Below are 72,089 nucleotides of genomic sequence, written 5' to 3'. Positions count from 1 at the left end.
AGAGGGGTGCAGAAAGAGGAAGAAAGTTACAGAAAGAGAGGTATAGAAAGAAGCAAGAGAGGTGCAGAAAGAAGCAAGGGATGTGCAAAAGAACTACAGAAAAAAGAAGCCAGAAGTGCAGAGAGAGGCAAGAGAGTTGCAAAAAGAGTTAGAATGGTGCAGGAAGAAGGGAGAGAAGTGCAGAAAGAGGCAAAATAAGTGCATAAGAGGCATGAGAAGTGCAGATTGAAGCAAGAGAAGTACAGAAAGACAAAAGGGAAGTACAGAAAGAGGAAGAAAGTTACAAAAAGAAGAAAGATTTGTCGTGGTGGGTCTCAGCTAGGCCTACCAGTGCTAGGGGTTTGCCCTTCTCTGAACATTGGGGTGTCTTTGGTCAGAAGTGCCAACAAGGGTTTAACAATGTGTGAAAAGCCTAATTTCCATTGCCTACAAAAAGAAGTAAGACCAATGAATGCACGGACATCTTTCTGAGTAGAAGGTACAGGTGTGTCTAAAATTGGTTGAATGCAATCTGGTGTAAGTGCATGCCCCTCCCAAGACAGAAGGTGACGTAAGTAGGTAACCTTCAGTCTAAAATATTGTAATTTCTTCAGTGACACTTTGTGATGGTGCAATGCAAGAAAGGAAAGCAAAGACAAAGTACATTGTTCACACTGTTCAGGCATTTCGACTGCCAACAAGATGTCTTCGACATATTGTATGAGAACCACTCCTTCAGGCAAAGTGAAAGAATCAAGCTGTCTTTTTAATGCTTGGCTGTAAATACTAGGATACCCCGGTATACCCCTGAGGAATTCTACAAAATCTATATGATCGATTATTCAAAGTGAAGTCGAACAAATATCAGCTATCAGGATGAATAGGGATCGAAAAGAAGGCATTTTTCGGATCAATCGAGTGAATGTAGTCACTGTCAGAGGAACCAAAGTAAGAAGGGTCGTAATTTCAGAAACCACCGGGTATTGTGGCACTATATTCTTGTTAACTTCTTACAAATCAATGATAAACCTGTAAATACTAGTATCAGTATCTTTTTTCAGAATAGTAAGAATAGGGCTATTGCAAACATTGTAAGGAACTTCTTCCACAACCCCCACTTCAATTAAATCATGGACAATGCGTACAAGTGTCTCTTCACCTTCTTGAAAAAATTTGTATTGGGGCAAGCGTGGCAATAAAGCGCTCTCCTAGACACTAATATGTACTGGTGGAATAACCATTTACCCGACGTCGGTGACCGAAGTGGCCCACAAAGTACTAGGGAGTGAAGCTAATGCAATGTCCCCTTTAACGAGATAAGATCTTTCAATCACTGGGTAGTTGTCATTCAGAATAACACGTACACCTTCTGGAGAACATCGTATCGTAGCCCTGAAATATTTGAGCATATCAAGACCCACAATATTGTCCGGTGTATTCGGAGAAAGCAAAAATGGACATGGAGCAGTGAATTTATCAACATGAAATGCAAGTAGTTGTGACAGTGGGCTAAGGGAAGGTGTACCATCGAAACCTATTGATATAATGGTTAAGCCAGACAGGGGAGCCCTTGGAACCAATTGTTTAGATAAGGTGCTACGAGTAGCTCCTGTATCAACCAGAAACTGATCAGTAGAACCCAAAACATGTGCTGTAACATAGGGGCCCTTCTGATCTACTGGAACTTCAACTGATTCCTTACCCCATCCTAGGCAATCCTATGCATAAGCAGAATCTTTCAAATCAGACAGCAAATTGTCAGACATTTGATATTGGTTCCGTCTATCAAAAGTATTAAAAGCATTCTATCCACGCGTATTAGTATCAAATCTGACATGGTCATCCATGCTTCTTCTAGGCCCTGAATATCCTGAACGATTTCTCATTTGACCTCTTCCCCGCGGATGCTGCTGAGCACGCAATGTTGGACAATCAGCAGACCAATGTCCAAATTTCTTACAGGACGCACACTGGTCAGAAAACAAAGTTGGACGAGCATAAGGAGGAAAAGATGGACCATAAGACACACGTCTACCTCTGTCACCACCTCTAGAAGGTGGACCATAAACCTGAGCTAACATAACCTTTGTTTTTAATTCCTTAGCCGTTCATAATACTGGGCCATAGTCAAAAGAGAGACCGGAGAAGAAGTGGTCCATGAACTCTCGCTGGCCTTCAGGCAACTAGACATTCCTGGCAACAGGTTGGTGACATATTTATCAACAAACAGATGCCTGCCCGTGTCATCTGTCAATGACTGGCCACTAAAGTCATGGAATGCCTCCTTAAAATGTGTAAAGAAGTCAGTGACCGATTCATCGGTCTTTTGCTTACAAGATGCTAATACAGTCCAGTCTATATTTTTAGGAGGGTTAATTGTCTTTAACTTAACTAATATGGCTGTGGGGAGGTCTAAAATTAGCCAGCATGGTTTCTGTGCGGGTTCCCATTCTTCATCCATCTGTTCAAAATCTTTCCATATTGCCCCAAAAGTCGCACGATCATCAACTCTATGAACAGTTCTCCACATATCAGGGGTTAATATTAATTCGAAGGACATGTTGCTATCAGGCAGAGCCATGGTACAAGAGCTAATGGCTCCCTCAACATCCTCATAAAAAGTGGCTGGATTTTTCCGCGGATCGTGCAATGCAGCTTTGAGAGCCATAACACGCTCTATTCTAAGGAGTGCAAACCCATTTATCGTTAAAATAACTCTTTGCATAAGCATAATCCTAATTATCATCTGTTCTCGTACCTCCAGGAGGGACATCCAAAGGTGCAGCTTCCCGCATAGGTTTCGCATGAACTATGGCATTCATATCTGTTTCGGAAGTAGAAGCCTGTGCCACGCTGGTCTGGGATGTTTGTGCAGCTGCATCAGCTGACTTTTTCTCCTCTCGCAAACGGACTGCCTCAGCACGCAGTTTAACCAAACGTCTGATTAAGTCAGCCACCTGAGAGGAGACAAAAAGACCATCATGCATTCGTTTACAATCATCTGCTACATCATCAGGCTCCAACTCTTCAGAATGTTTCCTAAACCGTTCAATGACCTCTGCGGCAAATGTCTTGGTAAAATATATTTCCTGCCTGTCCTGCCAGTTTGACATATGATCTATAAGTTCAGAAGCAGAAGCAGTACCACTAACGGCTTTGCGAGCAGAGGCTCTAAGGCCAACCGGACACTCAGCGGTCAACATAGAGCAAGTTTCCCATGACTTTTCCCGCTCTGTAGAAGAATCCTCATCCAAATCATGAGTAGGAGCAGAAGGGAAAGTATACGGAGGCGGAGAACGGTCCAACAAAAGGGAATCATCCTGTGGTTTATTAAGGATAGGATAGAGGGTTCGTCGAATAGCGTATTGGTCAGTTACCTGTAAATGACGCTCCCTATCTTCTCTCTCTTTTATTTCTTTCATTTCTATATTTTTAAATTCTAGTGCTTTCGCATGAATACTTTTTCACTGTTCCTTATCGAGCTTGCTCTTGTTTCATTCGTACACGTACGTCTTTCTCCCACATTCGTACACAGTCAAACATATCTTGTCTAGTCTTTCGCGTAAACATACATTGTTCCACATACTGAACGTAGATCAAATGACCCATGCATAGGCCAATGCAACTCAGGATCCTTGCCGGTATATTTACTCCATTACGTGCTGTACATTGTAGAAGAAATACCATGTTTAATATACATATCCCTATTAGGCGTCCCCTCCGGGGGAGCTGGTTGACTCTTATCGAGTTTCAAGTGTGCTAGAAACAGGCATGCCAAAACTAGTGCAATATATGCAGAATTATATGCAAAGCAGCACTTAAATCACGTTGTGCCGGTCAAATCTTATACAAAGCAGAGAAAATTCTTCCCATTACCTGCCTATATAAATTGCAATTTATATATTTCCAAATTCCAAAATCCAAATCATTGGCCAATGCATATACAAATTCAAAAGCGTTGCATCAAATGACCTTACCAATCACAAGTCTCCAGATTCCAACTGCCAAGTTCTGAATCGACCAAATGGTCACTGCAGAAGAGATCTCAGTCGAGGACCAGCACCACCTGGAGGGTCGGATCAGAAAGAGAAGAAAATTGCCATGTGTGTCAAGACGCGGGTCTCCTTGGGCAGTGATCGTCTGCAGCGAGATTCCAATCCTTCGTTTTAACCACTCATTCGGGCATCTGAGTAGCCGAGGAGCCCAACTGGTTGGGCGCCAATTTGTCATGGCGGGCCTCAGCAAGGCCTACCAGTGCTAGGGGTTCACACTTCCCTGCACAAGTCCTTGGACCAATAGAATAGAAGTTGGCACGAAACTGGAATGTAAAACAAAGTATTTATTAAACGTCATGTGATGGAACTACATTCACACAGCACCCTTTGGTAGTGTATGAAGTAGCACACTGAATAGAAGGAACATGGACCTTTTATACCCACACAGCGGCTCAAAAGAAGGTGGTGCAAGTACAGAGAAGAAGGTTTACATACATAAAAGGTCATAAAGAAATGCACAGTCAACAGTAGGGAGGAGCTTAGCAGTTTGCTGATTGTGGTAAAAATACCCTGACGGTTACAGACTAGAACATGTGTATGAACAGTCACAGTGTCTTCTGTGCAAGTGCATAGTAGCAAAGTAGCAACGCCTAAATATAGTCTGTCCATAAGCAGAGTACGAGGGTAAACAAGGAAGAACAGAGCACACAGTGAGCACATGGCAGACAAGATGGCTGCCGAAAACAAGATGGCTTCAGCTAAATGCTAACATTGATCGCTGCCAAGTTACAACAGAGAGGTGCAGAAAGAAGCAAGAGTAGTGATGTAAGAGGCAAGAGAGGATCAGGCAGAGGCAAGAGAGGTGTAGAAATAAGCAAGACAGGTGTGGAAAGAAGCACATGAGGTGCAGAAAGAGTCAAAAGAAGTACAGAACAAGGAAGAAAGGTACAAAAAAGAAGCACGAGAGGTGCAGAAAGAAGCAAGAGAGGTACAGAAAGAGGCAAAAGAGGTGCAGAAAGAGGCAAGAGAGGGGCAGAAAAAAGCACAAGAGGTATAGAAAGAAGCAAGAGAAGTGCAGAAAGAGCCAAGAGGGGTGCAGAAAGAAGTAAGAGAGGTGCAGAAAGAAGCAAGAGAAGTGATGAAAGAGGCAAGAGAAGTTGAGAAAGAAGCAAGAGGTGGGCAGAAATAAGCAAAATAGATGCAGAAAGAATCAAGAGAGGTGGAGAATGAAGCAAGAGAGGTGCAGAAAGAGGAAGACATGTACATAAAGAGGAAGAAAGATACAGAAAGAAGCAAGAGAGGTACAGAACGAAGCAAGAGAGATGCAGAAAGAAGCAAGAGAGTTGTAAAAAGTAGCAACAGACGTGCAGAAAGAAGCAAACAGAAGTGCACAAAGAAACAAGAGAGGAACATAAAGAGGCAAGGAAACTGCAGACAAAGGAAAAAGAGCTACAGAAAGAGGCAAGAAAGGTGCACAAAGAAGGAGAAAGGGGGCAGAAAGAGGCAAGAGGGATACAGAAAAAAGAAAAAGAGGTGAAGATAGAAGCATGAGAGGTGCAACAAGAAGGAAGAGAGGTACAGTAAGATAGGTGCAGAAAGAAACAAGAGCGGTGCAGAAAGAAGAAAAGGATGTGCAGACAGAAGGAAGAGAGGTACAGAAAGAAGCAACTGCAGTGCAGAAAGAAGCAAAAGAGGTACGGAAAGAGGCAAGAGAGGTTCATAAAGAAGCAAGAGAACTGCATACAGAGGAATAAAGGCAAAGAAAGTGGAAAAAAGGTGCAGAAAGAGGAAGAAAGACTCAGAAATAAGTAAGAGAAGTGCAGAAAGAAGCAACAGAGATGCAGAAAGAAGCAAGAAAGGTACAGATAGAAGAGAGCGAGGTACAGGAAGAAGCAATTGAGGTGCAGCAAGAGGCTTGAGGGGTACGGAAAAGAGCAACAGAAGTGCATAAAGTAGAAAAATGTTGCAGGAAGAAGAAAGAGAAGTATAGAAAGAGGCTATAGAAGTACACTAAGAGGCAAGAAAAGTACAGACAGAGAAAGAAAGGTACAGAAAGAAGGAATAGAGGTGCAGAAAGAAGCAAGAGTAGTGATGAAACAGGCAAGAGAGGTGCAGAAAGTAGCAACAGAAGTGCAGAAAGATGCAAGAGGGGTACAGAAAGAGGAAATCGAATTGCAGAAAAAGGAAAAAGAGGTGAAGAAAGAGGCAAGAGAGGTGCACAAAGAGGAAGAATGGTGCAGGAAGAAGGAAGAGAAGTGCAGAAAGAGGAAATAGAAGTGTGAAAGAGGAAAGAGAAGTGCAGAAAGAAGAAAGAGAAGTGTAGACAGAGGAAAGAGAAGTACAGAAAGAAGATGAAAGGTACAGCAACATACAGAAAGAAGCAAGAGTGGTGCAGAAAGAAGCAAGAGAAGTCATGAAAGACGCAATAGAGGTTGAGGAAGAAGCAAGAGAGGGGCAGAAAGTAGCAAGAGGGGTGCTGAAAGATGAAGAGAGGTACAGAAAGGGGTAGGGAGGTACAGAAAGATGCAAGAGAGGTACAGAAAGAAGCAAGAGAGATACAGAAAGAAGCAAAAGAGGTGCAGAAAGAGGCAAGAGAACTGCAGAAAAATGAAAAAGAGGTGCAGAAAGAGGCAAGAGAGGTGCACAAAGAGGAAGAAGGGGTACAGAAAGAAGCACAAGAGGTGTAGAAAGAAGCACGAGAACTGCAGAAAGAAGATGGTGCAGCACTGTTTGCTATGGCATGGTGGGTGCTCTGGGGAGGTGGTGGTCCACAGGGCTGTGGGGGGGCCACTCAGGCCCTCGCGTCTATTTACATCATTGCCAACAGGACCTGACCTACCTGGGGGATTAAAGAAGCGAAGCATGCTTAGTTTTTTTAAAATTAAATTCTGCCAGATTCACGCACCCAGCAGAAAATCCCGGTGAAAGTTTTTTAAACTAATGCTTTTTTTGGCCCTGGGGTTCCCTGTAGGAACCCCTGAGCAGTCCTAAGGGGTAAGGGTATTTCTACCTTGCCCCCTTTTCTTGTTTTCCAATGTTTTATTACATTTTTTCTTGTGAATTGGTTCAACTGAGTCACAAGATGGCTGCCAACACTTCCTGGTTGGAATGGCTGACAGAGAGTCAAATCTCACCCTCAAGATCGGGAGGGTTCATGGAGCCTCTGCTCCATTATATAGATATCTGTACATATTTAAATTTCTCAGGAACTACTGAACATATTACACCATTTTACAAGAAGAGAGCTTTCTGAACCAAAGGCTACCTTTTTGCCAAAGTTAATGTAATTCCGTTCAGCAGTTCGGGCTGTAGCCATGTCTAAAGTTTTGTATGGATATTAACATGGAGAAAACGCGTTTTGGTACCTCCCCTTTTTTCTCGGTCCCCACTTGATGAATCACGACAAAAGCTGACCTGACCACCCCATCTGTTTTGAAAATTTTGTGAAGATTCGTCAAACAACGCCAAAGATATTGGGAAATCAAAACGGGCTTTTCCTATGGAAACTTTGGTCCTAACTATAACTACCTACTGAGATAGCATTTTACTCGGGAGTCTGAGGGGAATGTTGAATGGTGGGATATTTGTCCTGGCACAGTGATCCCAGGCATAAATGTGAGGAAATATGACTTTTTAGCTAAATTGAAGTTTGCAGAGGATTCTGAGAGGAAAATATTGGGGGATCCATGCAAGCCATACCTCCCTGCAATATAGGTTTTACCAAAATTAAGGAATCCTAATAAGGATGGCAATTTCTTTAACATTTTGGAGTCTGCAATTGTGCCAATTTGTCCAGAAAAAAGTGAGGGCATAACTAAGTTCATATATCAAGAAAAGGACTCTTAGAAATGCTATATTAGATCACTTAAAGTTCAATTGAGAGCCAATTTCAGTAAATTCCAAGATTATGCAATGTAATCAGGCAGAGATTGTACAAAAGGGATGGAGAGATCCCTTACGCCTGCCAGGATCACCTTCTTAACATCATAGGACCCCTCGTCAGATTAATCAACATGACATAGCTGTCCCATGTCAAGGAGATCCCAGAGGATGTTGTGCTTCTCCCGGGTTGAAGACCGAGAGCCTTAATCCTTTTGCATAATGCCAACACAAGCATTATTGCTGAATGGCGTAGGTTTATTTTAATGGAGATTAATCCTAAATTGGGTGACCTGGCCATTAAAGAGACTTTTGTGAACCTCAAGGGACTACTATTTGGGGAAGGCATGATTAATTCTTTAGGGAAAAATGTTGCTACTTTTACAGCCCTATACAAAGCCCAAACGAATATGAATAAAGTCTGTAACCATGTTTTTTTTGGACGGGCAAGAAGAAGGGTCCTTTCTGCCTGCCGAGCTTCCTACAGGCCATATTACAGACAAAGAATCTCTGGTGGGGCTTTCAACCGGGAACATCACCATTCTACTATCCCCAGTGCGGACACGGTTCTCAAATAGGAGGCTTCTGGGCCGATGGACAAATTACAAACAACTTTCAGAGTGAGTACTGAGGTTAATCCTTTTTCCTTTTCCCAGAAAAAGGTTTGGGGTGCGCCTCTGTTTTTTTTTCAGACCATCCGAGTCAATTACTCGGGATCCTTGGGTTTTGAAAACCATCCAGGGGTTCATAATCTAATTCTTGGAGCTGCCACATGAGGCTTATTAGCAGGGAGAACTAAATCTATATTTAGACTAACTGAGGGTGTGTTAAGAAGAGGTGCCCTCCATGTTAAACAAGCATTTACAATGCAATATGTCTCGCATTTGCAAGAGTTTAAGCTATTGGCATTGTAAATGACAACGACTTTTATTTATCTGTTTTGCTAATTAACACATAAATAAATTGCATTGTCATTTATAATGCCAATAGCTCAAACCCTTGTAAATCAGAGCCATTGTCCCAGCTGTTCAGAAAATGAAAGCACGCATGGGGCTGAATGTTGCAGGAAAGCATGTCATGCTTGCAGTAGGAGAAACTCACTTAAGAAAATAGTGCTTACAGGCTAAATAAGAAATACCATGGAACAACAGAAGTAAAAGGACCAGTCCTCATGGGAGGTTACAAATGAAGATAAGGCGGTACTAAGGAGGGACTAATAACCCTATTAAGAAATCAGAAGCCAGGAGGAAAATGACACAAGCCAATGACAAATATGGCATGGCTTCGATTCCATACTCCAATAAGCATGGATCACAGAGCAGCGCATGCACTGCCCAGGCTTGATCTACAAACAAATAGGAGTAGAGGGAAATGAAATGGGCAGTAGCATTGCCTGGCTTATGAAGTCAGGAGGCTCCACCAGGCAGTGGCCGACACAATGGGTCCTTGCTATACTGTGAACTGGCCTATAAACCAACACAGAAGTTTTGTATTTTTGCAAATAAATATCTCGGACATGAATAAATGTTATCCCTGTGCACCCCTTACCACAGCAGGATTAGAGAAAGGTCCACTGTGGGCATAGAAGAGTGTTACTAGTAGGCACGGTGAGGTTGGTTCCAGAGGGTCGGTGCGAGTGGGTTGCTTTAAAGTGTGGTTGGTTTGGCATTAGCAAGGCAAAGCCATTGCATACAGATACCTGGGATAGCACAGTGGGGATTCAAGTGCCATTCAGAAGTGATGGCTTGGGTACAGGGAGGTTAAATGCTCACGGATATCAGGTGGGGTTTAGGAACTTCTGTGAAACAAATTTGGATGGGGCAGGTAATGGTCAGTACTTCATATGGCAAGGAGGTGCAGAAAGGCTTGTGGTTGGGGGTAGAGCTCATGAAGGAGGGCGGTGTCTCAGGTTGCTGTATGCTCAGTTTAGGAGTTGCGAGTTAGTCAAGGGTGCCTGCTAGACAACAGTCGGCCCTACGCGCAGAGCTGCCGACTTGGGAGTGGCTCAACATCCTGTGATCCTAGGCAGATGTTTTATTATCCTTGGAGTACCACAAACAGGGTTTTTGGCCCCGGGTGACGCACAGAGAACCAGATAGAATACTTTGATGCGGAGTTGGGTTAGAATATAGGAATTGGGTTGATGGGCAGATTGAGCGAGCACGAGTGGGAGCAGCTATGGGGGAATGCTGGAAGCCTAGTTTAGGAGTGGTTTATTTAGTATTGGGTGCAGGATTGCAAGGCTGTTATGAATGAATGAATGAATGAAAGATGTCTTGTAATGCGCAGACTTAACCACAAGGGCATCAAGGGGCAAACAACAAACCAAACAATATACAGACAGGGGAAACAAAAAGGCAGAAGCCACAGGGTTTACAATGACTTTAGTAGGCCTGGGAGAAGAGCCAGGTCTTCAGAAGTTTACGGAAGATCGCTAAAGAAGGTTGGCTGGAGAGTTCCTGGGGGAGCGAGTTCCATAACTTAGGAGCCAAGATGGAAAAAGCTCTTCCTCCCCATTTCGTCCTCTTGAATCTGGGGACAGTGAGTAAATTTCTGGAGGCTGAACGGAGAGTTCTGTTAGGGGTGTAGAGGCTAATAAGGGACCTAATCCCTTCCGAGCCTAGGCCATGGACTGCCCTATGAGCCAGACATAGAAGCTTGAATGAAATCCTAGCCTGAATCGGCAACCAATGAAGATCTTTTCTGGCCTTTGTTGCCAAAGAACGTCTAGGCAGGTTTAGGACCATTCTGGCTGCGGCATTTTGGACCACCTGGAGGCACTGAAGTGACTTCTTGTTAATGCCTGCATATAACGCATTACAGTAGTCAAGTCTGGACCACACCAGGGCGACAGTTGCTTGTCTACGAGCATCAGGTGATAGGTAGGGGGCAATCTTTTTTAGCGTCCGAATGATGGCATAGCATGTGGACACAGTTTTGTTGACTTGGAGATCAAAAGAGAGGTCAGGGTCTATAAGAACTCCCGGATTCCTGGCCAGGCGGGTTGGCTGGGGACAGTCCCGCTAGGATGTAGGCATGCAGTCCCCAGACCAGAGATCGGAACCCCCTCCAAAGACCAAGACCTCAGTTTTTTCTCCATTCAACTTCAAGTAGTTGCGGATCATCCAATGCCCAACTGCTTCCATACAGGCTCTAAATTTAAGGGTAGAATCTTTTATCGACTCAGTGGTGGAACCGATGATCTGTGTATCGTCAGCATACAACAAGATCTGATACCCAAGATCGTATAATTTCGGCAAGTGGGGTCACATATATGTTAAACAAAAGAGTGCTCAGCGCGGAGCCCTGTGGGACCCCACATTGTACCGCCTAGGAAGATGACAAAAATTTGCCCAGTTTAACTCTCTGCCTTCTCTGATGTAAAAAGGAGGAAAGCAGATTCAGGGCAGTGCCCTCCACACTTATCCCCTTTAGCCGGTCAACCAGAATTGAGGGGGAGAGGGTGTCGAAAGCTGCCGTTAGGTCAAGCAGCACCAAAAGCGTAGTCTGTCCTCTGTCAACCTCTGATCTGATATTATTGATCACGACAGTAAGGGCAGACTCGGTGCTGTGTGCAGCACGAAACCCATGTTGGGAACAATCCAGCAAGTTCGCACTTTCCAGATACGGGGCTAAATGGCGATTTAGGTGGGCCTCAAGCATTTTAGCCGAGGCTGGGAGCAGGGAGATGGGTTGAATTTTTTTAAAGATTTCCAGATTCAGAGAGGGTTTTTTTAAAAGAGGTTTCACCACTGCTGTCTTCCAGGACTCTGGAAAGATCCCTTATGAAATGGCCTTGTTCATAACCTCCAGCATATGGGGGAGAATCACCTCCCTGCATACCTTGAGCGTTTTTAGGGGGCACGGGTCGAGGGGCAAACAGGACTTAGTATCGTCAAGAAGACAGTTGATATCCTCATATGACAACCGAGGGAAGCTTGCAAGACAGGAGAGGGAGCAAGTTCAGGGGTCTCCGGGGCAGAGACTGACAGATGGGGAGGAGAAACCTGAATGGCATCCAGCTCCAAGTTCAGAGATTCCAAGGAGCTGTGGATGTCCTCAATTTTGGTGAGAAAAAAGCTAGCAATATTATCGCACAGCTCTTGAGTCTCGACCACAGAGTTAACCGCTTTGGGAATTGACAGAGTGTTAATGATTTTAAACAAATCTCTAGATGATTTCAGTGAGGCGGTGATGTTAAGGGGGGAGGGCGGTCCTCATGCTCCTGGACCTATCAGCTACGTTTGACACCATGAACCATCCAGTTCTGGTGTAGCGGCTGAGGAACATAGGGGTAGAGGGGACCACCTTGGCACTCCTGTCCTCATTCTCGGAGGCAGGAGAGCAGAGGCTGTTTTGGGCTGGCCTGAAGTCGGACAGTTTCCATCTTCCATGCGGTGTTCAACCTCTACGCCACCCCACTGGTTAAACTTATCAGGAGGCATGGTTTTGTCCTAGTCTCTTACGCTGATGACGCACAACTAGTCATCTCTGTCCGCCAATCAGCCTGAGACCACAGCAGCCAGGTTCCATGTTTGTCTCACTGAGATTATGACCTGGATGAGCCATTGTTTCCTGAAAATAAATACAGACAAGACAGAGGTGATGGAATTCATTCCGGGCCATCCCCGTGGAACAGGTCCTGGTGGCCAACTGAGGCCGGAGAATGCCCCGGCCCTGTGAACAAGGCCAGGAACTTAGGGATCATCTTTGACGATAAACTGAACTTTGGCGCCCAGGTAAACAGCCTCACTTCATCCTGCTTTCTCCTATTAAAAACTCTGAGAAAAATGTTCCCATACATCTCTCAAGAGCTGTAAAAGACGGTGATGGCAGAACTTTTTCTATCCAAGCTGGACTATTGTAATTCCCTATTTCTGGGCATCGACAAATTCCAACTGTGAACACTGCAGTCTCTGCAAAATGCAGCAGTGAGACTACTATTGGGCATACCCAGAGGACAGTCAACCTCTGCTGGAGTTTAAATCACTCCACTGGCTTCCGATCAAACAGGGTGTAGAATTCAAGTCCCTCAGCCATGTGCACCAGGCAAGATATGGTGGTGGTGTTGAGGACATTAAAAAACTGTTCCCACCATACATCCCTCCACGCGCTCTTAGGGCCCGATTCACAGAATAAACTTAAGACTAAATCCTAAACTTACTACTATTTGGTATTCACAGCATGCACTTACTACTTCTTTTCTTCTTCTGGTCTCCCCGTCGCCCCCTCGTAGCCTAGGCCCTAGCCTCCTGGCCCGCAATTGGAATAAAGCAGACCATGACCTTTTCCTTTCCTCTCTAACATATTTGGTTCCGTCCGGCCTAGGTTCTCTAGATTCCCAGGAAGCCGCACTCACCAAATGGCTGGAGTCCGCCAGCGACAAGATCGCCCCCCTTAAGTCAATTAGAACTAAGCGCCCTCATGACGCACATCGCTGGTTCTCAGATAGTCTTAAAACCTTAAAGCTGGGACTTCGCCAAGCTGAGCGTCGCTGGCGTAGAAACTACGACCCTTCAGAAAAATCTAACTTCTTAAAATTATCCGGAGAATATAAACAGGCAATCTCAGCGGCCAAAACTGCCTACTTCTCCACAAAAATTCTCAACTCTGCGCAAAAATCCAAGGACATTTTTGCTATTGTGGAGGAGCTCTCACACCCGGACAGGGTGACCATCAAACCCCTCCCATCTCAGGTACTCTGCGACTCCCTTAACTGTTTTTTCATAGACAAAATCAGCAAAATTAAAAACAGTATTTCCTCTGGCCCCCCGGCGTTGTCCCTCCTGGAGGCTGCCCCCTTTTTTAATTCCCTCTCCTTGACTCAGCTCCCTTCTATACCCGAAGAAGACTTCCTCTCCCTCCTTAACAAAGTCTCATCTGGTTCCCTCACAGACTGCTGCCCCCTGGCGATTCTCCGGGCCGCTTTTTCGGCCTGCCCTGCTCCCCCACTAGCCCTATTGAACAATTCTCTTCTGCTTGGTGAGGTCCCCAGTCAGTTCAAGAACGCCGAAGTGGTCCCTATATTAAAAAAAACCAACGCCGACCCCTCGGTATTGGGCAACTTCCGTCCCATCTCCCTTCTTCCTTACCTGAGTATGGTACTCGAGACACATGTGACCAGCGTCCTCAGCTCCTTCATTGAGGACTCCAACTTTCTAGACTCCCAGCAAGCCGGGTTTAGACCTGCCCATTCGACAGAGGCTGTTATCCTCTCCGTCATGGAGGAACTCCGTAGAGGCGCTGACTCCAACACCAGTCAAGCCTTGGTGCTCTTAGATCTGTCGGCGGCCTTTGACACGGTCGACCACACCATCTTGGTCGACCGTGTCAAAGAGGCGGGCATCAGTGGGACGGCCCTTAACTGGGTTCGTTCCTTCCTGGCGGACCGCCACCAATCGGTCCGTCTTTCCCAGTTTACGGCAGGCAGGACGAGGCTCACCTGTGGCGTTCCACAGGGTTCGTCCCTGTCACCCCTTCTCTTTAACCTGTACCTCACCCCCCTGATCCGCTCCCTCCGCGGCAGGAATGTCACTGCATTTAATTATGCAGATGACATTCAGCTCGTCTTCAATCTCGACTCCTCGGATGAAGCGGCTCAAGATTTTCAGTCCACCCTCTGCCATATCAGAAATTGGATGGGAGTTCATCATCTCAAACTTAATCCCGACAAGACGGAGCTTGTTCTTGTCGGAGGCCCATCCAATCCCTGGAATTCCACTTTCTGGCCCCTTTCCCTTGGTCCTCCCCCCCCCACCCTGCTGACAAAGTGAAAAGCCTGGGGGTTTACATCTCCCAGGATCTCTCTATGAAGCACCAGGTCAGTGCCACCGTGTCCTCCTGCTTTTTCCAGCTCAGGAAGATTCGGAAAATAGCCCACTTTCTGACCACTGAAGCCCTCACCTTAGCACTGCTGGCATTAGTCATCTCTCGGATCGACTACGCCAACGCTCTGTACGCTGGCATCCCACAATACCAAATCAACAGACTGCAGCTGATACAGAATCAGGCAGCTCGCCTGATTTATCACCAACCAAAACATCACCACGTCCGTCCCCTCCTTAAAGCCCTCCATTGGCTTCCAGTTTCAGAGCGCTGTAAGTTCAAACTGGGCTGCCTGACCCATAAATCTTTGGCCGGCATCGGTCCCTCCTTTATCTCCTCTCTTCTACTTCCTTATGCTCCCTCTAGGCACCTCCGATCCTCTCATCTTGCGCTCCTTCAGACTCCCCGTTTCAGACGCAAAAAACACGGTGGTCGAAGATTCTCCTTTTTGGCACCTTCATTCTGGAACTCTCTCCCGTTGGAACTAAGACTTTCTCCCTCCTACCTTCACTTTAGGTCTCTCCTAAAAACTCACCTTTTCCGTAGCATCTACACATAAGCCTTCCTCCCCCCGTCCTCTGCCTCTCACTGAACAAAGTGACCAGCGCCAAGAAACCGTCCGGTGAATGCCGCGCTTTATAAGTAATTTTTACATTACATTACTTCTGGCATTCACAGAGTGAACTTACTACTTTCGGTATTCACAGAATGAACATACTACTTTCGGTATTCACAGAATAGACTTATGACTACTAACTTTATCTCTGCACACAGGCCGTAATTTCCGCCACCGGGCTGGAATTTACAGCTCTGCGGGGGCATTTCCGATTCTGGCATGCAATTTCCGGCATTGTGCCGTATTTCTGATTCCGAGCTGTAATTTCCAATTTCGGGCCGGAAGATGCGAATTTTGGCAGTTGGTCATGTTAGCCATGAGTAAACACCTGTCCAAGTTCCTACCATCGCCCACCATGGATCAGCTGACACACTGTAGCCAATCCCAGCCCTGCAGCATGTATAAATGCAGAGCAGACACAAACAAACCCTTTCAGGATGTCACTGAATGTGTTTGTAGCACTCCCCTTTGCCATGCGGCAAAACTACTTGAGGAGGAGGAGGAGAGCACAGAGGATCTTCAGACAGAGGATCAACCTATTTGGAATGTCCAGCCAGGACACTTCTTGCCACTGGGTCTTTCCAAAGGGTCTCCAATGACCAGGTGGGCATTTCCCAGGTGAGCCAGTCATGTTGCCTGCATCAGGTACTGAGATGCATCACTGCTAGAGCCAACATAACACCACAGAGGAAAAGAAGGGTCCGAGGGATATTTAAAGACCTGCCATAGTTCATATCCCCCAACAACAAATTATACAACAGAAAGAGAACCAGGGGTCTTTTTGGAAGAGCCAGGTCTGACAGATCCTACTCTCATCACAATTGCTGCTAGTTCAGTTGTAGGTACCAATTCACCATACAGCCTATAGATATCGGGGGTACATACTAATGCAACTAGGAAAAAGAGGTTCCACAGGCTTTCTTCAGGGCCTCTGTTCTCAAAGATTTGCTACCGCTAGTGTAAATATACATGAAATAGAAATAAGTGAAAGCAGAGAAAGGATATAGCTGGACATATTAGTCCATAATCAGCTCGCTTCGTGTCAGAAACTGGAGTAATCTCACATCCAGGTTGACCGGGGGCTATGCCGGGGGCTATCACCCCAAAACTGATCTCTACTGATGAAGGATATGTTCCTGAAACACGAGCCGTGTCTAGATACCAAGTACTTACTTGCACCAACCTAGGTGAAATACTTACATACTTTTTTCTACATCTTCAAGCATGTACCAGGATGCAAAGGGGCGACCCGGCTGTGAAGGTAGGAGTGTGCTCCCATCTTTGCTACATGTTAAAGGGCTCCCGTGAGCCTCCGTAGCTTACGAGCTATTGGTGATGCACTTACGCGCCCGAGAGGCAACAAAGCCTGTGACTGATGTTTCGCAGCCTTCACAATCACCCCAAAACTGATCTCTACTGATGAAGGATATGATCCTGAAACACGAGCCATGTCTAGAGATACCAAGTACTTACTTGCACCAACCTTGGTGAAATACTTACAAACTTTTTTCTACATCTTCAAGCCATACGAACTGCATTTACCAGAATGCCAAGGGGCGCCCCGGATGTGAAGGTAGGAGTGTGCTCCCATCTTTGTTTCATACAATGATAAGTGTGTTTTGCAACTTTACATTTCTGCTGCCACATGTGATGCACTCAATTTCTGGCACAGAGGACGAGCACAAGCAGTTGTGGGCACCACCGTTGCAGAAGTGTTTCCTACATAATGTAATGAGTGATCCCACAAATAACTTAGAATGGGCCCACTACCTTGATGCTACCTATATCACAATTACATGCCTACGAATCAAGAGGTGAGGTCCACTATCGTGTTTTGTTGATGCCCAGAAAATAATCCATCCAATGTACGCAGTACATGATCAGCTGTGTGGACGGTGCAATTTAATGTATATTGGAAAGATTTGAAGTTGGACAGTGGATGCATTGTCAATATTACTGAGACTGGTATCTGACTGCTTGTTCATCATTACCATATCTGTGCAAATACGATTTCTTGATTAGGTCTACAGACACTAATACAATATAGTGGGCGCAACCTTTTGACTGGTTGTGGCACTCAATTACAGGATTGGTTTTCCCGGTCTGGGACTGTTGGTGAAATACATGTTGGGTACCACAATTACAAAGGTATGATGAGCGAAGACATTTTATATTTTGTCTTTGGCTGTTCACAAATGTCATATGGTAAAGGTGAATGTCCATTGACAACTCCAATTGTAATGAAGCAAATGTTGCATCTCTGGTTGACTTACATAGGTGGGCACTATTTGTCCCTCTGTCGTCTCCTGACAATGTATGCATTTTGACCATCTCCTGGCCAGTTTGACTTACCAGTTAGTGTGGTTGTCATGCCTTCCTCTGTACGTTGCCGATTCCTCCCAGTAGATGCGGTGACCACTGCTACTGCAGTTGTCTGTGCTCTGGCTGGATGTGTCAATGGGTGAGAAGAGAGAAAAGTAACCAAATGGGAAATGTTCTTGTGGACCTTTTCAGGGATTTGCCCATATCTTTTGCGTGCTAACAGTGTTGTGAAGTACTCCCGCAGTCGGGGCAGGTAGGAGCAGTGGTGTGGAAAATGGACAACAGAATATGTGTATGGCATATTTTGATCTGATGATACTCTCACCTTCTGCTTTGTGGTTTAGACTGGCACAGGATGATGTACTTCTTGGAGAATTTGTGGCAGGTTTACAAGCCCCTTGAATAAGATTTACACGGTATACAGCCTTTACAACGAAACTTTTACAACGAACTACCATTACAATGCAACTTTTACAACGCAAACCATTACAACGCATAGCGCTGGGGGGCGCTCTAGGATAGGGAATAGGTTTAATGTACTATCCAACATCTTCCCTACTATCCACGGGGACTGGAGTTGGAATAGTAAATTAAACTATTCACTATCCAGCGCCCAAAAGCATTATGCGTTGTAATGGTATGCGTTGTAAAACTTGCGATGTAAAGGTAGGCGTTGTAAAAGTATGCGTTGTAACATCATACATCCGATTTACACTGCTTTTGCATCACTTCTGTTACACAGCGGTGGTGTACAACAGACGACACATTTAGAATTATTCACAACGTGACGCATCTACGGTGAAGCGTCACGTTGTGAGGCCCTGCGTTACATTGAACCTGCATCAGCTTTGATGTAGGCAGGGTGGGCATTCCTTTGGGATATGCCACGTACAAGTGATTCAGTGAAATCTAAAAGATTTCACAGAGTCACTTTTCAGAGGCCGCTGCAACGCAACCTTACGCCTGTTTGAAGCAGACGTAAGGAGTGGCGCAGCACGTTAGGTAGGGGCAGTCCATGGACTTTATTGGAGTTGCATCGCTCTTGCGACATGACTCCAGCAAAGACCCCACTACACACCATCAGATTCAACACACAGTTGTCTATCCCTGCGCCACAGTGGACCGCCATGTAAACGTGACGCATCCGTGGTTGCGCAAGGGTTGAATTGCATGTCACGTTGGTACTGGCGCTTCCCTGCTAATATTTGTCAATTGCTAGTTTTTTATTTTTTTTAACTTTATTTAGCATTTCCATTTGTGCATTCCACATTTTCAGTCAATATGAACAGTTATTAAATTAGAAGGGTTGTGTATATACGGCAGAAGTACTGTGCCCATGTTTTGAAAAGGGGGGAGGGATTAGCCTTTTCTGATGCAAAGGATTCCGGGACTGGTGGTGCTAGATAGAGGGTGACACATGAGTGTATGACTGACTATATTTTTATATACACTTTGCACAAGTTCCATAATCACAATGACTGTGTAAAACAGACAATCTTTTCATGCACTTTTTCTTTTCATTCCAATTACCTGGTACCACGTAGCGGACATCACTGACAGGCAGCCAATGGACCAAGTGGGGGTGTATAGTTGTGAGGATATCCTCCTCCAGTGGGTGAGACAGATGCGGGGTCCAGGCCAAGCAGCAGGGAGGATCCTGCTTAACTCAATCCTGGAGTATTTCTACTTCACCCTCTGCCTTTCATCCTGTCACTTTTTTTATGTCCTGTACTGTGCACCTCTACGCCCCCAATGCTGAGAAAGCAGTGCCTAACTGCTACCATGGGGCTGCCTTATGTGTCCCACTGGCGCAGTAGGGTGGGAGTCCATATAGGCGTTTGTGGTGCCTGACTATGAACTCCACAAGCATGGTGGTCTCCTCTGCAGTAAAGTTCCTTTTTCTCCTGATTTCCATTTTCTGTGGCACTGTGAGCGTTGTGGACACAAACTCTCTGTGGCCAAACCTGTTCCTTCAATGTGTGCTTCTTTCATGTGTTTTGTGGTGCTGGTCAATTAGTGTTAATTGACTTCAGCTAGAGCGTGGTGGGGAGGGTGGGCACTGTCAACATTCATCATGGCAAAATGGAGCTATTGGCTGGGATTGGCTGCAGTGTGTAAGCTGATCCATGGTGGGGGATGGTAGGTACTTGGACAGGTGTTTACTCTTGGCTAACATGACCAACTGCCAAAATTCATATCTTCTGACCCGGAATCGGAAATTACGGCCCAAAATCGGTAATCACGGCACAATGCTGGAAATTGCGGGCTGGAATCGTAAATTCCGCCGCAGAGCTGTAAATTCCGGCCCGGTGGTGGAAATTACTGCCCGGGTGCGGACGTAAAGTTAGTAGTCGTAAGTCTATTCTGTGAATACCAAAAGTAGTAAGTTCATTTTGTGAATACCGAAAGTAGTACGTTCATTCTGTGAATGCCAGAAGTAGTAAGATTAGGATTTAGTCTTAAGTTCATTCTGTGAATCGGGCACATAGATCTGCCAGCCTGGGCCTCATTAAGATTGCAAAGACCCGACAGGCAAGATGGGGTTTTGGGCAATATCACCATGTGCGGCAAAGCTCTGGAACAAATGACCACTATATATGAAGCTTCAACCCAACCCACAGCTTTTCAGGAAGAGCTTGATAACCTTGCTGTTTACATCTGCATAGGCCTCCATCAACCATAGTGCACCATTCATGTCCACACAGCCAGCACCAAGACGCCACGGCATTCGAGCGCTACATAAGCATATAAACATAAACGTAAACATAAGACATGGGTATGTTGGTGCCTGGTCAGAGATTTGGATCTTGTGGAGGCACCTATGGTTGAAGAGGCTTAGCTATAGAACGCTTAATTGCTGTAGGTCTGCAGTCTCAGCTGGAAATGCTTTCCTCGGGAGACTGAGGGGAACACTGAGTGGTAGGATATTTGTGCTGGTGCAGTGATTTCAGCCAGAAATGTGAGGAAAATGTAATTTTTTCTGCTAAATTTGAGGTTTACTGGGGATTCTGGGTAGGAAAACATTGGGTGATCCACGCAAGCCAGACCCTGGACTCCTCCGGGTGTCTAGTTCAGAAATGTCTGGGTTTGGTAGGTTTTCCCAGATGACCACTGAGCCTGGGACCAAAAACACAGGCGCCCCCTTGCAAAACCAGGTCATTTTGTGTGAGATGATTCTGATGTCTCCATAATACATTGTGGGCCCTTCCCTGCCGCAGGTACTTGGCCCACCCACACAAGTGAGGTAGGATGTTTTGGGGGAACTTTGGGCAATGCTGGTGGGGTGGAAGTTTGTGGCTCCCTGCAGATTCCAGAAGTTTCCATCACAGAAATTTGAGGACATTTTATTTTACAAAGTTTGAGGTTACCAATAGATACTGGGTAACAGAACTTGGTGGGAGACACACAAGTCATCTCATCCTGGATTCCCCTTGGCCGAGTTTTAAACATTTTAAGATTTGCTGGGTTTCCTTAGGTGCCGGCAGGGCTAGGGTCCAAAATCCACAGCCAGGCACATTGAGAAAAAAGGGTCAGTTTTCACTGGAAAAATATGATGTGTCCACGTTGCATTTTGGGCGTTTCCTGTCACAGGTTCTAGGCCTACCCACACAAATGAGGTACCAGTTTTATCTGAGACTTTGGGGAATGCTAGGTGGCATGAATTTTGTGGCTCCTTGCAGATTCCAGAACTTTCTATCGCAGAAATGTGAGGAAAATGTATTTTATTTTTTGCAAAGTTTGAGGTTTGCAAAGGATTCTGGGCAACAGAACCTGGTGAGAGCCACTAGAGTCACCCCATTATGGATTTCTGTGGGTATCTAATTTTTCTAAAATGTGTAGGTTTGCTAAGCTTCCCTAGATGCCGGCTGAGCTAGGGTCCAAATTCCACAGCTAGGCACATTGCAAAAAAAGGGTTGTTTTTACAGGAAAATGTGATGTGTCCATGTTGCCTGTTGGGCCATTTTCTGTAGCAGGCACTAGGCCTACCCACACAAGTGAGGTAGCATTTATATTGGGATACTTAGGGGAAGACATACTAGCAGGACAAGTTTTATTACTAATTGACATTCTTTGAATTTCTGCCTTCCATATGTAAGACAATTTGTAAAAAACAAGTTATTTTGAAAAATGACCTCCAATTCACATGCTTGTATGGGTACCCACGATTTTGGAGATGTGCAAATAACAAATGCTTCTAAAATATATATTTTGTTCCCATTTTGGAAATATATAGGTATCCTTGGTACCTATTTTTCACTCTTTATATTTTACCAGATGAATTGCTATTTACTCAGTATACAATGAAAAACCATTGCAAGATGCAGCTCAGTTATTGGGTCTGTGTTCCTCGGCTTCTTGGTGAACTACAATTCCTATATATACCCACAACCATAAGGGCCCAGTAGATATAATGGTATATTGCTTTAAAAAAACTGTCATACTTAGAAGAAGTTGCAGGTGAAAACGTTAGCTCGAGTGGTAGTTTTTTCAACTCAATTTCAATATTTTTTATTTTCAAGTGTTAGTTTCTATAAAAAAAAACTTGAAGGACCTACACAAATGACCCCTTTCTAAATTCAGCATTTTGTCTGCTTTCCACAATTGTATAACTTTCTAGGATCCATTATTGCTTTCACACTAATTTCTACCACTAACTGAAAGAAGGTTGAAAGTACAAACAAATAACAAAAATAGGCTGTCCCAGTCAAATGACAAAACTGTGTAGGAAATGTTGGTTTTGTGACAAAAGTCTATCTGTCCCTGAAATCTGGGAAGAGGGCGATTTCAGCACCACAGATCCTTTGAAGATACCATTTGGAGGGAAAAAACAGATGCTTTCTTCTGCAGCATTTCTTTCCGATTTACAAAAAAAAATTAGCTGTGTTTTGGCTAATGTCTGGGTCCCCTTCAGGGGAATCCACAAACCCTGAGTACCTTTAGAATCCTCAAGATGTAAAAATGGCACAAATGTGGCATGGATACCGTATGTGGACAAAAAGGTACCGGGGCCTAAGTGTGAACTACCCCAAATAGCAAAAAAAAAGGCTCAGTACGGGGGGAAAGGCCTAGCAGCGAAGGTTTTAATACATTTTAAGACCACTCTATGAGAGGGCATATGACGAGTCAGCCTTCTGGAGGGGTAGCAAACTAGAGGACATCCTTATGGCTGCTGATTGGTTAAACTCTGTTACCATTGCAAAACAGTATTGTAAACCAATTGAGCACATGTCAGATGTGGTTTTGCAAAGCTACCAACATGCATAAGGGTAACTTCTGATCTTGTAATGAAAGAGCGGTTCTCCTAATTATTATGCCAAGAGAATCTGACAGCTAACATCTGAAGCTAACATTTTCTCACACTCCCATCCCTGGAGTTGGATGAAATGTTTGGATAAGGACATTAAAACAAAAAGAAGGTTAACAAATTTTTAAGTATTAATAATTTAACAATTTATATTATGTTCATTGAATATGTTCAAATGCTATTAGCTTTTGGGCATTTAATACAATTGACTTTAGCGGATGCACTAACATTCCTCTTTTATTTCAGATAATACCTTGGTGATCGACTCCACATGGATTTCCACCACCTGGATGATTCTGCGAGCTGAGTGTTCTTTTCTCCATGGTCTGCAATGCAGCTTCTTTGTTATTTAAGGAGTTTTTTCATTTTCCTGTTGCGCCTATACCATTCTGGTTCTTTGTGACGTATGATGAAGGAATTTGGACTGCATTTTAAAGAAGCAGAGAATACTGTGAGAAGCCCTATTATGGACCAGCAGTATTCCATCCTAGAACAGTGTAGTATCCTGCATATTTATTGTAAGGTGTTTTACCTTCCCTGCTCAACCAGTGCCTGTGCCCTGACTCATTGGAATGTTGGAGTCCGATGATGCCTCGGAATGTTGGGACTGTGAGAGGCAGAGTGACAGTTGGTTATGGGCTGAGCAGCTGACAGGCAGCTCCTGGTGGGGCTCTGATCTACTACATAACTACATGATGGCCTGTACCTTACTACTGTTAACTACTTGAATAAAACGTCTTGAAATACAACCTTCCTGCGTGGACCTTCTTCACTACAAACAGTTTGCTTTATGATGTAATACTTCAAAGTGGCTAGGTGGTGTTTGCCTTAAAGGAATAGTGCATATTGTTAGCCGCTGTCTCTTTTATGAAATTCAGATTCTCTTTGCATAATAATTAGGAGAATCGCTATTCCTTACAATATAGATTTCTTGTAGAGATCATTTACAATGTAGATTTCTTGTACATACTCTTTACAATGCAGATTTTTTGTAGATCTCGTTTACAATGTAGATTTCTTGTAGACATCATTTACAATGTAGATTTTTTTTTTTTTTTTTGTCCTCATCTTTCGCCCTTGGTGATCAACTAGTAGCGTGTGGAAAATAACCTTACTGTCTCAGATAATCTGGAAGGAGCACGAGAGAGATCACCCTGATTGCCCCACAGTAATGATGTCATAGTCCACTTAAGCCACTTTAGAACAACCGTGTGGGACACATACTGCGTTCATATACCCAATCTTACACCGATTCCAACTTTGTAGGGTATAATCAAAATAGAGGGTAAGATACCAAGCAGCGTAATCATTGGACCTTGGGGGAAAAAAATAAAAATAAAAAAATAAACCCAAGATCAATCCAAAATATATCACCAATTTAGTAGCCTCCAGAAGTTTCTCTTATTTTTATTTCCTGATCTTAAGAGGTCCATCTTTGATACTTGTAGCACTGATGATTGCCAGTCCAGCAAGGTAGGAGATGCGGGGTCCTTCCATCTCTTACATATTTCTCTCCTCGCCAACAACACACAGTAAAACATTAGATCTTTTGCTGGACCATGGAACTCTGGGGAAATACCAAAAATAACCAAGGCAGAACATAGAGTTAATCGGGATCCCAAAGAAGTAGATATTAAAGTAATAACTGAGGTCCAAAACGGGCAATCAAAAAACATGTGCAAGTCCGAAGCCTCTGCCAGTCCACATTTTGGGCATAGAACTGATGGACTATTCGAGAACTTTGATAAACGTTGGGGCGAGTAGTAGGCCCTGTGTAATGTAAACAGGAGGTTACGACGTAGCCAAGATGGTTTTACAATGCTCCACATGATCTTAAAAGAATCGTACCACAAATTTTCCACACTAATATCTATCATGTATGTAGACCACAACTGCTCTGGTAGCTGGAACTCGCCCTCTGCCTCATCCAGAATAAGATTATACCAGAATGAAACCTCTTTATTGAATGGAGGCTTATCTGTTAGGAGAGACTCCAGTGTACTATCCCCTCCCAGCTGGAATCTTCCTTTAATAGAAGACTGTGAATGAGAATGTGCCCAACTTTGCATCTGAAGGTATTTAAACCTAGAGAGCCGAGGCCCCACTTTTAGACTCAATACCTCCCATGGCAGTAGTGATCCCTCCACAAAGATGTCTCCCCAAACTACCGAACCCGACTCGCGTAGCGGTGTAGCGAGGCTATCAAGCAGCCAGGTCGGGGAGCCAGGAGAGTTCCATAGTGGAGCCTTGTCTGAGTAGTAGTCTATTCTAATGGTGCCCCTCAGTTTAGCCCATGTTCTACATACGTCTCTAAGCACCTTCAGTTTTATTTTCTTAAAAAACTTGGGGTCCCCAAACTTAAATAAAAATTCTCGATAAGCCACTTTTTCGCCTCTAAGTAACGCAGCAAACATATACCCACAACCTATATTTGTTGGAGATTTTAACAACATTCTAACATGAGAAATCTGGAAGGCCCACCCGTAAAGCTGTAAATCAGGGGCCGCCAAACCTCCCTTCTCTCTACGTCGCCTAATCTTCTTCCAGGCAATTCTCGGATTACGGTTGTTCCAAATAAAAGAGCGAATATCGCTTTGAAGCTTAGCTATCATAATGGGATTAAAAAAAGAGGAATAGTATTAAATAAAAATGTTACCTTGGGTAAGATCGTCATTTTGACTAAGTTAGATCTACCCAACAGGGATAGTGGGAGTGTAGACCATGATTTCATTAGTCTACGACATTCTTTGGCTATAAGCGCAAAATTTGCTGGAACTATCTTGTCTATATCTTTATATATATTCAGACCCAGGTAACGGAGGACCAAACTCATCTGGGCCCCTGCCACGGGCTCAGGGTCATTCCAGACCATTATGTCTGTCTTAGATGCATTTACCTCGTACCCTGATATGGCTCCAAACTCTTTAGCCAACATGATTACTGCCGGAAACGCCGACCGTAATTCTGATGTAAAAATGAGAACATCATCCGCATATAAGGCTGCCTTCCTTTCCCATCCCTCAAAGACAAAAGACTTAGGGGCAGATTTATGAAGGCCTTGCTCCGCGGGTGCGTCATTTTTAACATGGGAAAAAGTGACGCACCGGCGGCGCAAGGCCTTCATAAATAAGGCCCTTAATGTTGTTATTATCTCTTATCTTCTGAGCAAAAGGCTCTATATACAGATCAAATAAGAGGGGGGAAAGGGGGCAGCCTTGGCGGGTACCCCGAGTGATGTTAAATGGGTCTGATAGTTCTCCATTAACAAGTACGGATGCCGATGGGTTCATATACAAAAGTTTGACTGCATGTCTGAATTTTTTACCAAGATTAAATTTCGCTAAGACCTCCGATAGGTAAACCCAGTTCACCCTATCGAAAGCCTTGGTGGCATCCAAGGTCATTACTGCTAAAGGAAGTGATGCCGTCATTGCCATATCGATCGCGCATATGAGGTCATAGGTCAGCTCATACAACTGGCGCCCTCTTACAAACCCTTTTTGATCTGTGTGCAAGATGTTTGTCACTACTGCCCCCAACCTATTTGCCAATTTAGATGTAAAGATTTTATAATCTGTGTTCAATATGGAAATTGGTCTGTAAGACCCACAATTTGATGGTGATTTTCCTGGTTTTAAAATCAGTGTAATTGATGCATTATCCCATGATTTAGGAGGGGACATTCCTTCCAGGAGAATCTTGTTAAACAACTCGGTCAGAAAGGGAATAATAGTTGAAATCAAAACTTTATAGATTTCAGATGGCAGTCCATCGGGGCCTGATGCCCTACCCTTTTTGCTGCTGGCTATAGCTGCCCTGACTTCTTCTTGTGAGATCAGATCGTCCAGCTTATTGCTTTGTTCTAGAGTCAAGGCAGGAAGAGAAACGCCCGCAAGCCAATCTTCGACCTGCTTTGACTCAACGTTATTATCCTCACAGTAAATTTCACTAAACAAGTCGCGGAGCGTTCTCCTAATTTCAACATCAGTTGATAGTGTATTTCCTCCAGTCGTAATTGAGTTGCTATTATTACGCACTACCTCAGTCTTTGTTTTCCAAGCCAGCAGTTTACTCGCTCCTTCGCCTTATTCAAAATGTGCCAGTTTGCTGGCCTCCCACCTCTTTTTTTTATTTATTTATTTATTTGCGGGTTTATAACGCGCTAGGATCACCTCCCAAAGGAGTATCCCTGCGCCTTTGGCAACCTTCCAGCGCATAGCAGTAAGTATATAAAATTTACACTAGTTTTGGAATAAAAAGGTTTTTAACTGTTTTCTGAACGGGAGATACTCCTTGCAAAGTCTCAAGGAAAGTGGGAGGCTGTTCCACAGCGTCGGGCCAGCAATTAAGAGGGCTCTACCACCCTGTCTAGCCTTTTTTGCTCTCGGAACCTGCAGCAAGGCTTGTTCACTAGATCTCAAGGATCTCAAAGGTTTATAGGGAAAACATCTGTTAGACAAATACACAGGGCCTTTCTTCTGGAGACACTTGTATATAATGCAACAAGTCTTGTACTTCACCCTTTGCTTAATGGGAAGCCAATGCAGGGTGTTCAAGAGGGGTTTGGAGGGGGTGCGAGAGGGCTGATTTAGAACAAGACGGGCCGCGGTATTCTGGACTACCTGCAATCTGGCAGTTACTCCCTCAGTTGCTGATAGAAGCGACCCATTGCAATAGTCCAAGCGACTCAACACTAAGGCCTGCACTAACGTCCTCCTGGTTGTGTCAGGGAGCAAGGGAAAAACTTTCCTCAGCATTCCGATGACATGGAAGCAGGACCCCACCACTTGGTTGCCATGTTGCTTCAGGCACAGCTCCTGGTCCAGACGCACACCGAGATTTTTAACCACCTGCTTGGGCTCTGGGACTGGGCCAAGATCTTGCGGCCACCAGTCGGGGGACCACAGGAGTTTGGCCTCACCGAACAGCATCACCTCCGTTTTTGCAACATTGCATTGCAGGAACCCTCTTGAACCCTGGCATTTAATACCGAGTTTAGCTCTCCTTTCAAGATAGTCACTTTTGCCTGCCTCTCGTGGACTATAGATGCACAAGGATCAGGGTGGCTAGCAATTTCTATTTGTAAATTAGCCAACTCCGATTCTAAAGAGGTCACTGTTTCCCTATAGACTCTGTTCTTATATATGGCTTTATTATTAATCTGACCCCTTAAAAATGCCTTAAGTGTATCCCATATACCACCTAAAGAGGCGGATCCCATATTTTCATCCAAGAAAAACTGGGTCTCTACATTAAGGGCATCTATGATGTTAGTAGATGACAATAGTGATCGATCGAATGACCAGTTACTTGATCGAGTTTTTGGGAACCCATCCAACTCTAGTAGAATTGCAGTATGGTCCGAAAGATGAAATGGTAAATGGGATACTGATTTAACCAGATGGACTAAGGATTGGTTGATCAGGAAAAAAATCAATTCGAGACTGATGGTGGAATCTATAGTTTCGAAATGTAGTTCCTCTTTGTAGACCGTGCATTGTTCTCCAGATATCATTATATCCAAACTGCTTCATATTATCCTGCAGGTATGCCCTAGTTTTCGACAAAACTTTAGCTCTATTAGATGGCGATTTATCAACTAAGGGATCTAGGACTATATTAAAATCGCCCACCATGATAACTGGATCCGGGAATGAATATAGATGTGAGAACAGGGTCTTCAATGCAGAGGGATCGTCCTGATTAGAACCATAGTAACCCACTATGGTTATCGGGGCCCCATATAATATAGCTGACACTATTGCCCATCGCCCTCCTGGGTCTACTAGATTAGAAACTAATCTCGCTTTGATGGGTTATCTGAATAGGATTGCCACCCCTCTAGTATGTGTTGTTTGTGACGTCATTATACAGGCATCAATCCATCTATTCCTCTTAACCAATATTTGCATCTCTGGCTTGGTCAAATGTGTCTCCTGGAGTACCATGATCTGCGCACTAGAGTCTCAAAGATATTGCATAATAATGTTTTTCCTAGGATTTGTTCGCAGACCATTAATATTCCCGGAGAGGATAGAGATTTTACTCATAGGAATACTATTTTCAAATGACACATGTAAAAGTAAATTTTAACTGAGACATATTTTAACAATAATCCCTTCACACTAAAAACCAACCTAACGTGAAAGAGAGGACTCTTTTTTAGTTTTTCCCCCTGCAACCCCCCCCAGTGCCCCTGTCTGACCCTCCTCCCCCCCTGGAAAACCCTTGTTATATCCATCTGGAAAACCAGATGATAGCACTCTGTTGTGAACTCCCTTCTTGTACATTTTATGGCTGGAAAACATGGAAAACACTGACAAAACATAAAAAGAAGAAGGAGAAAAAAAAGGCAAGCTCCTTAAACTCTAGTTGGCATAAAGAAAAGTCAACCTTTGTACCTCAAGCCCCTTATCTGATCATTTAAGGGGATATACGGGTGCATTAGTTATCTTGTGCATATTACCTAGCCCAACCTAGCCTCTACTCCTCTCATCCTCCTCCCTCAACTGTGCACTTACTGTATGTCCCCATGCTTCCCCAATTTAAAAAAAAAAGAATTTTATGTATTTTTTCCACTTTTTTTTTTGAGTATCTAACAGATTAGTTTTAACTATCCCAAAAAAACAAGAGATATCATCTAATTACCCGCTCCCTTTTCTCTACCTATTGTAAGCAGTAGTTTGTCCGCTGCCTGCACTGATCTTACATTGTGCATGGTGTTATTGTACATGATTCTCAATGCTGCCGGGAAGACCATTTGGGCCACTGCCCCATAGCTTCTAAAGGCCTCGAGCCTTTTCCCAAGTTCCCATTGTTTGTCCAGTGTAATCCTGGACAAATCCGATCTAACTTGAAAATTAAAGCCCTTTGCACTGACGGTCTTTTGTTTTAGAGCTAGGTTTAGGATGGTTTCCTTAAGAGAATACGTGAGGAAGTTAACCAAGACCTTTCTTGGCTTGGTCCTTTGTGGATTCTTCCTAAAAGGCTTTCTATGTATACGCTGTATATCTAGGGCTAATTCCTCCTCAGACTGATCTAATCGCAACGCCTCTTTCAACAGTGAAATTACATATTGCTTGATGTCTGAGCCTTCTTTATCCTCAGGAATATTCATTATGCGAAGATTATTCCTTCGAGCATTATTCTCAAGTATCTCCATCCATTCCGATAGAATTTGGTCTTCTTTCCTAAGTGCGTTGATATTCGATTTGGCCTCGTCTAGATGTAAGGACATACCTGTGACCCTATCCTCGAGTACCTCCGTTCTCATTGTAAGGTCACTTAGCTTTTTATCAAGGTTTTCACAATAACACCTAATATCCGCTTGATTAGCAGCGGAGGTTTCAAATCCCTTTTTAATGTCTGCAGATAGCGAGAAAAACATTCCGTGGAAGGATGCCTGCAGAGTGGTAATCAAATCAACATTTGTGCTAATATGAGGAATAGCACTAGACGAAAGAGGCAAAGTGTCTGAGGTATCCGCTGTAGCTGTTGCCCCTAGTATGGGACCCTGTAGATCCAATCCAGTAGTTACAGGAAATGGGGCTAAAATAAGAGGTGGAGCCAATGGGGGCGCCAGAACCAAAGCAAGAGGTGAAAGGTGCCCTGGTGTGCTAACAATTGGACTACCACTCTCTACACCACCAACTTGATCATTACATAGCCCCTCGTTTACTGCTGGAGTCGCAGAACCTTCTGCACCCCCCGTGGCCATCTCAAGTGGAATATCCACTTTGTCAAGTAAATCCTCGGCACTCTACACTCCTACTATACTTGTGTTCACCGTTGATATTGATTCAGGTCTATCTGGTAATAATACCACCTGAGGGATCACCTTAAAAAAAGACCTCAGTGATGGCATTATTTGGGATACTGAGGCTGCGTTTTTATTTTTGGTTTTTGTCCCCTTGCCTGATTTACAGGTGTAGGCGCGTTTTGCTTTGACCTGGCCGGTCAGGTAAGAAGAAAGCTTCTTATTATTATTACTGAGACTATCTAGAATAGAATTATCCGTCCCTTCAGGCACCCCAGGTTTTGTTACAACATCACTTGCATTACTAGTGTTACTTGCAGAAGCTGCCGTAGCTGGGCTTAGACTGGTAGCTGAAATTAAATTGGTATTTCGGGGGAGGGATTTGTTATATTTAATTTTGCTGAAATCCCCCTTATGGGACTTGTACTTATTACCTCTCAGGTTGTAGGCTACCCCAATCCCATTATCACAGTTACCACCGTCTCCACCTCCGCCTTCACTCAGCTCGCAGACCGATACCGGGTTTTCTCCATTGGACGCCTTCCCTTCAGTGCCGATCACCTCCGCCTTCTCCTCCGCCTCCGCCTCCGCCTCCGAGATGGCAACAATCCCGCGACGCCCAGGGAGCAATCCACGAATCCGACGACCTCTTCAGAGCTCCAGGGCGGCCAAGCACCACAGCAGCCCACCTGCTGACACCAAAGCGCTCCGCTGAATCACCCCAGTCTCTCGGCAACAAGCGTGCACCGTCGCGGGAAATCTCTCTGCAGCCACGGCGCCCAGACACGCCCTCTCCAGACCCATTAGCTGCAGCCGAGCAAGGGGACACAGAAGCCGAATGAAGACACAAACACCGATCCAGGCAAGATTGTTAACTCCCTCCAGGTATGGAATCTCCTCAGTTAGTAATCTTCGCTGGGGGACCGCACCACAGTCCGACCTAATTACACTGTTTCATTGTCGGATCGGGAGCTCACACGCAGAGTACCGCAGCGGCTCAAGCGGCCGCCGCCATGTTTTCCCTCCTGTTACCCTCTGGATTAGGTTGATGTAGATTTCTTGTAGACATCATTTACAATGTAGATTTCTTGTAGACATCATTTACAATGTAGATTCTTGTAGACATCATTTACAATGTAGATTTCTTGTAGACATCATTTACAATGTAGATTTATTGTAGACATCATTTACAATGTATATTTCTTGTAGACATCATTTACAATGTAGATTTCTTGTAGACATTCTGTGAGCACAGACAACGAGCACTGAAAGCAGGAGAGCAGCACAGTAGAGAACATGGCCTCTAGCATGAGTCTGAAGGAAATGTATGAGAAGTTATTTGATCCACGAAAGTTTCTTCAGACGTACTTAGAACAAGACTGTGACTATGAGGAAGATACTATCAAAGAACTGTATCCTGCTTATCTAAGGATCTTATCATCATGTGAGTACTATTGGTGTTACTCCTCACCATATAATGTGTGGTTCATTTTTTACATTTAGTCAGCTATGCTTCAACTCACCTACACTTAATAGACAAGATATTGATCCATATACAAGAACAGTATTGATGAAAAGAATTATTATTGTTTGAATTGAGTAATTCTGTTTTATATTTCAGATTATTTCATTCTGCTATCAAACTTAAGAAACCTTGTTTCAGATCTTGGCTTTGTTCACGCTTAGGGCATTAAAGCATTCTTTGAGACACATACGATTAGAATAATATACTTTTTAATCAATTCATTATGCGCTGTAATATGGAAGTATGTAATTATCATACAAATGCACAATCTTCAGTCATTGGGAAAAGTGTTTTGATCAGAAAAGCTTTCAAGAAGGATTTACCAACACAGCTGTACTGAATTCATGTTGTACCCACAACAAAGGGACAGTTAAGGTTGCCCTGCCAGTATGATGATGTAACTAACTCCGCAAACTAACAAGGGAAGTGATGTGTTTTGGTCTGGACAGTGAAGATTCTCCTGACCCTTAGGTCACAAGTGGTTTCTGAGATTGGAGTCCATGTAAATTCATGTCCTTTCCCTTCTCTTTGCGTTTATTCGCCTGCACTCCAACACTGAAGGAGGGTGCATCTCCAGCATATGTAGTTTACACACCTGCTATCATGAAACAGTCAACCCATGCTCCTCTCTGCAGACATCTAAGTACAGTTTATTAGAATGCTTCTCTAGATGGCCAGGTATCAAAAAGACATTTTTAATCAATAAGTTTATTGAATGTTTTATTTCTGTTAAAACAATGTGTCCTGTGGATCAAAACTGATGCAAATTACGACACGTGCAGGTTACATTTATGCATGAGTATAATTTACACCGGCCTCATCAATTCATAACTCTTCATCCCTTATGTATGGGTGTACACGTTAGAGCTCACTCATGAAGTGAACTAGCGAATATGTTTTCCTATCCTGACCTTAGCATGTGTACTTAATACATCTTTATACATCCATAACTGCATTCATGAGTAAGGTCAGGAAAGTTCTGGGATTTGGCTTTTTGTTTGGATTAGATTTTTTATTTTGCAAACAGATTATTTTCTTTTCTGTCTCCTCTCCTGAACACTCTGTGATTTGAACATAGTTTGATGCAGTTTGTCTCACTGATTGCAGCACTTAGCTCTTAATCATGCAGGAATATCGTTCACACAGGATTTACAGCCCTTGTGCACACTTCTGGGATCATTCATGTCTAAATTAAGTTCAGAACTACATCCACATAGACAACACAGGAATGAGTAGTTTGCAATTACATATATCACAAGTGTTTGCACCAGTTTGACTCTTTTTGAAGTTGAAGTACTTCATGCTACTTTAGAGGCATAAGTCAGAAAACAGTCCTTTGTAACCCAGACACTTTGTGCAAGGACAATATTCCCTTGACTTAAGGGGAGACATGCTTACAAGATGTTATCAATTACAGACCTTGGTAATATTGGGAAAGGAGCCTGGTACTGAACCCAATGTATTTATTCATTTTTTCATTATTTCAAGCATGTAAGATTTACAAAGAGGGACCTATCATACAAACTTTGAAGCCTTTTCTGTGAGCCCTGGAGCAGTCAGTGGTTACAGGGCATTATAAAGTGTGTGTCCTGTTACAGTCAGTGTTTGCAGGGAAGTTTCTATGTCTGGATCCCAGAGCAATCAGTTTCCTGTGAGGGTCATGGCCAGTCAGTAGTTACAGGGCAGTATCCTGTGTGGCCCAGGGACAATCATTGGTTATTGGGCAGTTTCCTGTGGGCTCCTAAGGCAGAACATCCCCCATGCCGCACGGCTCCACAGCTGCGAGCGCGTCTCTCTGACCTCAGCGCTGCAGGTTCGCCCCTGGCCTTGGTGTCCCCCTGCCTCCACCTTGTCCTTTTTCCCGCTGTTGCCCACTTGGGACTTGATTTGTGATTTTGTCTTTTGTATTTTTAGGCGTTTTACTGTTTCCCTCATTTATTTTCTGTACCCCTGCCCTCTGGTGTGCCCCCACCAACCCCCGCTTCCCGCCGCTGCTCCCTCGCGGCCCGCCCCCTTTTTTATGTACCCCCGCCCATTGGACGCCCCGCTCCTGCCTCCCAGCTGCTCCTCCCTCCCACTTGGCCTCATATGGAAGCCGCACGGCGCAGGTGAGTGTGTCCTGACACAGGACACCCCCCACGCTGCACGGCTCCACAGCTGCAAGCGCATCTCTCTGACCTCAGCGCCACAGCTTCGCCCCTGGCCTCGGTGTCCCCCTGCCGCCACCTTGTCATTTTTCCCGCTGTTGCCCACTTGGGACTTGATTTGTGATTTTGTCTTTTGTATTTTTAGGCGTTTTACTGTTTCCCTCGTTTATTTTCTGTACCCCTGCCCTCTGGTGTGCCCCCCGACCCCCGCTTCCAGCCGCTGCTCCCTCGCGGCCCTGCCCCCTTTTTTACTGTACCCCCGCCCATTGGACGCCCCGCTCCCGCCTCCCAGCTGCTCCTCCCTCCCACTTCGCCTCATATGGAGGCCGCACGGCGGCCGCGCAGAGGACGCGCAGCTGGCACCCGAAGGCGTGCCTAAGGCAAGCCCGTCTGTGCCCGTCCTCGCCTGGACCGCGCCCAGCACCAGGACCCCTGGTCCCTGACGATGCCAGCCCACATGACGGACCTACGATGCCACCACCCTCCACGCACTCAACGCCGGCCGGAACCCCGCCTGCTACCGAGCCGCCCCGAAACGCACCCACGAACCCTTCACCTGCCAAGCCTGCAAATTCACCAGCCTCCGAACCTGCACCGCACCCGCCAAGCCAGACACAAGCAACAATCACCTCAGTGCATCCTGCTCAACACCCACTCCGTCCACAGGCACGCCGTCGAACTCTGGAACCTCCTTGACACAACATCACCAGACGTCGCCTTCCTCACGGAAACCTGGATGAACGCCTCCTCAGCTCCCGACATCGCCATAGCCATCCCGGATGGATAAAAGATCACCCGAAGGGACCACGTCAACCAAACCGGAGGAGGCATCGCCATCGTCCACAGAAACATCATCCGAATCACGACCAACTCCGACGACACCCTCACCGCTGCCGAGCACCTCCACTTCCAGATTCACACCGACCCCAAGACCACCCTCAGAGGCACTCTCATCTACAGACCACCGGGACCACGCACACAATTCAGCGAAGACATCGCAGACTTGGTCAGCCAGCACGCCCTAACCTCCTCAGACTACATCCTCCTAGGGGACATCAACTTCCACCTGGAGAACAACAATGACAGCAACACCGCCGCCCTACTGGACAACCTCGCCAACCTCGGACTCAAGCAACTGGTGAACACCCCCACCCACTACGCCGTCCACACCCTTGACCCCATCTTCTCCTCCAGCAAGCACGTCTCCTTCAGCCACTCCACCGGACTACACTGGACAGATCACAGCTGCATCCACTTCGAGTTCAGGAGAACCGCGACCCACCACCACCCGCAACAGACCCCCCCGAAGAAACTCGAGCAAGATAACCGCAGACCAGCTCACCACCTCCCTCAGCCAGAACCCTCCCGCCAACATGACGGACCCCAATGAAGCAGCCCGCAACATCACACAGTGGCTCACCAACTGCGCCAATGACCTTGCACCGCTGAAAACCCCTCCCAGCAGACCCGGCAGCAAGAAAGCCTCCTGGTTCACCGACGACCTCAAAAACTCCAAGCAATCCTGCCACATCCTCGAGAAAGGCTGGCGCCACGACCAGACAAGAGAAAACATGACAGCCCTCAAGATCGCCATCCGCAAACACCATCAGCTGATCCGAACCACCAAGAGGGCAACATTCAGAGAACGACTAGACAACAACGCCCACAACAGCAAGGAACTCTTCAGCATCGTCAAAGAGTTCTCCAACCCCAACGCCTGCAACAACGACATCAAACCCTCACAAGACCTCTGCGACTCACTCGCCTCGTTCTTCCACCGCAAGATCGCCAACATCCACAACAGCTTCGGTGCACAGACCACACACTCAACCACCGAACCAGCACCCCCCACCACAACCCTCTGCACCTGGACCCCGATCAGCACCGAAGACACCACCCGCATGATAAACACCATCCACTCCGGCTCCCCAACCGACCCCTGCCCTCACCACATCTTCAACAAGGCCGACTCCACCATCGCACCCAAACTCCGGGACACCATCAACATCTCCTTCGCAACCGCCACCTTCCCGGAGAGCTGGAATCATGCCGAGCTCAGTGCCCTCCTAAAGAAACCCACCGCGGACCCCACAGACCTCAAGAACTTCCGGCCCATCTCGCTCCTCCCTTTTCCTGCCAAAGTCATCGAGAAGACTGTCAACAAACAACTCGCCACCTTCCTCAAAACTAACGGTTCCCTCGACCCCTCGCAGTCCGGCTTCCGAGCAAATCACAGCACTGAGACCACCCTCATCGCAGCTACCGACGACATAAGATCCCTACTCGACAACGGGGAAACAGCTGCCCTCATCCTCCTGGATCTCTCAGCAGCATTCAACACCGTATGCCACCGCACACTAATACAGCGCCTCAGCAACTCCGGAATCCAAGGGAAGGCCCTGGAATGGATCACCTCATTCCTCTCCGGAAGAACTCAGAGAGTCCGCCTCCCCCCTTCCGATCTGCGGCCTCCGAAGTCATCTGCGGCGTACCTCAAGGATCCTCGCTCAGCCCCACCCTCTTCAACGTCTACATGAGCCCCCTCGCAGCCATCGCACGCCAACACAACCTAAACATCATTTCCTATGCGGAAGACACCCAGCTGATTCTCTCCCTCACCAACGACCCCGCCACCGCCAAAGCCAGCATCCAGGAAGGAATGAAAGACGTCGCGGAGTGGATGAAGCTCAGCAGTCTGAAACTGAACTCAGACAAGACGGAAGTTCTCATCCTGGGATCATCCCCCTCCGCCTGGGACGACTCCTGGTGGCCCCCTGCTCTAGGCACCGCCCCCAAGCCCATGGGCCACGTACGCAACCTGGGCTTCATCCTGGACTCCTCCCTAACAATGACCAAACAAGTCAACGCCATCTCGTCATCATGCTTCAACACCCTGCGCATGCTCCGAAAGATCTTCCGGTGGATCCCCACCGAGACCAGGAAGACGGTCACCCAGGCCCTCGTCACCAGCCGACTGGACTATGGGAACACCCTCTACGCTGGGACCACAGCCAAACTACAGAAAAGACTCCAGTGAATACAGAACGCTTCTACTCGACTCATCCTGGACATCCCACGTCACAGCCACATCTCTGCCCATCTTAGAGACCTGCACTGGCTCCCCGTCAGCAAGAGGATCACGTTCAGATTCCTCACCCACGCACACAAGGCTCTCCTCGACATGGGACCGAAGTACCTCAACAACCGCCTCACATTCCACACACCCGCGAGCTCCGTTCCGCCAGCCTCGCCCTCGCCACCGTCCCACGAATCCGCAGAGCCACCGCCGGAGGACGATCCTTCTCCTACCTGGCAGCCAAGACGTGAAACTCCCTCCCCACCCACCTATGGCTGACCCAGGACCATCTGTCCTTCAGGAAACAACTCAAGACCTGGCTATTCGATCAGTAGCGGATCCCTCCCCCCCAGCACCTTGAGACCCTAGCGGGTGAGTAGCACGCTATACAAATTTACGTGATTGATTGATTGATTGATTGATTGAAAGGGCAGTATCCTGTGTGCGTCCTGGGGCAGTCAGTGGTTACTCAGCTGTTTCCGGTGTGGGTTTTGGAGCAGCCAGTGGCAACTAGGCTGTATCTGGTGCACATCCTGGGGCAGTCAGTGTTTACAGGGCTGTTTCCTGTGTGGGCCCTGGTGCAGGCAGTGGTTACGGGCCATATCTTGTGTGGTTTTGGTTTGTTCAAACGCTCCGTCCATCATCCCCTTTTGTATCGCTTGGATTTGGAGCAGTCAGGCATTACAGGGCAGTATTTAGTGTGGGCCCTGGGGCGGTAAGTGGGTACAGGGCAGTGGTGTCCCAGGACCATTACACTGGTGCACTGCACTTGAATAGCCCGGCCACTCGCTTTAGGCGCTTGTCCCTCCAGGTGTCCGGGGGAGGGGTCCAAAGTCATACGCCTGGGGGTTAAGAGCTTTAGAAGCTTAGAGTACAATAGGACAAGATATCACTCAACAAACCTACTGTTTGTTTGAAAAGACTAGAATAAGAGGGCATTCTCTAAGCTTCTCAGCACTAAATAATCATTCATGAGAGGTGCTCAGACAGATGGACATGTCGGTGGACAGACACACAAACTAAAGAGTCATGTCTTCAGTTTTATTTTTTAAATTCACTAGATGTGATACCTTACGTAACTGAAGTCAGAGGGAGTTTTCCAAAAATGCAGTGGTTTGGACTCCTTATGTTTCTGAAGTGGAAGGGGATGCCGAGCTTTGGTGGTAGCCACAGAGATATCTCTGTCTCCTAATCTGGGTATCTGCTGAGAGGGGTGAACAGGAGGGATTGACTCTCTGAGCCCCAGCACTTGAATCTGTCAACCAGAAAAGATGAGTTGTTTGATGAGATGATCCTATGAACTAGGAGTAGTGGACGAGGAAAACAGTTTATTAACATTGGTAAAAATCTTGTAGGATATGAAGAGCCTTTTCTATGGTGCGGGAGTGAGAGCTGTGCTCTAACCTAGGATGTTTTGAAAAATACCAATGAAAATAGTGAATTTTATTTTAAAATAGTTTGGTTACTTGGTGAAAAATTGATAGGTTTCAAGAACAATTTACACATGTGTTTTGAGACACTGCAGTTTTTCATAAACCCAGTTACCACAAGTTTCCAAGAGGCGCAATTGTTCACACTCAGCACAGTAAGCTTTCACAGTGGCCTTGCTATACAGACTCTGTTAAGTCCACAATGGAACTAAAGGGAAACCCTCTGGCAGAATCCATAATTTCAGAGTTCCAGACTAAACAGTAAACTACCTTTATCATCAGTGGGCATGGGCAGAGTTGTCAGGGACAGTCTGACTCTGTGAGCTGCATGAAGTTGACTTTGAATTATGGGAATCTGACCCTGCTCCAGAATTTAGGATGAAATGCACTTCTCCTGTATCCTTAATTTGTACTAGATATTAATATGAAAGTATTCCCCAATGTCCGCCTGGAGTTGCAGAGTAGCAAATGTTACACTAGGAGAACCAAGGCATTCCATTTTTGAAGAGGACGTGTGAGTTTTGCTTCAGCATACAACGCAAAATATAAAATAGGCAAGGGAAACAATCAATACATCTGGTGTTTCCCATTGTTTCAGTTAACAGTTGTCATTCGCCTCCCTCAAGTGCATGGCAGTATTTGGCAATGGCCCCTAGTATATTTTGCTATTATATAAAAAGCTATCAAAGTCTGTATTATGGACAGTGCCCGGAAGGTGTAACAGGCATGTACACCCCCTTTGTATATACCCGGGCACCATGGTACTACAGAAGCAGCCTCACACACTTGTGCAGTTCTCCTGTTACACTGATAGCTTTGGTGCACATGTAGTGCCAGTGCTATCTTGGGAGGGCATTCCCTCATTTGCATTGAGGCGTGGCTCAATGCAAATGAGGGAATCACTACGTCTCTGCGCCCCTAACCCTATTACGGAAGCGAGAGTGTAGCAAACAAATATACCCTTAAGAGGAGCACTGACAGTGCTCTGCATAGAGGTGGTGCACCCCCTTTCCAGAGGGCAGCCCTCTGAAGGGGGAAAAGGATCCGGGATCCCACATACATCCCCCTCTTGGTGAGTGCACTCACTGACTGCACCCGTCTGCAGGGGAATATCTGTTCCCACTTTAATGTGCAGGTGTGTTGACAGCACTCTATATTTCACTGAATGTGCTGCCCTCAGAACAGCAGCCGGCCTATTTGTAATTACATCCAACGCACCTGCTTAAAGGTGTACAGTAATACAAACAGAAACAGTGCTCCAAGTCTTTGATACGAGTCAGATGTCATGTTACATTGTTGTATAATTCTGCTGTCAGTTCATAATATAATCTTTTACAACCCCATCAAAACGCACACTTTGCCAACTCCATAATGTCCCAGTTGTTATACTTTGCCCCACTTCTTTATAATTTGACTAGCCAACCACTGCATAGGCCATTGTAATTGCTTGGCGGCATAACAATACTCATAATTTGGGGTACCCAAACCGCCTTCTGTCAAGGGAGCATATAATTTATTAAGAGACACTTTTTTCCTTCTGTTATACCATATTAAGGCAATTAAAAATGCCCTTAAGTCCTGAGAACATTGCTGAGGAATTAGACTGTGGAGAGCAGCAGAAAAATATAGCAATCTGGGAAGCAGCAGGATCTTTAAAATAGTTAATCCACCCACAGGGGAAAGCAGCATCCCAGTTCACAATGGTAAAGAGGATTTTGCGCTGGTCGCTTCCTTTCAGGAGTCGCATGACCATGGGAGTGGAATAACCGGGAGTGCCCTCCATTGATCAGGAGGCAGTAACGTCATTAAGAATATTTGGGATTCATCCCAATTCACTTTCAAGACTGATCATGTAGGAACATAAGATCAAGGGAGTGCACCTGCCTCGCATGCCCTGTCCATTACCATAAAGAGCCTATGTAGGTTCAGGAAGGTGTTCTTGCCAGGTACAACCCCATGTGGTCATGTTACACCACAGTTTGGACTAACAATACCAGTCAGTTGGCTAGTACATTCCCAAGTATCTTATATTATGAATTCAGAAGATACAGGGGTCAATAGGTCCCTAGGAGTAAGGGGGTCCCTGTCTGGCTTGGGCAAGACTACCAACACCGCTTCCTTGAGAGAAGAGGGCAACTCTCCTTTTGCATAAGCCTCTGTATAAGTTTTGAGCAGGTGTCGGATCAGTTGGGCTCTATAAGTGGACTAAAACTCCAGAGGCCAGCCGTCTGCTTCCGGGGTCCTACCTCATCCCATCTGCTTTGTTGTATCAGAAATCTCAGTTTCAGTTATTGAGGATTTCAATTTCACCCGTTGTGTGGGTTGAATGCAGGGGAGAGTCACTTCATCTAGAAAGGGCTGTACTGCAGCTAGGTCCTCCCCTTGTGGAGCTTTATACAAGGAGGCATAATAAAAGGAAAAAGTTGTGTTGATGTCATCCGGCACATTGATAATGCACCCTGTACCATCACTAATAGCCATAATTGGGTTCCTGGGTGAATCGGAATGAAGCAGCCATGCCAGTAGCCAACCAGCCTTGATGCCCTCGACATGTCTGCCAGCCAAGTGTGCCCAGTAATGTAGGGCTCCCCGCTTTTCTAGTGTGGTTTTATATGCTAGTCTGGCCTGAGCTAGTGGAGCCCTCATTTTCCTGAAAATAAGAGGTAAAATTATCTGAATGGGTAGACCAGAGTGGGGTGTCACAGAGTGCCCCCACAGGTAGACACATTGTTGGTATTTTGGGCTTGCTTCTCCACAGGTCAACTGCAGTTATAAAAGGCAATTATCTGAGCAAGTGCGTCCAACGTATTCACCCATGTCACCCTGCGAAGGGCATCCTGTGAGCAAGAAATTATGTCAATCATAGAGTGTAAATCATGTAACCGCAAGTAATATGAGAATTCCCCAGTCTCCAGGTGCAGACTGTGCCAAGCATTCTTGACCTGAGTATTAGTAGTCCATCTCTATAAATGTTGTGAGAGAGATATCGATTGTGCTCCTGACTTTCGGGGGCAGGGGAGGTTGTTGTTTAGGTCTGGGGTACTGTTAAAGTCCCCTCCCAAATAAGTCAATGCTAATGCGTTACACAGCAGCGTTAGGGCCAAAGATTGCAGAAAGGGAGCTTGATTAACATTAGGTGCATAAAGCGATATTAATGAATGTGGGAGACTATACAGTAAGCCTTTTAGCATGACTTAACAGCCCTCTGGGTCAATTTGAATATGCTAAACTTCTAGGGTCACCCCAGAGCCACCCACATCAATGCTCCCTTGGCATAACTGGAGTATGTGGTTTCTATCAACATCCCCCTCCAACCTGCACATAGAGAACAGTGTTGATGACATAGGTGTGTCACCTGAATGAGTGCCCTCCTGCACATGCAGCATGTCAAATCTCCCACTGATATATAAGAAACATTCACACTGTGAATACAATAGAAATATTAACAGAAAAAATGCTCAACTCCCATTCTAAGGCCAGTACAACTACGAGTGGCCAACCATTGGCACTATAATGCAATACTAACAACCTAAGTAACAGTCTTTACCAGAGGTACTTTATTAATGTTTCTCCATGTCTTCCACCACACAAGCCCTTTCCTTGGCTACTTCCTCTTTAATGGGGCCCCATGGTAAATGTTTGTTACTTGGCTTGCATTGTCACTATGTTTGCAATAAAGTAGGGAGGTCTGTTTTACCCCCAGATGAGGGTGCAAGACTCCTGCGTTCTAGCCAGGAACAGGCATCCTCTGGTGTTGTACATGTAATATCATGTAATATCTGAAGAGTAAGAGGGAACTGCAAAGCATATTTGATGCAGTGATAACAGATGCATTTCTTTACTTTCATGAAAGAAGATCTGCATCGCGGAGCTTCCAAGGCATAGCCAAGATAAATGTGCACTTGAATGTACTCGATATGCCAGGGACTCTTGGCACTCACCACCTGTAGAATATGGTCCCTGTCCCTTCAAAAGGGAGGTGGCCAATAGGTTTGAAGGGGCACCCAGACGGGGAGGTCTCTCAGGGACTCTGTGGGTCCTTTTGACAGAAAAAAGTGGCTTACTTGCCATGAAGGATCGTGTTCATGAACTAGTCCTCAAGATAAAGCTCCATATTTGGGCCCTCTGCATGTTCCGGGAGACCCATGATCCATACATTATTACTTCTTGATCTACCCCTTGGTCCTCAAATCGACCACATAGATACTCTATCTCATCCTGCAAGGCTCTGAGACGTTTATCAGAATCTGTCACCATGGGTCACAGGGCTGCCAATATAAATTATGTGTTCTTAACTCATTTTTTTAATTTTTTGCAGTTCTCACACAGAAGGCCCATGCCGATACATAAAAAGTCCAACTTAGGTTCAAGGATAGATTTAATGTCTAACTGCAGCAGTTAGAGGTTCATTGAATCAGCAAAAGTGGCCCGATAATGTGGCTGTCAGTGTCGTGTCCATGGGTTTGTTAGCTTAGTGCGTCCATCATTCCCATTTGTACCGCCAGCCGCTGTAAGGGCCTTATCTGGCTTAGTTTTCATCATGTTGGGAACGGTATGGCGACTGGTTTCACCTCACCTTAGTACGATAGGTGGCACTGGCAGTGGTAGGACTCTAGATTCTCCTTAGAATCAAGTTACAGTGGACAGGGAACAGTAAAAACCAAACAAGTGCGATGCTTAAAAATCCATGTCTCATCAGGAAGGGTCCCAGCTGTTGCAATCAATGTCCTAACTGGAGTTGCACCACCACAGGAGGATTGATGGCAGGGGCGTACTTATCCACAGATTTATAACGGTGACAACTGGGATCTGAAGAAGTGGTGTCTATGTTTGCATTTTCATTAAGGCTAGTTACTGCAGGTATATTGGACAAGGTATAACTACTCCTGGATTCCAAGGGGCTGCTATATGGCAAGAAAATCCCAATTAGTAAAAGCAATTGGAGCAAATCCCCCCAGAGGTCCTTCCTTCATCCGGTGTGTGGTTCTATGCCACACAAAGGTCAATTGTACTGCAGTGTGCCACACCACTCCCGAACCGAGGACTTACAAACGGCCAGGAAATCCTGCAGAGCATATGTGGAAGAGCAGTCAGAATATTTGAGGCCCCATATATCCAGGGTTTGCCGTGGCATCAGTATCAATAGCAGGGAATCGGGCATGCCCACACCCCCCCACTCCACTGCCCCAATGCCCGGGGTCCGCTATCAGCATGTAGATGTCAGCAGGAGAACCACACTGGGCCTCAGCATGATCCCGGCCTAGCCAAAGCTGAAGCACTCTCTTGAGTGAGGTGTGGCTCACTGCGATGTAGGGAGGGCTCAGTCCGATATTCTCAGAGGCCTACAGAATTGCTGGAGTTTGTAGATAGAAGGCGCATCTCTTGCAAGGTAGATCACGTACTGTACTCTGTATCAGTGCGATCTCCTAGGTCCCAACACAGGACTTATCAGCAAACAGGGCCCACCACCACCATTGTCCCGGCATTAGTAGCTTCAAGCTCACTGCAGGGCACAGCAAAGTCCCCAGACACGAGAGTTCCCAGCAATAGAGGCCTCTGGCCATATACGGCCTTCAATCTAGCAGTGCCGGGCCACAGAAAGATCATCCTGTGTCTCGTTATGGAGAGGAGATGAGCCAGGTGCAACCACCAGACTTCATACAGCACCTGGGTTGCAGTCAGATTCAGAATCAGGTGCGTTGAAGGTTAATTTACATGATATTTGACAAGCTCTTCTCTAAGTGTCTATCCTGGCCGCCATCTTGGTCATGCCCCAAGCTCTCAAAGTTATCATGAGAGTCCTGGAATTCTCTTTGTTTTAATTGCAATGTATGACATTATTGTAACAGTCAGCAGTATATTTGAATGCATAAACCATACTTTCTAATACTAATTGAGGCACAAGGTATAGTATTGTTACTTGTATACTTTGGCTCTGTTGTGCAGCCCTCTTTTTACAGCTGTGAATCTGTGATCAACAGAGTCATCCTTAGGGTGGTCTTCCCCCAAATATTTCACCCTCTTACCTCCTCATTTTGCTAATTTCTTTGGGCCTTAGGACTCTGAGCACTTTACCACGGCTGAGCAGTGATAAAGTGCATGTGCCTCTCCCCCAAACATGTCAACATTGTTGCATACGGAGGAGCTACGCTACAAATCAAGATGGCCGCGTAAGCTCCCGGCTCCGCTGACCTCCGCCAGCAGCTCGATTATCCTGTCTTCAATCCTGACCTTACACCTGATTTCCTTGTGTATGAAGGTCTACTGCTTCTAAAGGTGCAATCCCGAGATGTCTACCTCATCGGCTGACGAAGATACGCCGTGTTTCCATTCTCGGCCTAACAACGTGTGGAAGCCGGGGCCTCGATTTCTAGACTATCCGGGTCAGAGTTGAACAACATCGGCCGTGAGACCTGGACTGAGCCCGGTCTCCCGAAGAGTGCCTGAATTGTTGACTTTTTGTGACGATCCTTTGAACGATCTACACCGAGGACACACCAGCGTGCCACGCCGGCTGCTGTGGTGGGGGTCCGGTGCCCGGAGACCTTTCTGCCCTCCCGGGGTCGACGGGCTGGGGCCCTCTCTGACGGCGAAGGTGTGTTCTGTAAGACGAGGAGCGCCCATTACTTGATATCAGATTTGCGTGGCCTGCGACTCCGGAGCAGCCGGCCTCCGGGGTTCAAGTCCGGCTCTGTCGCCTATTGAGAGGGGATGGAGCGGACGGAAGGCGCACCATCGCTGCAGGCCGTTGTGGCCGCCATTGGGGCGCTCCATTCGCACACAGTCGCTGTGTTCCGGACACTGATGGTGAAAGTGGACGGTATCCTGGAACCTGAGGACGACACCTCGATTGGTTTCCAGCTAGAGATGGTACCAGCGGTGCATTGCACATCAGAGGTTGAGGTCCCCGTGCATAACCCGGAGTTCATGAACCTTGACGGTCCCCTATTACCGACAAGCCAGCCCGTGCTTCTCGCTAGCGTCTCTTGCCTGATCCTGCTGCCGCCTAACACATCTATAGACGGTCTTCCATGTGGCTACGAGTTCCTTGGTGATGGTTTAGGATACTCTCTGTTTTTGGACACCTTTCCTCGTTCGAGCCGTGAACTTTTATCCTGTATTCGATCCTCCCGTGCTGACAAGAACTTTTGTGGACGCTTTGCCTTTTCCTTCAAAATGGCGGCTCGAGTGGCAAAGACTCTTATGACGGACCGTACTGGCCAGGGCTGAACATTATCGATGGGTTCCGATAAAATAGCTTTTAGCGATGCCGGGGTTGTGCCTATATTGTGACGAGAATTGGGTGGTTGTTGTTTATCCTCCCCTGACTGGTTTGTATAATTGCTACATATTGATTTTACCATGTCTCGGGGTGGTCGCTGTTGGCGGGGGGTACGGGAGACCGAGAGTGTGTTTACTTTTTCCTCCTCCGCTTTCTCTTTTCCCTTCCTTTAGGGTAGTTCTTGGGCGACAGGCACGCTGCTAGTGGGGTTAGGCCGTAGCCATTGCAGGGGTGCAGGGTGGGGGGTTAGGGGTGGGGTTTTTTATTTTGCCTTCTTTTGTTCAATGGCCCCTTTTGTCTTTTCTTTTTCCTTCTACGAGAGATGGGCTGTTTATTTTTCACGAATCCTTTATTGTTCGGGTGTCTTCGCTGGCTTAATTATCCTGTAACATTGTGGACGAGGTCATGCGGGTGGGATTGCTTTGATTGCTTAATAGATTGCTTATTTCCTGTTTCCGTTATGTGTACCCGTGATGGGCCTTTTACTTCTTACAGTGATTATTGTTTGTATATTTCCCCCGCCTGGCCCTGTTCTGTATTTTACTGCTAAACACCTGATATCTGTATTGCCTGCTCTTGTCTTACTGTTAAAATAAAAAAATATATTTAAAAAAAACATTGATGCATACACAATTGGCATATTTAATTTACTCTTTCGTAAGTACTGACACTTTGCTGGACTGCTGACCTGGAAGGCTTGCTTTTCTGCTGTGTTGACATGATGCCTGCTGTTCTCTGACCCTGCTGAGCAGAGCTGAACTCTGCTTTACAAACAAAGTAATCTCCAAGGGTTTGTTGGCTTGCCTCATGTTGCTTGAGACCCTGGGCTATCAAAGTCTCTACACCTGCTTCTGTGCCTGCTTCAGTGAAAGTGGACCCAGATACTTGCAGCAGAAAAATGGACCCATCTCCAGCCTGCTTAGAGTAGAACTAGAGCAACAAATCTGTTGCGGGAGTAGAGTCGACGCATCATAATTGGATCCAGCGCATTGTCACTAGAAAATGATGCATTGGAACCATACATCACAGCTGCAGTAGTATGGAGAGATTGATACATTCACTTGATTGCATGGAGTAACTGGGTGCACCGCATCAGAACCAGTGACTCTAGACTTCGATGCTTTGTTTTTGGAATCAACGCATTGCCACCACTGTGGGATCCACATCAATGCATTGCCCGACGGCACCCTGCATCTGGCTATTGTGACCAGAAGTCAGCCTGGCAGTGTAGACCTTGGACACACTGGACCTCATCTGCAGTGTAGAACTCAAGGATCCTCCCTGAGCCAGAACCTCTTCAGGTCATACATGATCCCTCTAGCACGCACCATTTGTTCTCATGACATCAACATCCTTTCCTATGCCAATGACACTTAGCTCATTCTCTCCCTCATGAACAAGAAGTCCAGTACACAGATCAAAACCAATTCCTGCATGATTGAAATCTACTGGATGAAGATCAACTTCCTAAATCTGAACACCTTTAAGACCAAAATTGTGATCTTGGGGAATAGCACCTCACCTTGGGACTGTACCTGGTGGCCATCGGAGCTAGGACCGACACCCCCTACCCCACCCCTGCCTAAAACCTCAGGATCATCATCAGTAGAAAGCTGCACATGATTGCATAAGCCACAACTACATGCTTCCATACACTGGAGAGGCTGAGGAAGATTTTCAAACGGCTCCCAACCAGCAGTCAGAAAACTGTCAAGCACACATTGGTTACAAGCAATCTGGATAACAGGAATGCTCTCTATGGCGGGGCTCAACAAAAAACTCACCCAAAGGCTGCAGACCATTCAGAACTTGATGCCCAGAATCACACTGAACCTCCTCTCAACTCTCAACCTCCTCTCAACTCTCCACCTCCTGTACTACACACACATTACACCTCACCTGAAGGAGCTCCACTGGCTCCCCATTCACAAACGAGCACAATTCAGACTCCTCACCCACACTTTAAAAGCTCCACATAACTCTGGCCCAGCATACCTCAACAATGGCATCTGCTCTATGAAACCTTCCAGACACCTCAGATTGTCTAGACTCTTACCTGCACACATCCCATGCATATAGAAAAACAGATACATTACCTGGCACTACACATAAGAGCCTCCGCCTCACTTCTTGAATTCTGCAGGAAGCTGAAGACCTGCTTTTTTGAGTAGTCCTTTTAGGCCCTAGACTCACACCTGCTCATCACCATAATATCCTCCTGTGTGATACTGCACTCTAAAAATCTAAATAGTATAAAATAACACAGAAAGCAACCATAAGCTCTTACTTTTTAATAGGGTCATGTTTCATCTTTATCATCAGTACTGTAATCCTGAGTCGTTACGGGAAACAAAGTTTGTGAGCAAATGACACAGAGCTTTTAATTTGGACTCAGATTATTGATGGATGAACTATGTCAATCATTAATTGTTTAACACACCTACACCATCAATCAATAAATCAATAATGGCATTTGTAGAGCGCACTACACACCTGTGAGGGTCTCAAGGTGCTGGGGTTAGGGGGATGCCGCTACTGCTCGAAGAGCCAGGTCTCGAGGAGTCTTCTGAAGGTCAGCAGGTCTTGGTCTGCTGTAGGTGGGCAGGGAGGTTGTTCCAGGTCTTGGCGGTGAGGTGGGAGAACGATCTGCTGATGGATTTCACTCTTCAGATGTGGGGGACTGTGGCAAGGGTGAGGTCGGCAGAGCGGAGCTGGTGGGTGGGGGTATAGAAGCGGAGTCGTCTATTGAGGTACGCTGGTCCGGTGTTGTGGAGTGCTTTGTGTGTGTGGGTGAGGAGCTTGAAGGTTATCCTTTTGTGGACAGGGTGCCAGTGCAGTTCTCTTAGGTGGGGTGTGATGTGGCTGCAGTGAGGGATGTCGAGGATCAGGCGTGCAGAGGCATTCTGGATGCGTTGCAGCCATCTCAGGAGTTTGACCGAGGCTCTTGCGTAGAAGGCGTTTCTGTAGTCCAGTCTGCTGCTGACGAGGGCATGGGTGACCATTCTTCTCTTTCGGTGTTGAGCCACTTGTAGATCCTACAAAGCATGTGGAGGGTGTTAAAGCATGAGGAAGAGACAGTGTTGACCTGTTTAGTAATGGAGAGGGTGGAGTTGAGGATGACCCCTAGGTTGCGTGTGTGGTTGGTAGGTGTTGGGGCTTTTCCCAGTGTGGTCAGCCTCCAGGAGTTGTCCCAGGCTGAGGGGGTGGATCCGAGGATGAGGACCTCCATCTTGTCCGAGTTCAGCTTCAGTCGGCTGTTCCTCGTCCATTCGGCTACAGCCTTCATTCCTTTGTGGAGGTTGGTTTTGGCAGTGTGGGGGTCTTTGGTGAGGGAGAGGATCAGCTGGGTGTCATCTGCATAGGAGATGATGTTGAGGTTATGCAGTCGGGCGACGTGGGCGAGTGGTGCCATGTAGATGTTGAACAGCGTTGGGCTGAGGGATGAGCCCTGGGGTTCATTGCAGGTGATCTCGGTGACTTTGGAGCAGAAGAGGGGAAGGTGGACGCTCTATGTTATGCCCTAGAGGAAGGAGGTCATCCAGTCCGGGGCCTTCTATTGGCTCCCGGCGTTGTGGAGATGTGTTTGTCAAGGCAGACCGTGTCGAAGGCGGCTGACAGGTCTAGAAATATGAGGGCCGCTGTTTCTCCAATGTCTAGCAGGGTCCTGATGTAATCAGTGGCGGTGATGAGGGCAGTTTCGGTGCTATGGTTGCTGCAGAACCCGGACTGGGAGGGGTCCAGGATGCAGTTCTCCTCGAGGTAGTGGGTCACTTGTTTGTTGAAGGTCTTCTCGATGACCTTCGCTGAGAACGGGAGCAGGGAGATGGGCCAGAAGTTCTTGAGGTCCTTGTGGTCCGCCTTGGGTTTCTTGAGTAAGGCGTTGATCTCGTTGTGCTTCCAGCTCTCCGGGAAGGTTGCTGTCTCGAAGGAGATGTTGATGACTTTCCGGAGATGGGGTGCGATGGCGGTGCTGTCTTTGTTGAAGATGTGGTGTGGGCATGGGTCTGACGGAGATCTGGAGTGGATGGTGTTCATGATATTGATAGTGTCGTCGTCGGTGATGTTGGTCCAGGCGAGCAGGCGGCTGGTGAGGATGCTGGTCGTGGGGGCGGGAGTCTTGGTGGTTGTCGGGACGGTCATGGCGTTGAATCTGTTGTGAATGTCGGCGATCTTGCGGTGGAAGAAGGTGGCCAGCTAGTCATCAAACCATGAGGGTGAGCACATGTCAAAAATGGCCACTTTATTATTCTTGAGACCATTTCTCTCCAACCTCACTAGTGGGTGAGGAAACTACTTAAACCTCCAAGAAGCTGCTCTTGACTATTTCATCCGTTAAACATCTATTGGTAGTGTCATCAGGATTAGATATCCAGTGAAGTGGCACAGTGAATAAATGAGGAGGTTAATGCCACAATGAGTCAATGATTGAACAGATATCAATGCATGGAAAATTAAAGAATGACTGGTGTGAATAAATATTTAATGGATGAATGATAGATGTATGAGTGCGTACACAAATGGTTGAACAAATGAGTGAACAAGGTGTGCTCTCTGTGAGTATATTTTGACGAGTCTGATAGGAATGAGCTGCCCTAAGTAGGGATAGTATAAGAGGCGATAGTGTGTGTGTGATAGGAATGAGCTGCCCTGAGTAGGGATAGTGTAAGAGGTGATAGTGTGTGTGTGTGATAGGAATGAGCAGCCCTGAGTAAGGTTAGTATAAGTAGGGATAGTGTGTGTGTGATAGGAATGAGCTGCCCTGAGTAGGGATAGTGTAGGAGGGGCTAGTGTGTGTGTGTGTGTGTGATAGGAATGAGTTGCCCTGAGTAGGAATAGTGTAGGAGGGTATAGTGTGTGTGTGATAGGAATGAGCTACCCTGAGTAGGAATAGTGTAGGAGGGGATAGTGTATGTGTGATAGGAATGAGCTATCCTGAGTAGGTATAGTGTGGGAGGGGATAGTGTATGTGTGATAGGAATGAGCTGCCCTGAGTAGGGATAGTGTAGGAGGGGATCGTGTGTATGTGATAGAAATGAGCTACCATGATTTGGGATAGTGTAGGAAGGGATAGTGTGTGTGTGATAGGAATGAGCTGCCCTGAGTAGGGATAGTGTAAGAGGTGATAGTGTGTGTGTGTGATAGGAATGAGCAGCCCTGAGTAAGGTTAGTATAAGTAGGTATAGTGTGTGTGTGATAGGAATGAGCTGCCCTGAGTAGGGATAGTGTAGGAGGGGCTAGTGTGTGTGTGTGTGTGATAGGAATGAGGTGCCCTGAGTAGGAATAGTGTAGGAGGGTATAGTGTGTGTGTGATAGGAATGAGCTACCCTGAGTAGGAATAGTGTAGGAGGGGATAGTGTATGTGTGATAGGAATGAGCTATCCTGAGTAGGTATAGTGTAGGAGGGGATAGTGTATGTGTGATAGGAATGAGCTGCCCTGAGTAGGGATAGTGTAGGAGGGGATCGTGTGTATGTGATAGAAATGAGCTACCATGATTTGGATAGTGTAGGAAGGGATAGTGTGTGTGTGATAGGAATGAGCTGCCATGAGTTGAGATAGTGTAGGAGGGGATAGTGTGTGTGTGATAGGAATGAACTGCCCTATGTACAAATGTAATATGATAGGAATTATCTGCTCTGAGTAGGGATAATGTGAGTGGGGATAGTGTGCATTTGATGAGATTAACTGGCTTCGAGTGGGAATAGTGTGAGTGGGGATAGTGTACATATTATAAGAGTGAGCAGCTCTGAGTGGTAATAGTGTGAGTAGGCATAGCATGCATATGATAGGAATAGGCTTCCCTGAGTGGGAATATTGTGAGTGGGCATAGTGTGCTTGTGACTGGAATGGGCAGCTCTGAGTGGGAATAGTGTGAGTGGGCATAGTGCGCTTGTGACTGGAAGAAGCAGCTCTGAGTGGGAATAGTGTGAGTAGGGATAGTGTGCTTGTGACTTGAATGAGCAGCTCTGAGTGGGAATAGTGTGAGTAGGGATAGTGTGCTTGTGACTGGAATGAGCAGCTCTGAGTGTGAATAGTGTGAGTAGGGATAGTGTGCTTGTGACTGGAATAGGCAGCTCTGAGTATGGATAGTGTGAGTGGGAATGATGTGCTTGTGTCCAGGCTAGTATCTCTGAGAAGGGATAGTATGAGTGGGGATAGTCTGCATGGAATAGGAGTGATTAGTTCTCAGTGAGGATAGTGTGAGTGGGATAGTGTGTGTGTGTCTGATAAGACTAAATGGTGATGAGTGGTGAAAGTGTGTGTGAGGATAATGTAAGTGGGGATAGGTACATGTGAAAAGACTGATTTGATCTGCATGGTCTTAGTATGAGTGTGGATACTGTGCATGTAATAAGGCTGAGCAGATCTGCATGAGGATAGTGTGAATGGGATAGTGTGCATGTTAAAAGACAGAGTGGCTCCGAGTGGGCACAGCTTGTATGTGATAGGAATGAAATGCTCTGAGTAGGGGTAGTGTGAGTGGAGATAGTGTGCATGTGATAAGGCTAACTGGCTATGAGTGGGAATTGTGCGAGTGGGGATTGTATGCATGTGATTGGAATGAGCAGCTCTGAGTAGAGATAGTATGAGTGGGAATAGTATGCTTGTATTAAGAAGCCCCTTGGCCACCGGAGCGTCATTTTTTCTGACACTCCTGTGGCTTTGCCCCATTCCCCATATTTACAAGGCGGCACTAAGCCACTTAATATGGCTTAACGCCACCTTGTAAATAAGCCGCTTTCTGCAGCAGTCAGCAGCGGCAAAGATGAGGGCGATTGCTGTGGGCCACACCTATTGCTTTTTGATGATGCTTCCCCAGATGTACAAGGCTGGGGCAGCACCATAAACTAAGGCCAGGTAATACCTGGTCTTAGAATGGAGATCGGTGGAGACATTTTTTATTTCACCTTGTTTTTTGTTCTTTCTCTGCGTGCTGCATTCCACAGCACACATAAAAAAGCAAATCCCCATTATTGCTTGTTTACGTGCAGGGAGATGTACCTTCCGGCAACTGAACAATCGCCCCAGCAGTGCAGGCACTGTTCTAAAATGCTGCATGGGGGCCTGGCAACTTTTTTAGCTGTGCTTTAAAATAGTTGGAGCTCTGCGTTGTCAAATTTAGTTTAACACCGTGCTCTGGCATTTTTTTTGTAAATATGCCTTGAGTGTCTCTGAGTAGTGATAGTGTGAATGGGGATAGTGTGTGTGTGATAGGAATGATTGCCTCTCAGTGGGCACAGTGTGTGTGGGGATAGTGTATGTGTGTATGATAAGACTAAGTAGCTCTATGTGGAGATAGTGTGAGAGAGGAAAAAGTGGGAATAGTGGGGCTGTTATAAGATTGAGTAGCTCTGCATGAGGATATTATGAGTGTGAATAGTGTGCATATAATGAGTCTGAGTAGCTCTGCATGAGCATAGTGTGAGTAGGAATAGTGTGCATGTGATAAGACTGCGCATCTCTGAGTGGAAATAGTAGATATTTTGTGTGTGATCAAATTGAGTATCTCTGAGTGGGGATAGTATGTGTGTGATAGGAATGAGCAACTCTGAATAGGGATAGTGTAATTGTGTGCGTGTAATAGGAATAACCGACACATAGGGGCTGATTCTGATGCGGGTTGGAAATGCTTCATGACTGAATTGGGTTGGAAATGGTTTCCGACCCACTCGGATCAGGAGAGTCCACTGACCAAGTACGATGCATCCGGATGTTTCCAGATACGATTTAGTTGGACTACAATTGACTTCAATGGGAGCACATGTTCCTAACCGCATCATAATTGGGCACTGGGTCACTCCTGATCCTATTTGGAAGGAGCAAATGCCATTAGAAGGCCTTCCCAACCGCATCAGAATCAGGCCCTGGGTGGGAATGCTTTCCATCCCGCATCAGAATCAGGCCCTAAGTAGGGATAGTTTGAGTGTGATTGGAATGAGCAGCTCTGCATGGGAATATTGCCAGTCCTAAACCTTCATTTTTAATACATAAAAGTCACTCCTAGGGTAGGCTTTAAACAGACTGTGGGCCAGGGATCGTTATATTTAAAAAGTTGGACATGCACTTTTTGGTTATACATGTTCTGGTAGAGAAAAAAACCCACATTTGTTTTAACACTATTGTGAGTCCTACCCTTCCCACAGTACAACATTGGGTTACTTTCTTACATTTAATAATTAATAACTTTTAATTGGGAGCGGGTAGGAATGTTGAGTTTGGTGTGTAAAGAATTATTATTTAAAACCCTCTTTAATGGTAAAGCCAGAATTTAAGTCCCAATTTTGTAATTGCCACTTTTAGAAAGTTGGGCCCAGAATATCTGGAATCCCGGGCAAAGTTTAGGGTGTGGCTTCATTAAAAAAATGTCATATCCACTTTTGCTACTCTAATGAACTGTGTTTTCTATAGGATTCATACATATGACCATGCTGATGAATAAAACTTAAATAAATGTGGTGTATACTGTGGAACAATTGTAAAGAGAACCCAGTATTTATAGGTACTAATAATTCCTGGGGAAGTCAAGTTCATTGCACAGTATTTTTAACAAATTGTTTTTTGAGTGTCTCTATCTTTGTGTGCCTGTAAAATGGCAACTGCCTTATGCGATGGACTGTTAGTAAGAAGCAGGATGCAAATCCATAGATAAAGATATTTGGTGAATTTGGTAAATATCTATATATCTATCACAGTGTATGGTAAATGGTTGGTCACCTGCAGAAGGTTGTGCGCAGTGGGGTTTGGCCAACCAAGAGGGGATGTGCGCAGATCCCGGATGAACACTAAACCCTACATCCATTGATAGCTCTGCAGTACATTGAAGTGTGGATCTTTCTCTGAGCAGGTGCGGTGGAAGGGGGCTCTCTGATTCAAGCTTCGATTGGCCCCCTCATCCATTACACCCTTCCAGCCTGTGAGTCTTTCGCTGAGATCACCTTTGCCTGCTTGAATGACAAGTCCGTGGAGGAGCTACAGAAATGGCTGAAGAATGAACCTGATGCAGTGGATTGTAGTCACGTGATAAAGTATTTTTGTGAACTCCAGGGCAGCAGGTATGAATCCAACTCTGTATGAACCGCGTTAGTGTTGATGGTGGTTGGTAAATATTCAGTGTAATAGGCTTGAAATTACCACAGTGTATGTAAGTCACCTTCTACCGGTCAGAGGTACTCGGTAATCCTTGTGTCAGGTACTGCTTTTTGTATGGCACATGTTCATCGTACACTAGGACTGGGCCACACCGTTTCATTTTTCAACATGTCTGATGGGCCTGGGATGATTCTTGCACCGAAACCTCATGGCTGACACTCTGGATGTTTTTGGGAAATATGTTACTCCACAAGAGAGCACTCAAGTCAACTGGTGAGGAGGGTCATCCAAAGTAGTTCTCCTTGGTGTTGTGTACATTATACAACTGCCTGTGAGCAATCAGTTTGCGTGTAGTTCTAAGATGTTTGGTTGCCTTTAGACAATATTAATCTCTTTATATAGCTGTCCCTCCTGTAAGGACATGTTTTTCAATTTCATCTCACCGATCCCTACACAGCCATTTGAATTCGAGTTGTGGTGTTTCTAGATTGCCTAAAATAAGAAACATAATTAGAACAATAGGGATATCTTTTTGCTCCACTTATTGTCTCAAACAAGTTTGGAGAGATCAGACTGTGCATGAAATGAGCCATTACTCAAACTAAGACTGTGGCCAGGGCATAATCAGTGCTATTATCTGGTCAAAAGAGATGTACCCACCCAAGGCCTGTGGCCAGCTCTAGCAGTGGAAATCTGAAGCCCAGAAAGTCCCTGGTTGGCTGAAAGATTGACAGAGAGAAGTACACACTGAGTGTGACAATTGGTGATGTTTGCCATGTCCATGAAATCCGAGATATTGACAATACTTTGTGATGGTTAGTGCAGTGTGCTGTGCAGCACCTGAAGAAAGGGCATTTGAACTAAACCTGGGCACAGCACTATGCTACGCTCGCGTAGTTTGCGAAGTTTGCGCTACTTGACACTACGTGAACTGCACGTAGCACAGTGCAAATACGCGTAGAGTAGTGTAGCGTAGTGCAGTGGTCATTTTTTGCTTGCTCGCGGTCCTCAACGTCAAGTTGACGACCGCGAGCAAGCAAAATGACGTCCCGGTGAGACTTTTTCCTCGTTCGCGATCAGCAATATTAAGTTGCCGATCGCGAGCATGGAAAATAAACCTCCTGGCAAGATTCTCAACGTGGGGAGGTCAGGTTTCTCATTGCGAGTGGTCGTGTATGCTTGCGACCGCTCGCGATGAGAAACTACCAGTCCGCGCTGAGAAAGCTGCATCTCGATTAAAAATCTACTTGAGCGGCAGAAAACTACAGCTCGCACTGTGCAAGATGCCGTTTTCAATGATTGCACAGTGCCAGATGCTTGTCCGCACTGTGCAATGATTGAAAACGGCATCTTGCAAAGTGCGAACAGGGTACTACGCAGTTTGAGTAGTGCTACGCGTAGCTCGCGTAGTGCGAAGTACACTTTGTGTAGCTTCGCCTAGCGTTACTTCGCAAACTACACCCAGCACTAATTTAAACAGCATCCAAATGCACTGTCACTGTGAGCCAGCTGCTGACGTACACCTACAGTGGGTTCCATCCTCGCCAGCACTGCATCCAAGCTGTAGAATTCCACCTGCAGTGGGTTCCATCTTTTCTGACACTGTGGGCCAGCAACTAAAGTCCACCTCCAGTGGGTTCTATCTTAACTTGCACTGCATGCCAGCTGTTGAAGTTCAACTGTAATGGGCCCTGTCTTCGCTGGGAATGTGATTCAGCTGCTGAAGTCAACCTGCAGTGAGTTCTGTCATTGGTTTACTTTGCTATGACGTGTGTAGTCAGTTGAGATCTACGCTTTTACCTGATGATGCCCCTTGCCTCGGTGTTCCACATTCCACCTCTGCTGGTGCACCTGTTCACAGAGTGACCTCACTGTAGGCAGTACCTGCCAGTGTTGCACACTCATTGCTTGTCTTGTATTTGGGGCTCTAGACCCAGGACACGCCCTCAATATTTATTCTTATTATTGTAGTTTATCACAAAATTGTTTTGATATATTATTTTTTTTTAGCTTTATCTGAGGTTTGCTTCTCCCATTTTAATTCTATTGGTTTTAATGTCCTCAATAGGCATGTCTACTGCATAGTTTGCTAATCTGAACTTACATTAATTTTAGCTAGTCCACTTTCTAATTCTTTATTAGGTCTAGTGTATACCAAGACCTTTTGATGGTACTAAAATATGTATAATTTACTTCGATATAGTGGGCTTTCAGCCACCTCTATTTATCCTTCGGTCTCTTTTGTCATTCATATTCTGATTCTGCACACTCAGCGTACTGCTTGGAGCACTGGGTCAGCAACTGGATAACTTCACTTTGAGTGACTGCATTTTGCTTTCTCACAGTGAGCACATAATGATCTAGTTCCCTTTAGTGCTAGTTTTTTTGTTTACTTTATGATTACTTTAGTGTTGCCTTTTTGTTTAGAGCCTGGTGTGATAGCAGGACGCTTCTGATGCACATTCCATCTTTGTCAAATCCCATCTCCTAACAATGCTGTTGTAAATTCCTTTTGGAGAGTTTTGCTTTTCTGACTTCTGCTTTTTGACAACAAACCAGATTGTGTCCATTTGAAACTGTTCTGTATTAAGTTATCGTCTTTTTACTTCTTACTACTTACATTTTCTTTCTTTCTCTTTTTTCTTTCTTCTTCCTTTCGTTTTTCTTCTTTTCTTTCTTTCTTTCTTCCCTTTTTTCTTTCTTTGATTATTTCTTCCTTTTTTGTTTCTTCCATTCCTACCTACCTCCCTTCTTGCTCTCTTTCTTTCTTTCCTTCTTTCTTTCTTTCTTTCTTTCTTTCTTTCTTTCTTTCTTTCTTTCTTTCTTTCTTTCTTTCTTTCTTTCTTTCTTTCTTTCTTTCTTCCTTTCTCTTTCCTTCTTTCTATTTTCTGTTCCTTTTTTCTTTCTTTGCTTCTTTGTTTATTTGTTTCTCACCCTTTCCTTCTTTCTTCCTTGCATTCCTTTTTTCTTTCTTTCTTTCCCTCTTTCCTCCGTCATTCCTCCATTTTTTCTTTTTTTCTTTTTTCTTACTTTCTTTCTTTCTGTCTTCCTTCCTTTTTCTTTCTTTCTTTCTTTCTTTCTTTCTTTCTTTCTTTCTTTCTTTCTTTCTTTCTTTCTTTCTCCCTTTCTTTCTTTCTTGCCTTTTTTCTTCTGTTCCTTCTTTCTTTCTTTCTCTCTTTCTTTCTTTCTTTCTTTCTTTCTTTCTTTCTTTCTTTCTTTCTTTCTTTCTTTCTTTCTTCACTAAATGCAAACCCTTCTATGACTATTCAGGTGCAGGCTAGGTGTCGGCCAACACATGTGAGCAGTGCCTAGATGATGCAAAGAGCAGTTACAACCTAACAATGAACAGTGACAACCCTTGATAATACACAGTGATTCAGTTTACTGTTAACCTCTAATAATGCAATAAAGAAGTGTGCCCTTACACTCTGATAATGCACAGTGATGCATTATATTGCGACTGCTGCTACACCTACGCATAGCCCACATTTGACAGTTTCTGCAGAATCCTTCTTCAAGACATTAATCCTGCTTTCAGAAATCAAGGTTAACAACTTAGCGTCTAGTTCATAAATAGGAGATTAGTCCAGAGAAGTGTGTGATATATAAAGGGACAGATTCCGATTCGGTAAAGCCCCATTACATATCGCCATACGGAGCTTTTTTCTGTACGAATCATACCCGTCGACGTCCACGTACGTACGATGAAGTACGACCCGAACCCAAAGCAGATCTCCGTACGAATCGTACGAAAGACCATACGACTTAGTAATCCGTACGAATCGCATTCGGAACATGCAGTACGCCACGTCCGTACGGATCAAAGCAGCCTTTTCTGACCCAGCAAGTACGATTCGTCACGTCAACACTCCGTACGACTCTTTTTCTACGTGAGCTGAAAACATCCGAAAAAGCAGAGTTCTACTCGAACTGTGTACGAAACAGACCCCCCCGGGTACGGTGCGCATACCCATGATTACAGGGGTACGGTGCATAGGGGTACGGTGTATTGGGGTACGGTGCATGGATATACGGTGCATAGGGGCACGTTGCACAGGGGTACAGTGCGTACCCCCATGATTGCAGGGGTACGGTGCGTATGTGATTGTGTGGCTCTCCGTACGAATTCCTAAAATATGACGTTTTCCGTACAAATCGCGTTCTCGTTCCCCGGTTCGGATCGTACTTGTTGGGTCATACAGCATGTTTACGATTCGTACGGTTCACCGTGAGGGTCCGGTACGTATGGATTTTTACTAGCTTTTCATATGGTTCGCACAGATTTGGACGTATTTTTTGACTACAAATCGTACTACGCGATTCGGAAGGATTAGTACAATTCATACGGAAACGGCTACGAATTCGAATCGTCGTACGGATTTGTTTCCCGAATCGGAATCGACCCCAAAGTGTACAGTAGATGCCTCTTGAAACATTCTATAACTTTTTGGGGCATATTTACCTGAAAATGGAGCAGTGCCACAAGTAATTGTGCTGCACTGAGCTGCGTCATTTTCAAAATGCAGGGGTGCACCTGTCAGAGCTCTATCAGAGCTTGCTCGATGGGATCCAGTTGTCGTAGATAATGGTCCACCTCCCAACGTCACCAACACTTTATCTGTAATGCACAGAGTGTTGGAGCCATTAGGCGAGGGAAAAAAGGGAAGGGAAGGGAACAGCAGGGAAGGGATCCTGAAACAACAAAGGACACAATTATATTCACTGCATATACCTTCAATCTACACTCATATGGTCTCACTAGTCTGTCATATACCTGCTTTGAAATAAAACACAACATCCATCCGATGTATATTCAAGACACTTCACCCTCTGGTATATTACCTAATGAAAACACAGAACATGATTATATGACAACAATTCACACATTCCTTGGTTCTATGTAAACGTTTGAAACCACCCCTAAACATACCATGAAGCAAACAGGTTGTCATTGCAAAATAAAGGATTCTGGTAATCAGCTCAAACGTGAAACAATAGTTTATCAGGTCCCTCCTATCCTGCAGTAACCACTTTAATCCACAGACACGGTAGAGTGTAGGAAGCAAAAACCACAACACTACGCTCTGTTCAGTAGTATTAGATCACTGGAAAGGTAACAATAGTTATCGACCAGTTTATATGTAGAACAACAAAAAACATCCATAGATCCCTTGAATGCAAGCACCACTACAATTCTGTGGAACACAGGAATTTGTGGTTACCCCACCACGACGCTCTGCTGCCCAAGTTATCATATACAAGCACTTCCCCACGGTAGCGCGTAGTTGCGCCCACCACAGCGCTCCGCGTGAAGTGCAACCGAAAATAAGGTACCGCTTTGAAACTAACAAAAGCGCCTTTTCAAGTTCTTTCATTGAAAGCAAGAAAGTTCGAAATACGGCAACGCGTAGTAGGTATACCAACACGCTCCGTTGTAGAAACAAAGAAGAGGAAAAATGACGGGATAGTTTCGTAAGAATCAGCAGCTAGAAAGAAGCACCGCACTCCGTGTGCTCCGCCGCATGCAACCCCTACCTTCCACAGATGCCGAACAGCGCTCTCCCACTCCGAGGGACTTGGCCATGATAGCGTGCAGTGACTACCAGTCCTCACGCAGGAAACACCGGGAAACCAGTCAGAATTACGCGCAACAGGAAGCGCGTTCTTAGGATAGAAATACTTCCCTCTCCCGAAGGATCATGGGAGATGTAGTTTTGTACAGCAAGGCAGGCGCAAGGAGTCAAAACCTGACAGCACCATATTAGCAAGCTGATGCGCAGCAGACATGCGCAGCGCCAGCCACTCTGCTGATTTTGGAAAAGATCCCCCTGCTGCTCCAACTCTTAGGTACTGGAGTACTCTTCTACAGGCAATAGGTGAGCAGGGTGGTGTTGGGGGGGAACCTCAACCAGTGGCTTTGGCAGGGACTGTAGCTAACCTCATTGAAAGGGACTCCTTAAGGTGTGGTCTGCTTAACTCTGTAAACATTATCTGGAGACGCAGCTGTTTCTAGAGTCTCATGACTTAGATGCCCTGGTAGTGACTGAGACTTGGACTCACCCTGGCTCTGATTTGGATCTTGGTCTGGCGTGTCCTCAGAGATAAAAAGTCTTTCACAAGCTGCTTTCTATCGGTTGGGATTTTACTTAAGGAGGAGTGGAACTTGTCCCCTGTGGATATTGACGTGGTCGAAGGGGTCGAGCTTTTGGGCTTCGCTCTAAAAGATCATGGGCACCAGGTACTGATGGGTATTATTTGCTTCAGGCCTCCTGGGGTGGCCAGCCTTCATCCACAGAAAAACCTGATCGATGTGTTTAGTAATATTGCTCGCTCACATGGCAGACTCCTCATATTAGGAGATTTTAACTTATGGGCTAACAGGAGTATGGGCCCAGGGTACAATAATCTCCTACAATTGTGTATGGACCTGTCTCTTTCACAATGGGTGGTAGAACCTATACATACATTTTGGACCTGATTTTTGCTAGAGAAGACTAACTGGAAGTGGTGACTATTATACCAGTTGGCTGGTCCGATAACCATCTGATTCAATTTGATGTGTTTAACATTAAGCAGAATGACCCTGCTACGAAGGAAACACAATGTTTTCTTAGCAGGGACTGGAAAGGTCTCCTGAGGAAAGCCAGTCTATCCCCAGTATGCCACCCTGAAAGTTCTTTTGACCCCGGGAAACAGGTGGAGGATAACTATCCCACCTTCTGCTCATAAATTAATGACCAACTTGACCAGCATGCCTTCGAAAGATGGTCAAAAAAGTTGGCAAACCCTCAGCACCCTGGTATAATGCTGATTTGCAAAAGTTAAAACTTGGCTGTAGACAAGCAGGACAGAGGTGGAGGAAGGGGTATTTTGAAACATATAAAGCTATTTGGAAAGAGAAAATCTTTAGTATAAGAAAGTATTGCTCTACTAAAGCAAAGTATTTTGCAGACGTAATCCTTGGGGTCCCTAATAGCTCCAAGAGCATTTTTAAAATAATGAATGATAGAGCTAGCCCGCTTGCACTAAAAAGAAGGTTCTTCCCACGCAGGAATTCTGCGATAGGCTGGCTGCCTTTTTTGATAATAAGATCTGCAAAATTATTTAAGGTCTAGAGGGGGATAGCACAGTTGTTGGGGATATTGGCCCCCCACATGATAGGCAGGAGGACTGGAGGGTGTTGAGGAAGGATTCGGTTCAGAAGACTCTTCTAGATCACTTTGACATTCCTTCTGTGGAGGATTTTAATCAAACAGCTCTTGGGGTTTCCTCTGGTTCATCATTGGCCCCTCTTCCCCAGAGGGTCTGGGAAGTGTTAGGTTTCAAACTGTTTCCTTTGCTAAAGCAGTTATGTAATCAATTCCTGTGTAGCGGGATGGTCCCCTCCTGTTGGAAGAGGTTGTTTCCCCCTTATTGAAAAAACCTTTGCTTGACCCAGCCTGCCTCAGGAACTACAGGCCTATCTCACTCCTTCCATATCCGGTGAAGATTATCGAGCACCTAGTGAGCAGGACACAGTTCCTGGAGGCAAATGATATACTGGATGACATACCATTTGGCTTCCGCCCAGGATATGGGACGGAAACAGCCCTGTTGACTGTGTTGGACGATCTTCGTTGGCGTGCAGACAAGGGTCAACATGCCATTTTGATCTTGTTAGACTTGTCTGCCGCATTCGACACAGTCAATCACAAGGTTCTCCTGGAACGATTGGAGGAAGTCGGGGTAGTTGGCCAGGCACAGAAATGGCTCGGTTCCTATCTGTCTGACAGATGTCAGGCAGTGGCTCTGCCTCCTTTTCAATCCAAGTTTACCAAGATCCACCATGGTGTGCCGCAGGGCTCTGCAATTAGTCCTATTGTATTTAATGCCTATATGCATCCCCTGGTGGATGTCATTTAATCTTACGGCATAGGCCTGGTAAACTACTCAGAAGATACCCAGTTGATTCTGTCTCTGGAGGGAGAACAGTCATCCACATTGGAGAACTTCCATGTCTGCATGCAGAATGGGGTTCACTGGCTGAGAAACAACTCTCTGCAATTTAATGCAGATAAAACAGAGATCCTCTGTATTGAGGGTGGGAGAGTGCCCTACCCCCTCCCAGCCGACTTCTGGCCTATTCCTGCTGATCCCCCATTGGTAGCATCTAAGTCGGTTCGCAATCTGGGAATCTGTCTTAATGAGAAGCTGACTTAAAATGCGAACTCAGTTGTAGGGTTCGTCCCTCCGGGCGCTGCTGAAGGAATCGCTACTTGCAATTAGTTAATTTGGATCCAATATATTCAATGGTAGTAGAAAAAGTCAATTGAAGCATATAGTTTTGCAATTATCAGTGTTCAATTTTATTACATGTTCATCTGTATATGTTGTAAGTCACATATTACAGAACATTTTCCAAATATAATTAAGCTTCATTTCGCACTATTCCTGATGTTCCCAATGCATTTTGTGCGTCCTTGGCACTTCATCAGGGGAATCTATTGGGAGTTATATGTGAATTTGAATAAGGACACGAAAAGTATGTAATATATGGTAAATACTCTGAGAGACAAGTATAAAGTTATCTGTGCAAGGTGAATCGTTGGTATTGAATAACAGAGGGTGCTTATTTAAAGGAGTGAACATGCGAAAAAAGAGAACCGAAAAAAGAAAGCCAAAACGTTTGTGACAATAAAAATGCAGAGTATTTGATATTGATCTGATAAGACGGTTATACCAACGGAACTTCGTGTGGTATATAATCACGAAGGCTGTTCGGTTATTTCGACCAACAGGTGCTCAGAAGTGAAACTTTATGTGTTAAAATTGTTCGGTTGCGTTAAAAGTGAAAAAAATAACAGTCTAATGAAATTAGTGAGGGAACAGAAGGTCGCGTGGGGCATGTTCTCGTCAGGTGCTCGGTTACATCTAACATCGAGTTTACAAGTAAAAACGAACGTGCTTAAAAATGCTCGGTTACGAAAAAGGTGATGAAAAGGGGAAACTATGCATGCAAAAGTGGTCTCCCCAGACTTTCTTGTGAAATATAGTCGCTCAAATGGCCCGTTCTTACCGGTACAGCAGTCTTAGAGTGCTCTAACGTTGAACTTCCTGCAAAGGTTTGAAAATCGCCATTGCGAGATAGGTGTTTGTATATAAAGGAGATGGAAAGTGACTCAAAAGTCACTTGACTTGACTCGTTTTCAAGACGCCATCTTTAAATGGTCAAAAATCGTAAAATGAAGGTGTAGTTGCTCGTGTGTCAGTGACACCGTGTCAATAACAATTGTGAGGCTGATTCTAAAAAAAAGCGATGCTGGCGAAGGTGCAGTGAAATCTAAAATCTGAACGAGTGTTGTATGTGATAATAACGAATATAAAAAATAATGAGGCTGAAATGCCAGAAACCGGTCCCCGATAGCTTGTCTCCTTTCTGGTGAAGAATTGGCTTGGTAGTTTGGTCTGCCCTGTTCCCATGATGCACTGGGCCAGGGACAGACTTATTTGCATATAGCCAGGTTCTGAGCTGGGATGGGGCAGTGAGATAAATAACGGTGATGGATCAAGCCCTGATCTTTGGACTGGGTAAGAGTGGTCTGCTTAATTCAGACACTCTGTTCATCACCACCCCCTTTTCTGTATCGTTTTTGGCCACTATAGGTGTGGCAGGGTATACTCAGACATGAGTCCCTTTCTCACTGCTCCATCAGGATTCAAGCAAGCCGGGCCGAAGAGGCTGAAAGGCCAGAAACCGGTCCCCGGTAGCTTGTCTCCTTTCTGGTGAAGAATTGGCTTGGTAGTTTGGTCTGCCCTGTTCCCATGATGCACTGGGCCAGGGACAGACTAATTTGCATATAGCCAGGTTCTGAGCTGGGATGGGGCAGTGAGATAAATAACGGTGATGGATCAAGCCCTGATCTTTGGACTGGGTAAGAGTGGTCTGCTTAATTCAGACACTCTGTTCATCACCACCCCCTTTTCTGTATCGTTTTTGGCCACTATAGGTGTGGCAGGGTATACTCAGACATGAGTCCCTTTCTCACTGCTCCATCAGGATTCAAGCAAGCCGGGCCGAAGAGGCTGAAATGCCAGAAACCGGTCCCCGGTAGCTTGTCTCCTTTCTGGTGAAGAATTGGCTTGGTAGTTTGGTCTGCCCTGTTCCCATGATGCACTGGGCCAGGGACAGACTAATTTGCATATAGCCAGGTTCTGAGCTGGGATGGGGCAGTGAGATAAATAACGGTGATGGATCAAGCCCTGATCTTTGGACTGGGTAAGAGTGGTCTGCTTAATTCAGACACTCTGTTCATCACCACCCCCTTTTCTGTATCGTTTTTGGCCACTATAGGTGTGGCAGGGTATACTCAGACATGAGTCCCTTTCTCACTGCTCCATCAGGATTCAAGCAAGCCGGGCCGAAGAGGCTGAAATGCCAGAAACCGGTCCCCGGTAGCTTGTCTCCTTTCTGGTGAAGAATTGGCTTGGTAGTTTGGTCTGCCCTGTTCCCATGATGCACTGGGCCAGGGACAGACTAATTTGCATATAGCCAGGTTCTGAGCTGGGATGGGGCAGTGAGATAAATAACGGTGATGGATCAAGCCCTGATCTTTGGACTGGGTAAGAGTGGTCTGCTTAATTCAGACACTCTGTTCATCACCACCCCCTTTTCTGTATCGTTTTTGGCCACTATAGGTGTGGCAGGGTATACTCAGACATGAGTCCCTTTCTCACTGCTCCATCAGGATTCAAGCAAGCCGGGCCGAAGAGGCTGAAATGCCAGAAACCCGTCCCCGGTAGCTTGTCTCCTTTCTGGTGAAGAATTGGCTTGGTAGTTAGGTCTGCCCTGTTCCCATGGTGCACTGGGCCAGGGACAGACTAATTTGCATATAGCCAGGTTCTGAGCTGGGATGGGGCAGTGAGATAAATAACGGTGATGGATCAAGCCCTGATCTTTGGACTGGGTAAGAGTGGTCTGCTTAATTCAGACACTCTGTTCATCACCACCCCCTTTTCTGTATCGTTTTTGGCCACTATAGGTGTGGCAGGGTATACTCAGACATGAGTCCCTTTCTCACTGCTCCATCAGGATTCAAGCAAGCCGGGCCGAAGAGGCTGAAATGCCAGAAACCGGTCCCCGGTAGCTTGTCCCCTTTCTGGTGAAGAATTGGCTTGGTAGTTTGGTCTGCCCTGTTCCCATGATGCACTGGGCCAGGGACAGACTAATTTGCATATAGCCAGGTTCTGAGCTGGGATGGGGCAGTGAGATAAATAACGGTGATGGATCAAGCCCTGATCTTTGGACTGGGTAAGAGTGGTCTGCTTAATTCAGATACTCTGTTCATCACCACCCCCTTTTCTGTATCGTTTTTGGCCACTATAGGTGTGGCACGGTATACTCAGACATGAGTCCCTTTCTCACTGCTCCATCAGGATTCAAGCAAGCCGGGCCGAAGAGGCTGAAATGCCAGAAACCGGTCCCCGGTAGCTTGTCTCCTTTCTGGTGAAGAATTGGCTTGGTAGTTTGGTCTGCCCTGTTCCCATGATGCACTGGGCCAGGGACAGACTAATTTGCATATAGCCAAGTTCTGAGCTGGGATGGGGCAGTGAGATAAATAACGGTGATGGATCAAGCCCTGATCTTTGGACTGGGTAAGAGTGGTCTGCTTAATTCAGACACTCTGTTCATCACCACCCCCTTTTCTGTATCGTTTTTGGCCACTATAGGTGTGGCAGGGTATACTCAGACATGAGTCCCTTTCTCACTGCTCCATCAGGATTCAAGCAAGCCGGGCCGAAGAGGCTGAAATGCCAGAAACCGGTCCCCGGTAGCTTGTCTCCTTTCTGGTGAAGAATTGGCTTGGTAGTTTGGTCTGCCCTGTTCCCATGATGCACTGGGCCAGGGACAGACTAATTTGCATATAGCCAGGTTCTGAGCTGGGATGGGGCAGTGAGATAAATAACGGTGATGGATCAAGCCCTGATCTTTGGACTGGGTAAGAGTGGTCTGCTTAATTCAGACACTCTGTTCATCACCACCCCCTTTTCTGTATCGTTTTTGGCCACTATAGGTGTGGCAGGGTATACTCAGACATGAGTCCCTTTCTCACTGCTCCATCAGGATTCAAGCAAGCCGGGCCGAAGAGGCTGAAATGCCAGAAACCGGTCCCCGGTAGCTTGTCTCCTTTCTGGTGAAGAATTGGCTTGGTAGTTTGGTCTGCCCTGTTCCCATGATGCACTGGGCCAGGGACAGACTAATTTGCATATAGCCAGGTTCTGAGCTGGGATGGGGCAGTGAGATAAATAACGGTGATGGATCAAGCCCTGATCTTTGGACTGGGTAAGAGTGGTCTGCTTAATTCAGACACTCTGTTCATCACCACCCCCTTTTCTGTATCGTTTTTGGCCACTATAGGTGTGGCAGGGTATACTCAGACATGAGTCCCTTTCTCACTGCTCCATCAGGATTCAAGCAAGCCGGGCCGAAGAGGCTGAAATGCCAGAAACCGGTCCCCGGTAGCTTGTCTCCTTTCTGGTGAAGAATTGGCTTGGTAGTTTGGTCTGCCCTGTTCCCATGATGCACTGGGCCAGGGACAAACTAATTTGCATATAGCCAGGTTCTGAGCTGGGATGGGGCAGTGAGATAAATAACGGTGATGGATCAAGCCCTGATCTTTGGACTGGGTAAGAGTGGTCTGCTTAATTCAGACACTCTGTTCATCACCACCCCCTTTTCTGTATCAATGTAAGGTAAGGAGCATAAATATAAGATCGGATGTCAAATACCTTGATTCTTATAAAACAATATTCGTATGAGTAGCGCAATAGTCTGAACAATAAAACAACTATAGTTAGATCACAGATAGCATGCGAATTCCAAACGGTCATTCAGCCCATGAGGCTTCATGGCTTCTAGTCTGTATATCCATTTGTTTTCTTTTTGCCACAGTACTTTTTTAATGTCTTGACCATCCATTTTGGTGATTGTTTCCAAAATAGTAAATTGTAATTGTGAGATATTGTGTCTTCTCTTATTGAAATGAATGGTAACAGTTGATTTTGCATTACTGGTTCTAATGTTGCTTTTATGTTCTGTTAACCTTATTTTAATTTTTCTGGTGGTTTTACCTACATAGACTAGTCCGCAGGGACATTTTAGCAGATAGATAGCATTAGGAGTGTCACAAGTTGCTGTTACTTTTCAGCTGATGGGTGTGCCTTTCCTAGGGTGCATGATGGTGTTTCCTTTTAATTTTAGAATGGCAATTGTTACAATTATGGCATGGTATATTTCATACATATGGCACATCCCTGTGCTCGCCTCTCTTTTGGCACTGGTTTTGGTGCTGCCTCAGATTTACAGACCCTTGTAATTAAAACCCCATGGGTGTTGCTGGGAATGCCCACAGCAACACCCATTGCACGCTGTTTTGTATAAGGAAACTGAATTGCAGAGGGCCATATCTGCAAAGCTGTGTTAAGCCATGCAAAGTGGCTTAGCACAGCCTTGTAAATATGGCCAAGCATGGAGCACCACCGGAGCTTTGGAACAAATGACTCTTCAGTGGCACTAGGGGCTTGTAAATATTCCCCCTTGTTAGTACTGAATAACAACCACAATCCTACAAAAAAGAAGTTTGTCAATAAATAAATACATGTTAATCATGTTATATGTTTGTTTTTAGTGAAACATGGATTGAGAAGCAGAAGATGATACAGCAAAAAATCAAACACGTTTGCAAATGTGATATCGAAAGAAGTGACCCCTTGTCTCCAACTGTCCTGCCCCAGGCTGACTGTCTGCTCCTGGTGCACTCTCTGGAGTTCTTCGCCAAAGATAAGGAGACCTTCTGCAATGCAATGAAAAATCTGTCATCACTGTTGAAATGTGGAGGACACCTTATAATGACTACAGGTCTTCAGGCAACGTTTTACATGGTTGGTGATGTGAAGTTTCCTCATCTATGCATCGATGAGGGGTTTCTGATTAACACCATCACGGATGCTGGTTATGTCATAGTGGAGCATCACATTAGTAATCGGAAAGTGCAATGTTTGTATGATATAATTGATTACAGTGCTATTAGCATTGTAAAAGCACGAAAAGAAAAAGATATTTAGTTGTCAGGTACATAAAGGAGGCATCAGAGGCACTGGTAACAGAGAAGTGAACTGTTTCCTGCATCAAAATTCCTCTGTTGCCTTTTTACAATTTTCTTTAAAGCAGTTATAAAATACTGGCATAGGCTAAAAATGTTATATAAGCAGGACACACAATGTTAAGTTACAATAAAGAATAAAAACAGCACTCAGGTGTCTCGACTTAAATCCACTCATTAACTGCAGGTGTGCTTCTATCTTGTGCTCCACGATCTATCCTAAAACACTCTTCACAAGTTGTGTGATCTTTGCAAGTAGCAAAGAAAAGATCTGACTTCTTGCTCGATCACCAGAGACCTGTGAGCACAGGTTACCCGCTTTACAGAGAATGATGCCTTCCTTCTTATTAAAACTGATAGAGTGAACATTACACAGTTGGAGATGTGCATCTGTAGTCAAGAGGTGTGGGTCTGCTTTGTGACAGCTGGTGTTCTTTGGAAGAGGTTGGGCATAAATATCTACCACAAACGTTACTGTGTGAATAAAGTTCCTCTGTTAGTTTTTGCAACATGGCTCTCTCTTGAGTATTTTCTGACAACATTGGGCCAAATAGTACAAGTTAAAGCACAATTGTCATTTAAATTTGGTAAAATGTCATAGGTTGTTAAGGTGGACTCATCAAAGAGACCAGCACTTCCATGCGTGATGCTGCCAGAAATTTATAGGGTTCTCCCACTGCAGAAATGCTTGACATAATGGTTTCAAATATGCCTTTTGTCCATAAAATTTGCCTCATAAAAGATGTAGGATGTTAAAAAAATATAGCTTCTCCTGGCTTATCAATTTTTATAGTGTGTTTCATCACTTCTACATTTTACTTTAATTTTTTCAACTATGGCACTAGCAAATACTTTTTGACTTTATAAAAATTATGTGCATAATATACTTACTTAAAGGGGCATTTAGCCATCTTTCTTCATCCAGTGGTCTGTTGTTGTGTCATTCATTTGTTTCTACCCACTACACATACAACATCAGCCCACTTCAGCGACTGATTAACTTCACTTTGAATGAATGCATTTTGGTCTTTCACAGTGAGCACATTCATACACAAGGTAGTTCCCTTCAGTGCCAGTGTGTTTGTTGTTACTTTATTATAATCACCTTAGAGCTGTCTTTGTTTGTAGAGCCTCATGTGATAGCAGGAGGAATGAAGGGGGGAAGAAGGTAGCAAGCAGACTGTACCACCAGAATTTTGTTGGGTGTTACTGTGCAGGAGTGTAAAACGAGATCTATAGCCATGCTCTTCCCGTCCGAAAAGAGGCACATTCATTTGTTAGGTTTTAACCCCTTCCATGCTGCCGTCGGCCATTGGCCGACGGCAACGCTACCTCACTGGTGCTCCTGTCGGCCAATGGCCGACGCGGCCTCGCCCGTTTTGCGGAAGTGCCACATTGCCGCTAATTGGCAGCCACAGGAAAGGGGTTAAAATAACAATAAGGATGTTGACTTCCCACATGGGCACTCAAGGTCTTTCAACAACACAGTTGTGCGGCCAGACCAGAAATAGTAACCAGATGGGCCAGGCTTAATCCCGACTGCTCAAAGGGATATTTCCGCTCAATGATCACCTGCCTGTTATATCAGATGGACATTACCCTGTTTCAAAATGACTGTCGCTGGTGCCTCTGGGTATTCTTACTTTTTTGGGCTGGTTACCATCAAGTTTCCAAATATTTTAACTAGAGCAAACCTGGCCATAGACCACTTTACAATGGTACCATTCAAAGTTACACATCTTTTAAGGTACAAGGAGGGGGCGTGGTGTTTTGAGATGAGCTGTAGCCTAGGCTCAAGAACTGTTTACTTGTGAATGAGAAAAGCAGGTTTCAGGTTCGCCTTTATCTCACCCATCATGTAGCTTCATCATGTGTATCCTGCTTTTATACTTTGATACCAAATATCTACCTTTAGGCCTATAAATGTTGTCACAAAAGAATTAGATATATGTTTCTCTGATTGCTGAAAGTAAGCTTTTCTCGTAATACAAAGCTTGGTCAAGAACCACATTCAGTACATAACGCTAGCTTAGCCACACGCGCTTGGGCACACCATATTTGAAAGTGGTGCATTCTACGTGTCCTTCACTAGAACATATGTTGCAAATCACATCTGTAGAAATCGCGATTACTGGAACATTGCATTAGCTTGGGCAGTTCCAAAAGTCAAGAGCAGAGAATATGAGGATGGCAACAGTCACATCTCCTCAGACCATGCAGGGATCGTGCGGTGTTTGCCTCTTATGACTGGTCTAGTGTTCTCTACTTGTGTAAGATGATGAGGCTACTGATGGGCAGTAGCTGCCTCTTTTGCTTAACTTCTTATGAAATGTCATAATCCTGTACTTTTACTGGACATATAGTGCCCAAATAATTTAATTTTTCCTTTGCGCTTTGCACCAATATAAGGCTTTGGAAGACACTTCTTTCTTTGACATTCAGCCACTTTGATGTCTGTCTCTGTGCTGCATGTACCACTGATTTGTATCCTTTCATGTAATACATTTTCTCTTTTATCATATGTGCAGACAGACTGGTATTTATTTATTAGGCTTCTACAATCACTCTTGAATCAAAATAGGGTGAAAGAAATGACACCCCACGCCAGCGCCAAGCAAGTCTGTGGCATCGTACAGAACTAAAAAAAAGTAGTTCCAAAAATTGCGATAAAGTGGCTGCTGTTGCCAGGTTGAAATGGCAGTTTAAAACTGTATTGCAAACTGCA

At 45.5% G+C, this 72,089-nt stretch overlaps 1 protein-coding gene across 1 annotated transcript; it reads left to right on the top strand.

Moving 5' to 3' along the window:
- The first annotated feature begins 31,973 nt into the window (after nt 1-31,973).
- LOC144752129 (nicotinamide N-methyltransferase-like) lies at nt 31,974-69,502 on the top strand. The gene is made up of 3 exons (XM_078640074.1): nt 31,974-32,121; nt 54,982-55,189; nt 68,891-69,502. Exons 1-3 carry the CDS (start codon nt 31,974-31,976, stop codon nt 69,324-69,326), a joined length of 792 nt encoding a protein of 263 aa, XP_078496200.1. The 3' UTR covers nt 69,327-69,502.
- Nucleotides 69,503-72,089: the final 2,587 nt, after the last annotated feature.

The sequence above is a fragment of the Lissotriton helveticus genome, chromosome 4_2, assembly GCF_964261635.1.
Source record: "Lissotriton helveticus chromosome 4_2, aLisHel1.1, whole genome shotgun sequence".
NCBI classification, from domain to species: Eukaryota; Metazoa; Chordata; class Amphibia; order Caudata; family Salamandridae; genus Lissotriton; species Lissotriton helveticus.
Note: the sequence above shows the minus strand (reverse complement) of the source record. Positions and strands in the feature narration are given on the sequence as shown.

What these genes read in the sequence shown, in the direction of transcription:
- LOC144752129 (XM_078640074.1), top strand. Translation starts at nt 31,974, where the DNA reads ATGGCCTCTAGCATGAGTCTGAAGGAAATGTATGAGAAGTTATTTGAT. An exon ending in TCTAAGGATCTTATCATCAT is followed by an intron (nt 32,122 to 54,981) that starts GTGAGTACTATT and finishes TTCTCTGAGCAG; the next exon opens with GTGCGGTGGAAGGGGGCTCT. An exon ending in TGTGAACTCCAGGGCAGCAG is followed by an intron (nt 55,190 to 68,890) that starts GTATGAATCCAA and finishes GTTTGTTTTTAG; the next exon opens with TGAAACATGGATTGAGAAGC.